Source organism: Gossypium hirsutum, chromosome A01 (assembly GCF_007990345.1).
Source record: "Gossypium hirsutum isolate 1008001.06 chromosome A01, Gossypium_hirsutum_v2.1, whole genome shotgun sequence".
NCBI classification, from domain to species: domain Eukaryota; kingdom Viridiplantae; phylum Streptophyta; class Magnoliopsida; order Malvales; family Malvaceae; genus Gossypium; species Gossypium hirsutum.
Genome location: NC_053424.1, coordinates 107,378,111 through 107,450,199, shown reverse-complemented (window position 1 = coordinate 107,450,199; position 72,089 = coordinate 107,378,111). Strand labels below are relative to the sequence as shown.

The 72,089-nt window shown below is 34.6% G+C and overlaps 3 protein-coding genes and 1 long non-coding RNA gene across 4 annotated transcripts; 3 read left to right on the top strand and 1 right to left on the bottom strand.

The window, feature by feature from the left end:
* Positions 1 to 41,283: 41,283 nt before the first annotated feature.
* LOC107947192 (mavicyanin) lies at positions 41,284 to 43,091 on the top strand. Its single transcript, XM_016881770.2, has 2 exons — positions 41,284 to 41,626; positions 42,675 to 43,091. The coding sequence occupies exons 1-2, from the start codon at positions 41,461 to 41,463 to the stop codon at positions 43,001 to 43,003; spliced, it is 495 nt and encodes a 164-aa protein (XP_016737259.1). The 5' UTR covers positions 41,284 to 41,460; the 3' UTR covers positions 43,004 to 43,091.
* Positions 43,092 to 44,720: 1,629 nt separating this feature from the next.
* LOC107947183 (pre-mRNA-splicing factor syf2) lies at positions 44,721 to 47,027 on the top strand. The gene is made up of 6 exons (XM_016881760.2): positions 44,721 to 44,859; positions 45,253 to 45,397; positions 45,515 to 45,708; positions 45,798 to 46,038; positions 46,344 to 46,480; positions 46,580 to 47,027. The coding sequence occupies exons 2-6, from the start codon at positions 45,274 to 45,276 to the stop codon at positions 46,805 to 46,807; spliced, it is 924 nt and encodes a 307-aa protein (XP_016737249.1). The 5' UTR covers positions 44,721 to 44,859; positions 45,253 to 45,273; the 3' UTR covers positions 46,808 to 47,027.
* Positions 47,028 to 54,817: 7,790 nt separating this feature from the next.
* On the top strand, positions 54,818 to 56,081 carry LOC107947177 (uncharacterized). Its single transcript, XR_001697067.2, has 2 exons — positions 54,818 to 55,212; positions 55,884 to 56,081. It is a non-coding gene; the product is annotated as an uncharacterized lncRNA (long non-coding RNA).
* Positions 56,082 to 57,514: 1,433 nt separating this feature from the next.
* On the bottom strand, positions 57,515 to 58,825 carry LOC107947167 (probable aquaporin PIP2-8). Its single transcript, NM_001327531.1, is given in 4 exon segments — positions 57,515 to 57,834; positions 57,917 to 58,057; positions 58,144 to 58,439; positions 58,546 to 58,825. Coding segments are annotated over 4 exon segments (837 nt in total). The 3' UTR covers positions 57,515 to 57,714.
* Positions 58,826 to 72,089: the final 13,264 nt, after the last annotated feature.

Below are 72,089 nucleotides of genomic sequence, written 5' to 3'. Positions count from 1 at the left end.
AAAGGTATTAAGATTTGGTCGGAAAGGTAAGCTGAGTACACAATTTATCGGACCGTACGAGATTACCGAAAGAATCAGACCGTTAGCCAATCGTTTGGTGTTAGCACCCGAACTTGAAAAGATTCATGACGTGTTCCATGTATCCATGTTAAGGAGATACCGATCAGATCCCTCTCATGCAATTTCACCGACTAAGATTGAAATTCGACCGGACATGACCTATGGAGAGGAACCGGTTAAGATATTGGCTCGCGAAGTTAAAAGGTTGAGAAATAAAGATGTGGCTCTTGTAAAAGTTTTATGGCAACGACATGGTGTAGAAGAGGCTACATGGGAGCCAGAAGAAACTGTGAAGAGTCAATATCCGAATCTATTTCCTGGTAAAACTTTCGAGGACGAAAGTCCCTAAGGGGAGGAGAAATGCAACATCCCGAAATAGGGCCTAGTCGGAATAGTGGTTTCGGGACCACAAATCCGACATCAAAATATTTATTTTATGATTATTATGAGGCCTAGAATATGAGTATATGCATGTGTTAAAATTTCATGAAGAAATTCTGAGCATAAGATGTCCAATTAGAAATCAGGGACTAAATTGAATAAATTGTAAAACTTGGTTTCTAGAAGCAATTAGTATGAAATTGCTATAGATTATGAATTAGAAGGTCTTGGAGAGCAATTTGCCCAAATTCTAAATTTTTGGACAAAAATGAGCTTGCATGGATGAAATTTTAAAAAAAGGGCATAAGGGCATTTTGGTCATTTGTAATTTTAATAAACTAAAATGGGAAAAATCAAGCCAAAATCAGCCATTTTCTACTCCATGACTGCCGAAAATTGAAGAGACACCATAGCTAGGGTTTTCAACATTTTCAAGCTTAATAAGAAGTGCTCCCAAGCCCCGTTTTTAACGTTCTTTGTATTTTTGAAATCTCAGTAGCTTGATCTCTCCATTTCTACCCAAATTTCATGCTAGGGTTCATGTTTAAAAATTTACCCATGCATGAGTTACTTGTATTTTGATAGATTATGGAAGAATATAAAAGATTAATGTGTGTTAAACATATTTTTCTAGTTGACTTTCATAAGAAACCCTTATAGGGACCATTTTGCAAAAGATGTAAATATGTGGTAGAAATGAGAAATTAATGGATAATGTGGGCTACCATAAGAAGGAAAAGTGTTTGGCTAGGCTTGGGTAAGATAGAAAGTGTATGTGCTTCATTATCCGAGCCTAGGGACTAAATCGTAAAAATGTGAAAGGTTAGGGCCAAAACGGTCATTTTGACCGGGGTAGGTATTAAACTTGAAATGTGCAATGTGGGGTATTAATGAGTTAATTTTGATGTTATAGACCCTGAGGAACAAATTCTGGAGGTCAATCGTGGTAAACGCAAGGTTTCGGAGTAACCGAAACATAATCCCGAAAAGAATACTAGGTAAGTTCGGATAACTTAAAGTAAACCCCTAATATGTATAATTGCATGATTTATGAATGCATGATTTTTGCATTTATTGATGACATGAAAATGTATGAAATGTATCATTGATAATGAATTGTTGATAACCGTCTCGGTTGAGGTTAAAAAGGGAATTCGATGGATAAACCATGTTTTACATGTGGAATGAGATCCTGCATGTGTTGCAGTAAGGATTTACCCCGGACGGGTAATCCGTGATCTCAAGTATGAAGAGGAATCTAGCCTGGACGGGTGTTCCTTGAATGATCAAGCCTCCCGAAGAATATGTGAGCACTATGGATTTAGCCCGGACGGGTAATCCAAATAGGGTCTGAACTTAACCTAGACTGGTAATTCAGATCCGAGCTCATTAAGGGTGTTTGTCACTATAAGGGATTTAGCCTAGACTGGTAATCCTGCCATGAGATGTGAGGTTCGCGGGAGTGCATATATGGAATGATCATTCATATGAATTGACGAATAATGGGTATTCCATCGAGATTTCCTAGAAACTCAACGAGATTAACATTGGATATATATATGTGAATGAAATATTAAATGATGAGCTGATCTAGTTAAATTACAAGATATATGAAAATGTGACTAATTCATTGATTAAGTGCATGTGATAGGAAATCATTTCATAATGGATGATTTCATGAATTAAGCCTAGATTTATGCTAATTACTCGGTAACTTTACTTTCCGGTTATTCGAGCTTACTAAACATGTAAATGCTTACCCCTCTCTTTCCCTGTTTTACAGAGCTCGATGACTTATAAAGATTGGAAGACAGTTGGAGAAGCAACACACTATCAACTAGCCAAGCTTTGGTATAAGGACACTTCTACTTTGTTAATGGCATGTATAGGATTTTTGAGTATTTTGTTATATGTGTCATTTGATTTGCCAAATGAAGGCATGTAGAAATATATTTATCACTTTGTATATAGCCATGAAAGTTGGCTTAATTTAAGTAGGCTATGACCTACGATTTTTATGCATGGTTTTATTTACAAACGATGGGTTGCTATCAATTGGCAATGAGTCTCTTGAAAGAGCCAATTTCAAATGGATTAATGCAGCATGGGAACCCATAAACACTAAATGGGAAATAACCTGTCATGTATGAAACCAATGATATGAGGTTTCCATACAATGAGTTTTATTAAGATTATTTACAAGTGTAAAATTGTGTTTTCTCTCAAACTTTAAAATTTCTAAGCATAAGGGGTAGAAAGGGGTGACTAAAGGCTTGGAAAATAGTCTATTAAGGTCCACATGGTTAGACACACGAGCGTGTGTCTAGGCCGTGTGAGACACACGGTTTATCCCCATGAGCGTGTGGTATGACCGTGTGTCCCCTGCACCTAAAACTTTAAGTTAAATTAGCCCATGGTTAGGACACACAGGCGTGTGTCTTGGCCGTGTTAATTTAACAGAATGCTCAAGTTTTGGACACGGGATGAGCCCACGGGCGTGTGGGTACACACAACCCACCTACACGGGCGTGTGTCCCTTTATGTTAAGGAAAATTTTCTGAGTAGCCCAAGGTAAATCGAACGTGCCCGTATTTGTCCCGCATTGCTCTCCGATATGTTATAGGTCTCGAAGGCCTATACAAGGGACGAGATGTTCATGATTAAAGGGTTTTAAATTCAAATGAATTTTTGTGATCCAAATTCGTATACTGAAAGTGTAAAGTTTCGGTAATGCCTCGAGCCCTGTCCCAGTGTTGGATACGGGATAGGGGTGTTAAATGCATAATAATGCACCTCTGTATTTGTTCCATATATCCGGTGTGTTCTATAAAGTCTACTTTGGGCAAGAATATGAGATAGTGAACTGAAAATAGAGTGTGAAATATGTTGTAAATACATTGAATACATGAGTTATATATTCATGAATTAAATGTGGAATAGATAGTACCATTATTTAAATGATGAGTTATATATTCATGAATTAAATGTGGAATAGATAGTACCATTATTTAAATGATACGTGAATAAATTATGGAAAACTATTATATATAGCAAGCGATGAAAATTGAGTATTGTATGGTTTTAAATGTTCAATTGTGCTTAACATTTTATTATACATATTTTATTGTTAATTTTTAAATATTCGGATTATAAAAATACCACTGAGTTTTTACTCAGCTATATTTTATTGTGCTTAAGTTTAATCACTGATTCAACATCCAACAACGATCATAAACTCAAATATGGAGATGTTTATTTCTTTGTATCAGCATGTACCTAAAGTGTCTAAATAATAGTTATTTTGTGGTTTGATTGTAAATGAAGTTATAAGATTAATTTTGGAAAGTTTATAATCTGGATTAAAATGATGCTTTGATGTCTTGTTCCGATGATATAAAATGTTTGAGATTTGTCTGTTTGATTTGTAAGCTCCGATAATGCTCCGTAAACTGGTTCTGGTAAGGGATACGGGTTGAAGGTGTTACAAAAAATCCATACGTACCGAAATAAAGTGTGCAGACTTTGTCAACCAATCAACAATTACCCAAATAGTATCTTTTTTCCTTTGGAGACAGGGGTAACCCCGATACAAAATCCATAGTAATTCTTTCTCATTTCCATTCCGGTATCGTAACTGGCTATAATAACCTCGAAGGCAATTGATGTTTAGCTATTACTTGCTGATATATCAAACATTTATATACAAATTCAGAAATATCTCGTTTCATTCCCGGCCACCAGTACATATTTTTCATATCATTATACATTTTATTACTACCAGGATGAATAGACATGTTACCATTATGAGCTTCATTCAAAATATTCTGCACAAATTCTAAATTCTTCGGTACACATATTCTACCTCTGAATAACAAACAACCATCAATCCCGATCTGAAATTTTGAATCATAAGTCGATGCACATTGTATTTGTTTCGCTTGTAATTTACTACCATCTTTCTGAGCTTCAGAAATCTACTGCAAAAATGTCTGTCTAGCTTTTAATTCAGCTATGATTGAACCATAATTAAACAACGATAATTGGGTATCCAATGCTCGTAAAGCAAACAAAGATTTTCTACTCAGAGCATTTGCAACCACATTGGCTTTTCCTGGATGGTAGTCAATAATCAGATCATAATCTTTTAATAATTCAAGCCACCTGCGTTGTCTCAAATTCAAATCTTTCTGTGACATCAAATACTTCAAACTTTTATGATCAGTGAATATGTGACATTTTTCACCAAACTGATAATGTCCCCATATTTTCAATGCAAACACAATTGTTGTCAATTCAAGATCATGTATTGTAACAACCCGATTTTGAAGCTAGTCGGAATAGTGGTCTCGGGACCACAAATTCAAAGTCAGAGAAATTATTTTATTATTCATATAGAATCATAGCATGTTCATATTATTGCATGAAAAAATTGGTGAGCTAATTTTAACGTTTGCGAGCCCAATTGCGAAAAAGGACTAAATCGCATAAAGTGCAAAAGTCCTAATTTGATATCTAAAGGTGTTATTTTATTAGAGAATCAAAATTGGGGGATTTTAAAGGGCAATTAGACCCTTTTAAAGGAGCATAGCCGGCCATAGAGTCAAAGAGGAGACAAAATTTTTAAATTTGGTGGGTTAGGTGGCTTATTTTGACAAAAATAGAAATAGATAAAAGAAGGATGATATCATCCCTTTTCATCTACTTCATCCACCGAAATTTTTAGCAAAGAATGGGGTTTTAAGAGCTTAAAATTTCAACAACTTTAAGCCTTCACAAGTAAGTGATCCTAATGGCTTTTCTTAAATATTTTTGTACTTTTGAGACCCTTGAAGCATGAGCTTTCAAATGAGGGTACTATTTTGCAAAATGATTAAGATTCTAGGGCTTTTCCATGAAATTATTTGTGATGTTTTCTGAGTTTTTACGGAAGAAAATGAGTCTTGGGTGTCTTATAAACAACTTTTGTGAAAGGTGTTAGCATGAAAACACCTAAAAGGACTAATGTGCATAAGTTGTAAAATAGATAATAAATGTGTGAAATAGTGAGAATTTGGAGTTCTTATAAATTCAAAGAGGTTCAGCTAGTCTTGATAAATAAAGAAATTTGATAAAAATTAATTTTCGAGCCTAAGGGTAAAATGGTCATTTTGTCAAGGTCTAGGGGCAAAATGGTCATTTTACCAAAGAAGTGAATTTTCTATTTCTTAATTTTATTTAGTGACTAAATAAGTGTATTTTTCTATTATAGATCAAGAAATACTTAATCTGAACCTAGACCGAGGGAAAGCCAAGTAAATCGACTAAATCGACTAGTCGCCACATTTTGTAATCCGAGGTAAGTTGTATGTAAATAATACAACTACATTGATGATATCTATGTTTGAATTGTATCGAAATTATTATAGCATAAATTGCTTGACTTGTGGAAATGAGAAAATGTGATGAGAATAGAGATAGTAAATTTCCCGTTGGAACCCTGAGGAAATAAATCGGATATTCATGCCATGATGATGGGGTCATTTGTGAGAGCTAGTGTAAGATAATGTCTGGGACGTGGCATCAACCTTGAGACGAGTGCTAGTGTAAGACATGTCTGGGACATCATCAGCCTCGAGACATAAGCTAGTGTAAGACATGTCTGAGACATGCGTTGACTACAAGATGATAGTCAGTGTAAGACCATGTCTAAAATATGGCTTTAACTTGATATGTAAGTCAGTGTAAGACCGTGTTTGGGACACGGCATTGGCACCTTACCCCCACGTTTGAGGCAATGGTATATCCGATAGCATTTCGAATGGTTCAACAATGGAAGTTCTGATCTCTAGTTAATGATGAAAGTATAACCGTGTTGTGAGTGATACAGGTACCTATTTGGTATGTATAAAATGTGAGCCACATTATATGCTATATGATGTGTATTGAGTATTGATGAGTAAGTTTTTCTTATGCCCACTTGTGTATTATGATACTTGTTGATGAATGGCAAAGTATTGTTGTATAATTATTTATATGCAACTTACTAAGCTTTATGCTTACTCCTTCTCCTTTCCTTTTTCTTATAGTGCCATCTATCTAGCTCTAGGATCAACAGAAGTTAAAGATATCGACCACACAATCAATCGAAGCATTCGGTATAGTTTGATTTATATTTTTGAATATGGCATGTATAGGGAACTAGACTTGTGTTTTGTGTTTTTATTAATTTGGCCAAATGTGTTGGCCTAGGATAAATTCCTTGTCTTGTATTAAGCCTTGAATGATGACTAATATTCATTTTGATATATGCAAATGTGTTTTGTTCATGGATGAGTAGAATGCAAAAATGAAATGTTGTTTATTGTGGCTAATTTTATTGCATGAAATAGTATTGTACTGGTTTTTGTTGCTTTTGTGTAAGTAAGGGTCACAAAGAGGCTTGGTAAATAGCCTGATTTTGTCCACACGGGTAGACACACGGGCATACACTGCCAGCACCATGGGCATGTTATCTAGCCGTGTGTCCCCTGCACGTAAAAGTTTCAAGTCAGAATGCATGATAGTAAACACACAGGCAGAGACATGGCCGTGTGTCTCAGCCGTATGAAGGGCACGATCTAGCACACAGATGTGTGCCTTGGCCATCTGACCCTTATGAAATGCTGGCGTCAGAAACAGAATGTCCAGGAATGTGCACACGGGCTAGAACACGTGCTTGTCATAGCCGTATGAAGGACACGGGCATGTGCCAGGCTGTGTGAAAACCCCTGTAGGCGTGCATTTAGAATTAATTCCACATGGGTGGAGGACACGGGCGTGTCCCTGTTTTCCTTAGGCCGTGTGAGACACACGGGCCATTAGCATGGCTATGTTGGAATGTTCACACGGGCGTGTGCCCCTATGTCAAGTGACATTTTTCTATAGTTGTTAAAAGGACCCGGATTGGTCCCGAATGATTTACGATGTGTGTTTTGGGCCTCGTAAGCCCACATTAAGAATATATTGATAAGTTGAAGAAAGTTTTAAATTTTCCAAGTCATGAAGAGTCGGAATTGGTTGTAAGTATGAGTTCAAGTTAGGTAACGCCTCGTATTCTGCCCCAGTATAGGATACGGGTATAGAGTGTTACATTTAGTGGTATCAGAGCATGATTTAGTCGGTTCTAGGACTAACCTAGCGAGAGTACTAGTCTAGCTATACATGCCATAACTGTATAGTGATAGTGTGACAATTTCTAACAATTATAAATTATGTTTTTATATAGTAAATGAATCCTGATAGAGCCATGACGGATGACGTGAAGAGTAATGCACCGGCTCCCGCTGAAGGGACCGCGCCAGTTGAGAGTGAGCTCGGACTGTGGGCCAAGGCGGAGGGGCTAGAGAAGCCTATCTCCAAATGATGGACGCTTGGTACCTAGAGTTTGTTCGTGTGAACCCGAACACTCCACCTCCACCACCTCTTTCGATTCCTCAGTATGCTCCGGTAGCTCCGCAAGGTACGGACTTAATTAGGAGAGAGAAGCCTCTGGTATACAAGATATAAAAACAAGAGGCTAAAGAATTTCGGGCAAATCTCAATGACGACCCAGTGAGAGCAGAGTTTTTGTTAAAGAATACCATCAAAGTATTTAACGAATTGTCAGGCATGCCTGAAGAATGTGTGAAATGTGTTGTGTCACTCTTACGGGATTCGGCTTAGCAGTGGTGGAACACACTCGTGTCTATGGTACCAAGAGGGAGAATAACGTGGGAATTCTTCCAAGAAGTGTTTCGAAAAAAGTATATTAGCCAGAAGTACATAGACCAGAAAAGGAAGGAATTCCTAGAGTTGAAGTAAGGAAGTAGGATAGTGACAGAGTATGAACGAGAATTTGTGAAACTCAGCAAATACATGCTAGAGTACGTGTCTTCAGAAGCCGCCATGTGTAAGAGGTTAGAGGATGGCCTCAATGAAGATATTCGAGTGTTTGTTGGACTTTTAAAGATAAGAGAGTTTGTAGTGCTCGTTGAGAGAGCATACAAGGCAGAGGAGCTAGTAAAAGAAAGGAGGAAAGTAGCTATTGAGTCATGGGATTCAAAGAAGAGATAGATGGGAAATCACATCAGTCCTCGTCTAAAAGATCGAGAGAGTTCGCTACCCGATCGAATGCTTTGGTGGGGTTTTTGAATAGAAACAAGAATTGGCAGAACGCAACTTCTAGAGCTCAGACCACTTCTGTTACGAGCGTCGGTAGTGCTCGGCCAATTAGGCCAGAATGTTCGCAATACGGTAGATGCCATTTCGGTGAGTGGCGAGGTAAAGAAAGGGGGTGTTTTAAATACGGGTCATTGGACCATTTCATCCGAGACTGTCTCGATGTAGAAGAAGGAGAGAAAAAGCAAGAAATAAAGGCAAGTAGTGCTCTATTGAGGAGTAGACCGCAAAAGAACCCTGGAAGCGGGGTTTCTAGCATAGGTGCACCCAGAGATGCTGCAATGAGGTCCGAGGGCAGAGCACCTGCAAGGACTTACGCTACTCGTGCCCGGGAAGAGATAGAGTCTCCCGACGTGATTACGAGTACCTTTTGTATCTATGAAATATCTGTTGTTGCTTTAATTGACCCGGGGTCGACCCACTCCTATATTTGTATGGAATTGATACCTCGTATGAACATGTTAGTAGAGCCCACAGAATTTGTGATAAAAGTGTCTAACCCCTTAAATAAACATGTGCTTGTAGACCAAGTGTGTAGAAATTGTCCTTTGACAATTAAAGGTCATTGTTTTCCAGCTAATTTGATGTTATTTTCTTTTAATGAATTCGATGCGATTCTTAGGATGGATTGGTTGACTTCTCATAGTGTTGTGGTGGACTGTGGGAGAAAAGTTATTGAGTTGAAATGTGAAGACGGTAATGTCCTTTGGGTTGGACCAAATGAACCAAATAAACCACCTGTAGTGATATCGTCCTTGGTTGCTGAAAAATATTTGAGGAAAAAATATGAGGCTTATCTCGCTTTTGTGTTGAATACTCAAGTGTCTGAGTCGAAGATTGAATCGGTTCTAGTGGTTTCTGAGTTTATAGATGTGTTCCTGAAAGAGTTACTCGGATTACCTCTAGCTAGGGAAGTTGAATTCGGTATCGAGTTGGTCCCTGGTACGGCACCTATCTCAGTCGCTCCTTATAGAATGGCCCCAATAGAATTGAAAGAGTTGAAAGTACAACTGCAAGAGTTAACGGTTAAAGGTTTTGCGAGACCTAGTTATTCACCGTAGGGTGCACCAGCGTTGTTTGTGAAAAAGAAAGACGGGTCGATGAGGTTATGTATCGACTATAGACAGCTTAATAAGGTAACTGTGAAGAATAAGTATCCTTTTCCAAGGATTGATGATTTATTCGATCAATTGAAGAGAGCCACGGTGTTCTCCAAGATAGACTTGAGGTCTGGTTATTATCAGTTGAGAGTTAAAGAGCAAGATGTACCGAAGACTGCTATTTGGACGAGATACGGGCACTATAAGTTCCTCGTCATGCCCTTTGGTTTGACTAATGCCCTGGCGGTGTTTATGGATTTGATGAACCATGTTTTTCGACTGTATCTAGATAAGTTTGTAGTCATTTTTATTGATGTCATACTGATTTACTTGCGTGATGAGGGTGAACACGTGAAGCATTTGAGAACTGTGTTACAGACCTTAGGAGACAAGAAATTGTACGCCAAGTTCAGTAAGAGTGAATTTTGGCTTAACAAGGTCGAAGTTTTAAGACATATTGTGTCAGGTGATGGGAATAGAGTTGACCCAAGCAAGATTTCAGCTATTGTTAAGTGGAAACTGCCAGAGAATGTGACTGAGGTTTGAAGCTTCTTGGGCTTGGTCAAGTACTATAGAAGGTTTTTTCAAGGGTTTTCTATGATCGCTACTCCAATGACGAGGCTATTACAGAAAGATGTCAAGTTCGAATGGACAGAAAAGTGCCAACAAAGTTTCGAGAAGTTAAAGGCTTTGTTGACCGAAGCATTGTTAGTGCAATCGGATTCAGGCAAGGAATTTCTGATATATAACGACACCTCCTTGAATGGTTTGGGGTGTGTGCTCATACAAGAAGGCAAGGTTATAGCCTATGCCTCAAGACAACTAAAGCAACACGAGAGAAATTACCCGACTCATGACTTGGAATTAGCAGCTGTAGTGTTCGCATTGAAGATTTGGAGACACCATTTGTATGGTGAGAAATGTCGAGTATTCACCGATCATAAGAGTCTAAAGTACTTGATGACTCAAAAAGAGTTGAACCTACAACAACAACGATGGTTAAAGCTATTAAAGGATTATGAGTTGATTATCAACTACCACCTAGGAAAGGCGAACGTTGTCCCTGATGCATTGAGTAGAAAATCATTATTTGTATTGAGAACATTAAACGCAAATTTGGCATTGTTAGATGATGGTTCGGTTCTGGCAGAGTTAAGAGCTAGACCGATGTTTCTACAAGAAATCCGTGAAGCTCAGAATAGTGACAAAGATTTACAGGTTAAAAGAACTCAGTGTGAGTCGGGGATTGAATCAGATTTTCGAATTGTCACCGATGGATGTCTAATGTTCAAAGATAGAGTTCGTGTACCCAAAGATGATGAGCTTATTTAGAAGATTCTATGCGAAGCACATAGTGGTTGTTTGTCTGTCCACTCGGGTAGTGTGAAAATGTACAATGACTTGAGGAAAGTGTACTGGTGGTCAGAGATGAAAAAAGACATTTCAGAGTTCATTTCCAAGTGCCTTGTGTGTCAGCAAGTGAAAGCTAAACACCAAGTACCTTCGGGTCTGCTTTAGCTGATCGCGTGATTCGTAACAAGTAATAAATATTTATAATAAAGATCAAACCTAGACTAACTATTATCACGACGAAAAGGCAAGTGCACCTATCGAACAATAGTATAGTAATGGCAAGACCGGGATATCGTACCCAATGGAACTCAAAGTACTAGTAATAACTATCATTTTATTATCTAGCCTAAGAATAAAAGGGTTTGTTTTAATTAACTAATTATTTAAACTAATTATTTAAACTAAGAATGCACAGAGAAAAGAATTAAGGAATTTCTTTTGGGAAAATCGATTGACTTGAGACAATAACTAAGGAAAAATCCACCTAGACTTTACTTGTTATTCTGGCTCCGAATCGGACGATTTATTCATTCAACTTATTCAGTAGAGATCCTTAAGTTATGTTATTATCCCTATTCAAGACTAATAACGTCTAATCCCTAGATTGAATAATCGAGACTTTTCTCTAATTAACACTCTGGGGTTGCATTAACTCGATCTATGGATCCCCTTATTAGGTTTCACCCTAATCCAGCAAAATCTTGTCACCCTATTTCTAAGTGTGCAATCAACTTTGCTTAATTATGGAAAATGTACTTTTAGATAGGGTTTATTCCTCCTCTGAATAAGAGTGTGTCTTGAATCAGTATCCTAGGATATCAAAACAAGAATTAAGAACACATAATTAAGAACAAGTTAAATATTTATCGTACGATTCAGAAAACAATAACAAGATTCGTCTTAGGTTTCATTCCCCTTAGGTATTTAAGGGATTTAGTTCATAACTAAATAAAAAAACATCTCAAAAGAATAAAGAATACAAAACATAAAGAAAACCCAAAACTCCTAAAGGGGAATTGAGGAGAGATCTTCAGTCTTGATGATGAATCCAGCTTCTAAGATGGATCAATCGGCTTCCTTGGGGTAACTCCTTACCCCTCTTCTCCGTCCCCCTATTTCTTCTCCTCTAGTGCGTATTTATAGGCTTTGAATGCCTAAAAACGCTCCAAAGTGGACTTTTCCGAATTGGACTTAACTTGGGCTCAGTAGGGACACGCCCGTGTGACACGACCGTGTGACGTGATTGCCAGGCCATGTTCGATCCGTTAAATTGCATACGGCCGTGTGGGTCAATGGCCAGGCCGTATGAATCATGAAAGCCTTGGTCGACACTCTCGAAGGACACGGGCGTGTGAGCTACCCGTGTGGCAAGGCTTAAGCCGTGTCATCTTCTCGATTTGGTCTATTTTTTTCCTTTTTTGGCTCGTTTTTGGCTCCTTTTGACTCTTGATGCTCTCCTGAGTACAAAACATGAAATTAAAGCATTAGGAGCATCGAATTCACCAATTCTAATGAGAAATCATCTATAAAATGCATTAAACATGGGGTAAAAATATGTATAATTTACGGTTTATCATCAGCCTATCACGATCCCCGAGTGGAAGTGGGATCGGATTACATAGATTTCATGACGGGTTTTCCATTAACCTCGAAAAAAAAGGATGTTGTTTGGGTTATTGTGGATAGGATAACAAATTCGGCACATTTCATACCGGTGCATACTAACTACTCCCTTGAGAGATTGGCTGACTTGTATATGTAACACCCCTTACCCATGTCCGACACCGGAACAGGGTACGAGACATTACCGGACTTAAACATACAAATTCATGCAAAAATCGAGCCATAAAATCTCTTTTAATTCAAAACCTTTCAAACGCATGCATTCCATCCCTTATTTGGGTCTACAAAGCCCAAAACATTCATCGGAATTGATTCAGGACTAAACCAAGAACTTTGAAAAGTTTCAGGAAACAGGGTCACACGCCCGTGTGCCTTTGGCACACCCGTGTCCTCAGACCGTGTAACTCTTTGTTTAAGACGTCAACATGTATATCGAACCACACCGCCGGGCCACACGCCCGTGTCTCCAGGCCGTGTCCCTCATACGGTTGAGACACACGGCCGTGTCTCAGCCCGTGTGGCCAACACTTAGGCTATTTTCCAAGCCTTCATGTTACCCATAATCTCTTACAACCTTATTCCCATCAAAATCACAAATCATGGCATCATTTTAGTGATTAAACACTCTTTATTAAGATATATCCTTAACATTAACAAGTCCTCTTACAAGTAATGCATCTACTCATGCAATTCCAAGTCTAGATTCCTCACTACACATTCATAAGACTGGTCATTTTGATGACCATTTTTACCATTATACTATGGTTACCAACTTATCCATCAAGCACTCATGTTCAATCATTATCACGTTGTGCATATAACATGCAATTACTACATGGCTATGACCACCTCAATTGGTCATAGAGCATACATCCAACACACATGTCATATTACTAACCATGCATGTCAAACAAACATAATCACATTATAAACATTAGACATGACATGAATAGCTAGGCTTACAAGCCATAGTCAATATGAGCCATATCTCATGGCCATATGCATATAACTCAATATAAGCCAACACATTTGGCCAAAGCAAAATAATGCATGCTAATCAACTAGATCCCTATACATGCCACTCACTTGAAAATTTCTAACATATACTTCATTTTTTCCAAAGGTAGCGACTTGATAGTGTGATGCTGCCTCTGGCGATCTCCAACTCCGAGCTAACCTGAAAACACTCAAATGAAATTTCGGCTAATTATTCTTTTTTTGTATTTAACCACGCACTTTCTTGATTTAAGCCCAAATCTCGATTTTTCTTGATAATTGAGCTTTGTAAACCTTGAAACCCTAGCCATGGAGTCATGTAAATTTCAGCAGCCATATGAAGAATATGAACAGATTTTTGGGCTTTTATTTTGTCTTTTATACCTTAAAACACCTAAATAACCAAAATGCCCTTTTTGCTAACCCTTCAATTTACCCTTCCATGTCTAGTTTTGTCCATACCAAAATATGATGGTCTATTTGAAATTTAAAGACCTCTGGTCTAAACCCCCATTTCAAACAAGTACTTATATTCTAGAACTCATATTTTGCAATTAATGCTATTTAGTCCCAATAATAAAATTGGGCACTTTATCAATAAAAATTACTTAACAAAATTAGCACACAATCACTCAAACATATCATGGACTCTAAAATAGTCATAAAATAAATATTTATACTTTGAATTTGTTGTCTCGTAACCACTATTTTGACTAGGCCCTATTTCAGGTTGTTATAGTATATTTTCGAGATTGTGAGACTACACGGCGTACCCTTATCGATTGTTTTGGATAGGGATTCGAGATTTAGCTCGAGATTTTGGAAAAAGTTACAAGAGGCACTGGGAACAAAGTTGAGTTTTAGCACAGCATTTCACCCGCAAACCTGCGGTCAGTCGGAAAGAGTGATTCAGATCTTAGAGGACATGTTACGGTGTTGTGTTCTCGAGTTTCAAGAAAGTTGGGAAAGGTACTTACCATTGGTTGAATTCGCCTACAATAATAGCTATCAATCAAGTTTGAAGATGACACCTTATGAGGCTTTATATGGGAAAAGGTGTCGAACGCCCTTATATTGGACCAAACTCAAAGAGAGTAAGATTCACGAGGTTGATTTAGTCAAAGAGACTAAAGAAAAAGTTAATGTGACTCGCAACTATTTGAAAGCCACTTTGGATAGACAGAAATCTTACGCGGATTTGAAACGTAAAGAGATTGAATTTCAAGTCGATGATCGAGTATTTTTGAAAGTATCCCCGTGGAGAAAATTTCTCAAATTTGGTAGAAGAGGCAAGTTGAGTCCTCGTTTCATAGAACCTTATGAGGTTATCGAGAGAGTAAGACCGGTTGCCTATCGATTGGCCTTGCCACTAGAATTGGAAAAGATTTACGGTGTGTTTCATGTATCCATGCTACGTCGATATAGATCAGACCCTTCGCATGTGATCGCGCCATCAGAGGTTGAAATTCATCCGGACATGACTTATGGGGAAGAGCTGGTCAAGATATTGACTCGTGAAGTCAAACGTTGAGGAATAAGAGTATAGCACTTGTGAAAGTTTTGTGGCATATACATGGAGTCGATGAAGCCACATGGGAACCTAAGGAGACTATGAGGGATCAGTACCCGAACTTATTCGTCGGTAAAATTTTCAAGGACGGAAATCCCTAAGGGGGAGAAATATAACAGCCTGATTTTGGGGCTAGTCGGAATAGTGGTCTCGGGACCACAAATATAAAGTCAGAGAAATTATTTTATTATTAATATAGAATCATAACATATTCATATTAGCGCATGAAAAAATTGGTGAGCTAATTTTAACATTTGTGAGCCCAATTACAAAAAAGGACTAAATCAAATTAAGTGTAAAACTCCTAATTTGATAGCTAAAGGTGTTATTTTATTAGAGAATCAAAATTTGGGGATTTTAAAGGGCAATTAAACCCTTTTAAAGGAACATAGACGACCATAGAGTCAAAGAGGAGACAAAATTTTAAAATTTGGTGGGTTAGGTGGCGTATTTTGATAAAAAATAAAAATAGATAAAAGAAGGATGATATCATCCCTTTTCATCTTCTTTCTCCACCAAAATTTTTAGCAAAGAATGGGGTTTTAAGAGCTTGAAAATTTAGAAACTTTAAGCCTTCACAAGTAAGTGATCCTAATGGCTTTTCTTAAATATTTTTGTACTTTTGAGACCCTTAAAGCAAAAGCTTTCAAATGAGGGTACTATTTTGCAAAATGATTAAGAGTCTAGGGTTTTGCCATGAAAGGATTTGTGATGTTTGCTGAGTTTTTATGGAAGAAAATGAGTCTTGGGTGTCTTATAAACAACTTTTGTGAAAGGTGTTAGCATGAAAACACCTAAAAGGACTAATGTGCATAAATTGTAAAATAGATAATAAATGTGTGAAATAGTGGGAATTTGGAGTCGCTATAAGAGTCAAAGAGGTTCGGCTAGTCTTGAGAAATAAAGAAATTCGATAAAAATTGATTTTTGAGCCTAAGGGTAAAATGGTCATTTTGTTAAGGTCTGAGGGCAAAATGGTTATTTTACCAAAGAAGTGAATTTTCAATTTCTTAATTTTATTTAGTGATTAAATAAGTGTATTTTTCCATTATTTCTTAATTTCATTTAGTGATTAAATAAGTGTATTTTTCTATTATAGATCAAGAAATACTGAATCTGAACCTAGACCGAGGGAAAGCCAAGCAAATCGACTAAATCGACTAGTCGCCACATTTTGTAATTCGAGGTAAGTTGCATGTAAATAATACAACTACATTGATGATATATGTGTTTGAATTGTGTCGAAATTATTATAGCATGAATTGTTTGACTTGTGGAAATGAGACAATGTGATGAATAGAGATAGTAAAATTCTCGTTGGAACCCTGAGGAAATAAATCGAATATTCATGCCATGATGATGGGGTCACTTGTGAGAGCTAGTGTAAGACTATGTCTGGGATGTGGCATCAGCATTGAGACGAGTGCTAGTGTAAGACATGTCTGGGACATGCATTGGCCTCGAGACGTAAGCCAGTATAAGACATGTCTAGGACATGCAATGGCTACGAGATGATAGTCAGTGTAAGACCATGTCTAGAACATGGCTTCGACTTGAGATGTAAGTCAGTGTAAGATCGTTTTTGGGACACGGCATCGGCACTTTACCCTCATGTTTGAGGCTATGGTATATCCAATAGCATTCCAAATGGTTCAACGGCGGAAGTTCTGATCTCTAGTTAATGAGGAAACAATAACCGTGTTGTGAGTGATACAGGTACCTATTTGGTATGTATGAAATGTGAGCCACATTATATGCTATATGATGTGTATTGAGTATTGATGAGTAAGTTTTGCTTATGCCCACTTGTGTATTATTATACTTGTTGATGAATGGCAAAGTATTGTTGCATAATTATTTATATGCAACTTACTAAGCTTTATGCTTACTCCTTCTCCTTTCCTTTTTCTTATAGTGCCATCTATCTAGCTCTAGGATCAACGGAATTCAGAGATATCGATAACACTATCAACCGAAGCATTTGGTATAGTTAGATTTATATTTTTGAATATGGCATGTATAGGGAACTAGACTTGTGTTTTGTGTTGTTATGAATTTGGCCAAATATGTTGGCCTGGGATAAATTCCTTATCTTGTATTAAGCCTTGAATGATGGCTAATATTCATTTTGATATATGCAAATAGTGTTTTGTTCATGGATGAGTAGAATGCAAAAATGAAATGTTGTTTATTGTGACTGATTTTGTTGCATGAAATACTATTGTACTAGTTTTGGTTGCTTTTGTGTAAGTAAGGGTGGCAAAGAGGCTTGGTAAATAGCCTGATTTTATCCACAGGGGTAGACACATGGGCATGTGTCTAGGCCGTGTGTGACACACAGCCAGCACCATGGGTGTATTGTCCAGTCGCGTGTCCCCCGCACGTAAAAATTTCAAGTCAGAATGCATGATAGTAAACATACGGGCAGAGACACGGCCGTATGTTTCAGCAGTGTGAAGGGCATGATCTAGGACATGGACGTGTGCCTTGGCTGTGTGATCCTTATGAAATGCTGACGTTAGAAACTGAATGTCCAGGTTTGTGCACACGGGCTAGGCTACAGGAGTGTGCCAAGCCATTCGAAAACCCCTGTAGGTGTGCATTTAGAATTAATTCCACATGGGTGGAGGACACGGGCGTGTCCCTATTTTTTTTAGGCCGTGTGAGACACACGGGCCATTAGCACGGCCATGTTGGAATGGTCACACGGGCGTGTGTCCCTGTGTCAAGTGACATTTTTTTATAGTTGTCAAAAGGACTCGAATTGGTCCCGAATGATTTTCGATGTGTGTTTTGGGCCTCGTAAGCCTACATTAAGAATATATTGATAAGTTTAATAAATTTTTAAATTTTCCAATTCATGAAGACTCAGAATTGGTTGTAAGTATGAGTTCAAGTTAGGTAATGCCTCGTATTCTGCCCCGGCATAGGATACGGGTATGGGGTGTTACATGTATTCGGTAATTTCTTTCATATGGTTTTAGTTATCTTGAAGCATAGGCTATTACTTTACCTTCTTGCATCAAAACACAGCCTAAACCATTTAACGATGCATCACTATAAATTATAAATTCCTTACCTGATTCATGTTGAACTAACACAGGTGCTTCTGTCAATAAGGTTTTCAACCTATTAAAGCTCTGTTGACACTTATCAGACCACTCAAACTTCACAGCTTTTTGTAACAATCGAGTCATCGGAGAAGCTATCATTGAAAATACTTTTACAAACCTCCGATAATATCCAGCAAGTCCCAAAAAACATGGGACTTTAGGCACATTCTTCGGTGGCTTCCAATTGACAATAGCTGAAATTTTACTTGGATCTACTCGCATACCCTCTGCAGATACAATATGTCTAAGATAACCAACTTGTCATAGCCAAAATTCGCATTTACTAAATTTGGCATACAATTGTTTCTCACACAGAGTTTGCAACAAAATTCTTAAATGATCTGCATGTTCATTTTTATCTAAAGAGTAAATCAAAATATCATCAATAAATACCACTACAAACCTATCTAAATATGGTCTGAAATATCTGTTCATCATATCCATAAATATTGCAAGTGCATTTGTCAAACCGAATGGCATCACAAGAAACTCATAGTGTCTATACCTGGTCCTAAAAGCTGTCTTTGGCACATCTGAGTCTTTTACCCGTAACTGATAGTAACCAGAACGGAGATCAATCTTTGAAAATATAGTAGCACCTTTTAACTGGTCAAATAGATCATCAATCTGAGGCAATGGATACTTGTTCTTTATTGTAACTTTATTGAGCTGTTTGTAATCAATGCACAGCCTCAAAGATCCATATTGCTTCTCTACAAACAGAACCAGTGCACCCCACGGTGAAAAACTAGGTCGAGCAAAGCCTCAGTCAATCAACTCTTGTAACTCTGCTTTCAACTCCTTTAATTCAGTAAGAGCCATTCTGTAAGGTGCTATAGATATAGGTGTTGTTCCCAGGACAAGATCTATAGAGAACTCCACTTCTCTAACTGGTGATAAACCAGGTAACTCTTCTGGAAATACATCAGGAAATTCACATACAACCGCTACTGACTGAATTTTTGTAACACTCATTACCAGTATTCAACGCCGGAACAGGATACGAGGCATTACCGAACTTACAAAGCGAGCAAACATACAATTTCGGGTCATAAATTTTCATCCCTAATACGAGCCTACGAGGTTCGAAACATGCTTTGGAAATGGTTCAAGACTAAACCAAACACTTAGAAAATTTTTACAAAACTTAGAAAAAAAATTTGTTATGAACAGGGGTCACACGCCCGTGTGGCTTGGGACATGCCCGTGTGGGTAGGCTGTGTGGTCGCACACGTCTATATCCCTAACCTGTATAACTCTCTATTTTGTAATGCATGAACAAATTGTTGTTACACAGCCAAGTCACACGCCCGTGTGCCAGGCCATGTGGTAAATTATATTTTCATAAAATAGCTGTAGACTTCACATGGTTGGGACACACGCCCACGCCTGAGGCTGTGTCCCTCATACGGTTGAGACACACGCCCATGTCTCTACCCCTGTGCTCAATTTTGAGCATTTTGTTTCTCAAAATTAAGGTGCAGGAGACACACAGCCTATTTTTCTACCCGTGTGGACAAAATAAAGGCTATCTACCAAGCCAATTTTCACCCTCATTTACACCTACACACACAAGTTCAATGGCATAATCCATGTCATGTTTAAGCAACCAAAACATCCATAATCAAGGCTAAATCATATCAGTCATTACCAACACTTAACATACTTATTATAGCATAATTTACCAAATCAATTCATATCAAACTCACATTCACAAGTATCAACATGAACACTTTCAACATGCATAATTCTACTTAGATTTCCTAGCACACCAAAGGACTCATCTCATCCATTTCATAACAAGTCATTTAACCATAATAAACTCATGGCAACCCATTACAAAACACAAAAACAAGAAGGCATTAACACATATACTTATATAAATGGGCTTACAATCATTTTAGTCAAAATAAGCCAATTACATGGCTAAATACCAAATCACCTTAAACAAATATAAGTCAATACATTTGGCCAAATCGAATGACACATATAACAAAATTACCAAGTCCCTATACATGTCATGCTCTCAAAATGTTTTAAAATCATCGGTACCCAAAGGACAGTTTGATAGTGTGATGCAACTTTCGACATCTTCAATCCCGAGCTAGCTTGGTGACACTATAAAACATTGAAAATAAAACCGAGTAAGCTATATAGCTTAGTAAGCTCGTATGAAGAAATAAGCAACCTTACCATACAATAATTATGTAAGTAATATAACATAAGTTAATATAATTTACCATCATCTCATTATCATAATTCGCTTCCATCACAACTTACCTTGAAATCGTCATTTCACGAATTTATAATCATAAGCTTCGAGTACATACTTGTACCATCTCGTAACAAATTTACACTTATTCTCATCTTTGACATACCCGTGAACCACTTAGAATAATAATGTTGGATACTTGGGAATCTTGCACACTAAGTGCCACATATGTAGCCAATGCTACATCAATCTCACATCACAAATATGCTCACTCTAGAGCCAACAACAAGTCTGTTCACACAAGCTATCAGTCAAGACTTAGCTACTCGGTGCTGCTCACACAAGCTGTTAAGTAACCGCAACATTGGCCAGTATACTCAGCCATTGGTAGGACGTACGAGACCAGCACCCAGATCATATAATCACATAACACATGGTAACCCTAGTGACATGTCACTTGTATCCTAAGATTCAAACGGGATTTCTTACTTATCGAACCGTCGTCGAACCTGTCCGTAAACTTCAACTCGTCCACACAATCAATCATACAGTTCATGCAATATTAAAGCATTTAAATACAATTATATTAAAGCTTATTTAACATATGAACTTACCTCGATTACAAAAAGGCTATTAGTTCGATTTAGTCCACAACCTTGTTCTTTCCCCAATTTAAACTCGAACTTCATTTTTCTTGATCTATAATATCAAATTTAACTTATTTAATCATCACATTATTCAATTTAGCCCAAAAATACATTATGGCAAAAATTACATTTTTGCCCCTAAACTTTTAGCATTTTTACAATTTAGTCCTTAGGCTCGTAAAATGAATTTCTTTCAATTTCCTCACAACCTAAGCGTAGCCAAACCTTTTTCATGCTCATGAAAGCTCTCATTTTTCATTTATTCACATTTTTATACTCATTTTATAGACTTTTACAAATAAGTCCATATTTGTCGTTTTTACCAAAAATCACATTACAAAATTCGTTTAACAAACAACAAACATGCATTTTCTACCATCAAACATCAAAATACATAAATCTAAAACATGGGTAAAATTTTAAACTTCACATTTCTTTCAAATTAGTCCTTGAAATAGCTAAATCAAGTTATAACGATCTCAAAAATATAAAAAATGTTAAAAACGGGACAAGAACAGACTTACAATCGAGCTTGAAAGTGGCCAAAACCCTAGATATGTCTTCTCCTTGTGAAATTCGCCATGGGGGACTAATTTGAAGAAGATGATATCTTTTATCTGTTAAATTTTGCCTTTATTTACCAAATGACTAAAATGTCCTTAATGAAAAACTTTAAAATTTCACCTAACCATGTCCATTTTTGTCCACCCTAGAGTGAAATGGTCTAATTACCATTTAAGGACCTCTAATTTAAGGATTCATAGCAATTAGACACTTTTAACATAGAGAACTCAAGTTTTGCACTTATTGCAATTTAGTCCTTCTAGTCAAATTGGACACTCAATCGATAAAATTTTCTTAACAAAATTTTCACACAATCATTCAATCATATTGTAGACTTTAAAATAATAACAAAATAAATATTTCTACTTCAGATTTGTGGTCCTAAAACCACTGTTCTGATTTGACCCAAAAATGGGCTGTTACAATTTTTGACTTAGATACTTTAATGCCCAACACATAAGCAAGATAACCTTCATAACCCTTTCTAACATATTTTTGTGCTGAAATTGTTGAAATCGCATTAGATAACCCATCCAGTTTATCAGATTCAACATGAAGTAACTCACCATTCTGACATTTCAATACAATATATTTCTGTTTACAATTCACCACTGCATCATGTTAGGTTAACCAGTCCATTCCCAAAATCACATCAAATTCATCAAATGGCAATAACATCAAGTTAGTCGAAAAGTAATAACCCTTTACCAATAGCAGACAATTTTTACAGACTTTATCACCATAACATACTAGCCTAGAGGATTTGAGACTTTAACCAAAAATTCAGTGAATTCAACAGGTAAATTTTTAACAGTCACTAAATTTGTGCATATATATGAATTTGTGGAAGTAGGATCAATCAAAGCAGTAATATTAGTATCAAGTATAGAAAATGTACCAATAATGACGTGTGGTGCAGAAGCATCTTTTCTAGCATGAATAGCATATGTCCTTGCCAGTGCTCGTGCCTCAGGTTTAACTGTTGTATCCCTCGTAGTACCTTGGCTACCACTGAAATTGTCAGGGTGATGAGGTGGTCTACCGCTTGAAACAGGATTTCTCGGCTTTAGAGCCTGCTCAATTTCTTTTTCAACCCTTCCTGGACAATTTCTGAGAAAATGGTCAAGGAAACCACATCTATAACAAGCCCCACTTCTCAAATGACATTCTCCAAAATGAAACTTATTACAATGTTTTCATTTCGATTTGAGATTACCAACACTACAAACACTAGTTCAGATGGAGATGAAGACTCGGGTTAGAGTGTTGAGAGCCTCGCTCTTTTCCAGAATCTCCCGTAGAGGTGGTAACATGGTCATAATACTTCTTTGATTTCTTAGAAACAGATGATTGTGACTTAATCATAATTCTTTTACAAGAAACCTAAGCTTCCCTTTCAACTTGTTTCTTCTTTTTACTCAATTCTTCAGCTTTGTGTGCTTGATTAGCCAATACCGCAAATTCCCTTAATTCAAGAATTCTGATCAACAACTTAATGTCTTTATTTCAACCCTCTTCAAACCATTTTCACATATCAACCTCGGTTGGAACCCACTCTCTGGCATTCTTACTCAACCGAACAAATTCTCGTTTATACTCAGATACAGTCATGCTTCCTTGTTTGAGTTCTAAAAATTCCTTCATTTTCTGATCCATAAATCTTTGGTTAACATACTTCTTTCTGAATTTAGTCTAGAAATCTTGGTACAACAAAAGTTATGGTATTCCAACAATGATAAGTTGTGTCTTTCAGTAAAGATACTGCACATTTCAAACATTCAGCAAGTGAACAAAACAATTCATCTAAAACCTGAATAGTATTTTCCAACCAAAGCTCAACCTGTTCTAGGTCATCATCTACAGTAACTCTAAATTATTCTGCCCCATATTTACGGATTTTATCTACTAGAGGCTTACCAGTTCTAACGGGTTCAGCACCTTGTGGCATCTTAGGAACCGGTTAAGGAGTAGGTGGGGGAGGTTGTTGTACAACAGGTTTTGTTCTTATATATTGAGTGATTCATTCATCATTTCAAAGAAGGCTTGTTTTTCCGCCTCACTTCGGCCCTCAAATATAGGCCTTTCACTATTAGGTGCAGCTCTTTGAACTGAAGCTGAAGCATTGCTCTCAACTTCCTCGGATTCAGCACTAGCTTGGTTGGATGACATTACTATATGAAAAATACATTTAAAACGGTTAGAAGATATCACACTATCACAAATTACATAATGGCATATATAACTAAACTCATACTTACTACGTTCAATCCGAGAATCGACTAAACCGTAGCTCTGATACTAATAAAGGTAACACCCCTAGCCCGGACCCGTATCCGTCGCTGAAACAGGGTTACAGAGCATTACCGAAACTTTTAGAACATTTACAAATAACTCACCTTAATTTTATTCATTTACTGAAATTATTCATAACGTCCCTTAAATGGACCTTCGAGGCCTAATTTGAGTATTATAATCGAATCGGGACTTAATCGAAAACTCCAAGAATTTTTCGTAAAATTTCAAAATTTTTCAAGTTACAAGGCTCACATGCTCGTGTGACCTTAGGACACGCTTGTGTTGCAGGCTGTGTTTGACCCTGTGTAACTCTCTAACTTGTGCCACACAGCCAGTCACACGCCTGTGTGAGTAAGCCATGTAATTAATTAAATTTTCAAAAACTAGGTGCAGGGTTCACACGACCAAGACACACGTCCATGTTCTAAGAAGTGTAGCATACACGGCTGAGACAATTGCCCGTGTCTCTGTCCGTGTGCTCAATTCTGAGCATTCTATTTCTCGAATTTAAGATGCAGGGGACACACGGCCTAACTACACGCCCATGTACCAGGCCTTGTGTCACACACGGTCTAGACACACGCCCCTGTGTCTACCGTGTGGACAAAATAAAGTCATTTCTAGCTTCATTTCTCACCCAATATTTTACCAATATCCTGCACCAAAACTTACATCCAAATACAAACCAATCCAAGCATTATATTGAGAGCAATTCAAGCATCTAACATAGTATATCATTATATGGATACCTCAATCAAACCATAATATATGTACTCATGATAATACTATAAGAATACCTTAATAGATATCCCAAAACATAAATCATTACTAGCCATTTCAACTAGCTAGATTACAAACAACATATATATGCCAACATTTGGCTATGTTACCTATACATGTTATTATATCAAAATGAGGTTACTATTTATACCAAAACAAACTTGTGGATAGTGTGATGATGCTCCAACTATTCACCAACCTTCGCGAGCTTCTGAGCACTATAAAATAGAGAAAACTAAATCTAGTAAGCATATTATACTTAGTAAGTTCATATAACTGGAATTAAACTTATCAATCTCTTTATTAAAATCAAGTATATAATAACAAGTTTCCATCAACTTGGCAAAATTGCCTAAACACATGCATTCAATCAAGCAAGTTAGTAACTTAATTCTCATATACATCAAATAAACATAGATGAGCTCATCATGCTATATTCTTTCAAGAAATTATTCATTTCATCTCATAATTCTCACAGCATGTCAAGTAGTCTATTCATTGAATCATTGAAATTCCAATGGATACTCAAATAGTACACTTAAAGTGTACAATTAAATAACCCGTCAATTCATATTCAAGAGTACCCATTAGGGCACATAATCAGTGAGCACACTCTCAAGCCACATATCATATAACAGGATTACTTGTCCAAGATAAATCTTGTTTCCAACATATGCTCATAAGAGCTTAATCAGGATTACCCGTCTGAGCTAAATTCTATCTTTATCATATGCTCAAGAGGGCTTATATCAGGATTTCCAGTCCAGGCTAAATCCATTCTGTAATGAGGTCAATAGGATTACTCGTCCGAGCTAAATCCCGTCAGTAACAAATGCAGGACCTCATTCAATAGAGGAAATCACATTTATCCATCGAAATTTAATATTCAATCAGAACTTACCCCTTTACAAACAATTTCAAGCATGTATTCAATTTCTATATTATTACATCCAAATTAATTTACATAAATATAAATCATATTCTATACAAATACAACATTCAATTCAACATATTTACATGTTCAATTAAGTTACACGAACTTACCTCGACACTTATTCGCGTTTATAAATCTACTAATCCAAAACTTTCTCTTTTCCTCGTTCTAGCTTTGAATTTGAGTTATCTGTATCTATATAAATGAATGCAATAATCAATTTATCACATTTCATATTCATTTGGACTCAATTTACATCCTCGACAAATTTACCATTTTGCCCCTAAACTTTCCATAAATTTTAATTTCAACCTTAGGCTCGGAAAATAAAATTCATGCAATTTACTCCTTATTCCAAGCCTAAATTTTCAAATTAATCCCCCAAATAGATAGATTAAACTATCCCAGTTTCAAAAATATCAAAATTACTAAAAACAAGACAAGAAAACTTACCTAATTAAGCCAAGAAAGATTGTTTTCTCTTTCCTAGGGTTTTCATGGAATATTTGGGAAGAAAATGATTTAAAATTATTTTAATTCTATTTTAATTATTTATCATCTTTAATTATTTCTATTTCCAATTTAGTCATTGCCCTTTTTCTAAATTTCTATGGATGAATCATCAAAAATAACTACTAACTTTTAATTAATGGTCTAATTACCATATAAGGACCTCAATTTTTGAATTCCATAGCTATTTCATCCTTCTAGCTACTAAAATTTAACTTCTGTATTTTATGCGATTTGGTCCTTCTTGTAATTAAGCACATAATCGATAAAATTTTCTTATCAGAATTTTCACATGACATCTCTATCATAATATGAACCATGTAATAAAATTAAAATAAATTTTATTTTCGGCTAGGATTTGTGGTCCCGAAACCACTATTCCGATTTCACTGAAAATGAGCTGTTACAGTTAGATCCGGATGACAATATAAAGTTGATGGTAGAAAGACCAACACTTACTGAAGTTCCCAAGATTAGGAGATTTTATGTAGGGTTTAACGCTTTGATAAAATGATTTTTGGAATGTTGTAGACCCTTTATTTATTTGGATGGATGCTTTTTAAAAGAGAGATTCAATGGAGAACTTTTGTGTGCTATGGGGAGAGATGGTAATGACCAAATATACCCTATCTCATGGGCAGTTGTAGAGAATGAAAAAAGAGAAATATGGAGATGGTTTATTAATAATCTTATTTCAGATTTAGTAATTGGTGATGGTTTTGGATTCACTTTTATGACTAACAAACAGAAGGTATGTTTACTTAAATAATTCTATGATATTATGCTTACTTTATTAAACTAACCATCTATTATCATTGTTTTTGTTTACATTTAGGGATTGATGGAAGAGATTTTTGAGTTTTTGCCAAGGTTTGAGCACAGAGTCTGTACAAGGCATCTATATGCCAACTAGAGGAAAGAAAATCTTAAAGGAGACTTGCAACAAGCATTTTGGAGAGCTTGCAAATCATACATAATTGCTGACTTTGAAAAGCACATCGAAAAGATTGACTGTATCAAACATAGTGCCAATATAATTCTACTTAGGAACTGACCTTAAGTAATACTCAAAGGCCTTTTTTTCTGGTAGGTCCATATTTTATGCAACTAACAACAATTTTTTTTTCGATTCATTTAGTACAGCAATTTTAGGAGCTAAGTCAATGTCTATAATTTCCATGTTAGAAGAAATCAGACAGTATGTTATGGGTAGGATTGTAAATAATTTGGCCAAAACTAAAAACTGGAATGATTAATTCTATCTTTAGATATGTGAGAAATTACACAAAAGTATCCAAATGAGTTCATACTGTCATGTTAAATGGAATGGGGCAAAAGGGTTTGAAGTAGCCAACTTTGGTGATGTTGTAGTTGCTGACTTATTTTAGTGGTCATATAGTTATAGGAGATGGGATCTCACTAGCATCCCATGTCCACATGTTTTTGTAGTAATTTTGTGGAAAAAAACTGATATTTTTTATTTTGTTTATAAGGAGTTTAAAAAATATGTTTATGAAATTATGGCTTTGTATTGCCTGCCCAAGTGAAAAAATTTGGTTGAAAATTGATATGGGAACAATTGACCTCCTATTATGGGAACAATTAACCCTCCTATTCTAAGGAAAATGCCAAGAAAACAAAAAAAATAATAATAACATAGTCAGAGAAGGAGAGATAAGTGGGAGTAAACTATCTAGAAAAGGGAGGAAGATAAAGTGCCACTAGTGTTCCATGGTTGGACACAACTTCAAAAGCTGTTAGAATTTAACTACTATAAGTGTTATTAACTTATAAAAATTTTAACGCAAAACATGTTTAATTTGAGAACTACTAACATGTTTAATTTGCAGAGTACACCTCCACCAGCTAGAGTACTTCTAGCAGTTCTTGCTCCTTCTGATCCTGCTCCACCAACTCCTCAAACTATTGCATTTGAAACATCTGCATCATCACTGCTAGCTCCCTCAACACAACCAACTCCTCCCACCATGCCAACCTCTTCAACATAGTAAATACTTACAAGACTTCGTAGTAGGGGGAAACAAGCTATGCAAGGGATTGGGTTATACCCCGATGAGAGGACAATGATGCAAATTTTGAATGTAAGTAACCAACCTCTAAATTGTTTATTGTATTTTGATGACATGTTTTTTAATTATGTATTTTATGCATTACAGCATGGTATGAAAGGGGAAAACATGGTGATTGCCCTAACCAAGTGCACCAATAAAAGGAAGGACAAGGAAACTGCTGGTGGGACTCAAGAAAGTAGGAACACGAAAAAAGGCTAAAATCCACCCAAGCACAACCGTAAACCATGGAGATAGTTGATGTTAATCCATGTTTAATTTGATTGTCATTTTGCGTTAACATACAATGATAATTTTCTTTTGGATGTATTTCAATGATGGACAGTTTAATTAATGGTTGTATTTTGATGGAAACTTTATTGATGTTTATATTTTGATGGATGGTTCAATTTATGGATGTCAATTTATGGACAAAAAAAACAAATTTTTCATTCCCACTAAACAAAATCACATCCCCCGATCTTCATTTTACACATATAATAAAAAATAGAATATTAAAAAATGGCAGTACACAACAATTCTCTACAAATTGCAATGGCAAATCAAAACCCTAAATCTTAATTTACCTCTTTGAACTTTGAACACTCAAAGAATTTTCTCCCTTTGTTCTATGGAGCATTTGCATTGCAAACGAGTGCCCTTAAACCGCAATGGTAGTACACAACACTTCTCTACGCACTTGATTTCCTATTCGTAGAAGAAGACATGGTGGAAACATGAATAAGACAGAAAATGAAGAAGAGGAAAGAAAAAAAAAGAGAAAAGAAAGGGGAAATTTTAAGAGAAAACCAAAGTTGGAAGAAAAGGAGATGCAAAATGTTGAAAACTGTTGAAAAAACAAAAGAAAAGAAAATGGCAGAGCAGACGATGCAAAGAGAAAATGAAAGGAAAAAATGTTGAAGAAGATGGTGAAAAATGATGAAAAATTAATGAAATATAACTTTAAAGGAAAAAATTTTAAAATGAAAAAAAAACCAAAGGGGTGAGGTCAACAGATGAAAAAGAAATGGGTCAAATGGAGTTCCTAAATTGCAACATGTGGCGGCGCGTGATTGGACAGTGTTATCACGTCAACAAAATTTAAATGGCGTTAGGCTCAGGTACCAAACTAGTGGATGGGAAAAAAGTTCAGGTCCCAATCTGGGATAAAAAAAACCATAGGTACCAATCTGGGAGAAGTGGACAAGTTCAGGAACTAATCTTATATTTTTCCCTTTGTATTATTATATTTTTTATCAGCAAGATGGTTAAATTATTAACTTATAATTGTGACGTGATGGATGCCTATTTTGTTCCTTGTGGTTGAGAATTTAAATCTTGTTCATATAAGTGAATATCCTGATTCTAATTTAATTATTATTGCCAGCAAATATTTTAATAGACAATTTACAGATTTGGTATAAATTTTCAAACAAATTCAATATTTGACTTCGTTTATTTCATTAAAAGCTAATTTCATAAAATGATTTTTGGAAAATGGAGTGATTTTCTGAAAAAGATTATATTTCTGCTATTTGAATAGTTCTACATAAAAAAAATTCCGTCTAACAAATTTCTTTGAAATCATTTTTCAAAAGTTATTTTTAGTAAAACAAATATAATAAAAAAGTTATTTTTAGTAAAACAAACATAATAAAGTAGTGTTTGTAAAGACACCTAATGATTGGATTTGGGTGTAATTGCTTGTAATTATATAAGGGTGGCATGTTTGGGTAAACCATTTTAATTGATAGTCCTACTGAATTGGGTATAATTGGAGCACCACAATTGCACTTTTCAATTCTTAAGGGAGAAGGTGAGAATTAAAGTAATTACGTAGGTAATTATACCCAAATTCAATTTTAAAATATATTTTTATAAAAGTTATAAAAATTATATTATAAGCATGAACACGAACGAGTGTTTGAGATGGTTTTGAAAAAAAATCTTATATTATAAATCCTAAAGAGTATTATAAAAATAATTTGTATATTTTATAAAGTTGTAGTAAAAAATTGTATTATTTAAATCCTAAAAAAATTCTAAAGTTATTGTCAAAAAAATATTATAACAAATAATTTACATTTATTAAAGTGTTATAATATATTTATTTATCAAAAGTTATGGCCAAGTGTCACGGGGTTAGGACTTTAGTCCCGCAGTCCATGTGGCTTTAAGCAATTTCTTAGGTTCAAATGTACCTAAGTCAGCCTTACTCTTGCAAAGTGAGAATTTTCGTAGAAATTATTTAAAGCACTGAATTGAAGTGAAAGCAACTCAAAACGAAATAGCAACAAAAGAACAAAAAATGCCATAAGAAAGTATACACACAAGGTGTTTGGGTAAATGCTCTCTAAGTATCTCTATTACTTTGAAGGATTACAATTAAGTGATCTCAAATGAGAAGGAAAGCCTTTATGTATAGTTGAGCTCCCTCAAATCCAATGATACAGATTGAATTACATCGATGGCTAAAATTAGTGCCTATTTACAATATGAGAGTCCTAAGGGATTTAAACTATATACATATTTATCTCTTAAGATTTACAATAATTACCCTGATAACTCTAGTTTTACTGGAATGTTTCATTACGTCACCAAGGCTTCAAGTAGATGGGCTTTTCCATATATTCCACGAGTCGGGCCAGTTCAAATTGGCTAAATGAGCCCTATTTCATCAGTTGACCTCCATTAAATGTTCTGTGTGCAATGGTTATGATCTTTGATCTACGGCTCATGACATTCTCTCTCACCCATTCTTACGACATCCTCATCATGTCCTCGAAATAACATTGGTCTGATTGGTCTTAGAATGGTCTCGATGCCTCATCTGATTCCCAACTTGGCTCTTGGGTAATTCTACCCCTTAGAACATTTGCCTCAACTTATGTCTCCATCATCATCTAACTCGAATTGTATTTCTTTCTTGTACATTCAATTGTAAGAGGTCACTGCTTTTACTTGCCTCCATTCTAACTTACCTTGATCAAGACCCTCTTGATCCTCGCAAATAGGCTTTGACATACTTACAAGTATTGCCACTAACTTTGGTTTGTAAGCCACTAAGCTTACCCTCTTTAGAACTCTAAAAGGGCCCTTGTGTCTTTGCCAAGCCAATGATAAGTCATAATGTAAAACATTAGATATGTGTTTAAGATGGACATTACTTGTCACATTTACTCATTTTAACTACCTAGTTTGCATCACTACTTTATCCCCAAAATCTGATGCACAACCCACCTCTCTCATAGGTGGTAGACCCACTGATGACTCAACAAGCTTTATGCACCACACGGCCTCAAGCTATCATACGGTCGTGTGACCCCTGTTTTGCATTTCTACCTATTAATTTGTAAATGTTTCAAATTGGTCCTAATTTCGTTCCGAATTTTCTCAAAGGCTTTCGTAAAACCTATTAAGACTTGGTTTTGATTGTAATGCTTAATATAGAATTAGTTTGTATTTATTGAGTATTACGTATTATTGAATAAATTGCTTGTGAATGCTCCAATTTATTGTTGTAGCATCCTATAGCTTGGGTCCAGTGGACCAGGTATAAGGTGTTATAGTTAAAGTCCATGAAACACATATAATTGGACTCAATATAGGAGAGGCCCAACTCCCCTTATATAGAATACATAGGACGAAAAACCCTAGTATTCCTGTCTAAGGTTGTCACCTCTCTCCCTAAATAATATGAAGTTAGGGATTTTTCTATCAAATTAATATTATTTGTATTCTACCACTTCAACCAGGATTCTACCAACTCTCTTTATAAATAAATGGCACTAGTAGACATCAAATCATACCAATAGAAAAAGAAAAACATAAGTTTCTCTGAAGTTTTCAATATTTCTATTCTGACAGAAAGTAGTGGAAATTTATTTTAAATATTTATTTTTTAAGAATTGCAATTCTATCGGTTTCTATTTAAGAGAGATTTATTTCCTACTAAAAGCAATGAAAATTTTTTGGTTCTATGTTTGATTCAACTTGTTTAAGCCCACACTCAAAACAATTGCGGTACGAAAATAACGGAAAAGATCGTTTGGTTGAAAGTTGAGAAAGACAAGAATCCATCTATTCAAAAACACAAATATGAATTCGATCTATGATTTATTGCTATAAATATCACAAATTCGGTCGATTTTCAATTTTTTTATTTTCTATTATATAATAAAATTATTTTCGAACCGGATTTTTTCCAACAACCTCTACTCTCAAGAAGGGAAGACCGAATTGTACCACATGTCCAATGATTGATAGTCTTCAAATATTTCTCCTCCAAGTCATCTGGTTTCTTTTCCTCAATGGTAATGTGTAAACCTTGTTGAAAGAGAGTATCTAGAACATCACTTTGCCATATACCAAAATGACTCGTGCCCTCGAAGATCTCCATTGCTAATCTCGTATTTGCCACTATCAATCTTGTCTACATGATCGATGTCGGAGCTCTTGGATTGTCTATCATTTCAATCATAATCTTTCAATATGTCATAGGAAATCTTTTCTTATGTAGAAGATTAGTTTAAACCGCAACCACAAAGTATACTTCTAATAACCTTTGGATCTAATACTACTTATTGTGTGCATAAGGCAAAAGAGACTAAATTATTGTACTAGAAAACCACACTAGGTTTAATTCCTAAGAAAGATTGGAGGGGTCACAAATGATCTTGCTTAAAACCTAATCTTCTAGACAAAATTTCCCTACAATGTAATTTAATAAGACAATATATCATTACAATTATACCGTATAAAATATTGAAAGATAAATTAAATAATAAAAAAACACCAAAAATTTAACGAGATTCGGCAAATTACACCTACATTCTTGAACACTACCAAATATATAACACTGCAAAAAATACCAGAGAAAAATTACAAATAGGAAGAGATAAAAATTGACTTATAAAGAAAATGGAAATTTTTGAGATGATTTAAAGGTGGTTACTACCTTTATTTATAGTAATACAAACACTCCACAACCTTGTATTTTTAGATGTGGGGTTGTGTTATTTCAATAGATTCTTTAAGTGAAAAATGAAAAATTTTTATGCTATTCTAAAAAGCCAAAGACAAATAGCACTAATATTTGTTTTCTTTTGTTTCCCCTTTCGCTTTTGGTTGCTACAGATCACAAGTTAAATTAGGAAGTATTTGGATCACTTTAGAACTTAATCAAAGCAATAACATTCCTTTATTACTTAGCTAAGAAAAGTGAAATTGAAACACTTTATACCTGACCCGATCGTCAAGTTCGGATTATAGAGTGCTACACCCCATATCTAAAAATTAACTAACTAATTCTTATTGCAATCCAAAATTCATATTCACAGAGTACAAGTATTATGAAAACACAATCGTCTATTTAACCTTGCAATATACATGAATTTACTTCCAGTTATATACTTTAGTCTAATATAAAGAATATTTTACAAAGTAGTCTTTAGCATGCTAATTATGTGCTTTGGTTTGAAAGTAACATTTTGAGCATAGATAATTGCATCTACGACTATAACCCTGAGGTCCCACCTCTAGGCCACCCCGCTGTATGCATAATATGACTACGAAACAAATTTTCCTTAACACAACGGATTCTGGCCTGGTCCCTCCCCAAACTCTCAAATTTTCTCTTTTTACCTGCAATAATTAATAACACATACATAAGTTCAATTGAACTTAGTGAGTTTTCATACCTTGTCTTAGTACAACACTAGTAAACTTGTGTTTCACGACTCCTCATTCATGTTCACTTGAAAACGGAAAATTTCATATTTGGCTATACAAAGCCTTAAACACATAAAGCTTCCACTAATGAGATTTCATAGATGTAATACTAAAATAAAGATTTAATAATGATTGATCCCTCGGTCAATTATCCTACTGATTTAATCTTCACTAGTTGCCTTTGTGGACCCTTATGCATCTATTTCCTTAAGAGGAAATCCTTGTGGATTCTTACTTACGAACTTGTGAAAGATAGCCCATATATAATTCCCATAGCATGTCTTGCATCAATAAATATAGATAACCAAGTAAGACAAAGCTTGGTGAATAGTCCCTGTTGCAAACTTCTATTAATAACTTATCCTTACGAACTCGAATTCGTAGTATAATCCTTGTGTATTCACGTTTCAGACCCAAAATTTGCGGATTGACACTTAGCGAAACATATAGGCGGATTTATAAGGAAGAACCCCATTATGGATTAATAAAAAAGATCTACTCCCCTAAATCTATTAAATAAATCTAACAGATCGTCTTATCCTACCTTTGTCTTACAATAACAAAAGTCACATTCATAGTGGTCCACTCTGAGAAATAGATAACATGTAAGCGGATTCTTAAGAGTGAATCCCCTATTTACAGAATCATTCATATGAGATAATCCTGACAGACTGTTATATCTTTCATATATAGACTCACATAAACAGATAACTAGTACCTTTGGTTTCGCTCATAATAATAGATTAGAAAAGAATGAACTCTTTCTTGGCGGACTTATCATGCGGATCCCATATTTGCGACGACATAGATGCAATCACATATATACATATTCATATATGCGATTTTATCTAGTGAACCTTTATTGGATTATGACATCTAGGCATATCTAGTAGATTCATAAACACAAACTATCTCACGGACCTCTTTGGCTCTTACCATGGCCATGATCTTGTATTCATTCATATGGCGTAAAGCCTCCGACTTTTTAAAGTCCTTCATGTCCCATAAATATCTCTCATATGTCCCATAAAAGGCTTTCACATACTGATACACATCTTTCTCCATACAGTTCGTCCGAACATTCACAAAGCCACATATCATTAATATTCATTTTTGATATAGTTCGCCCGAGCCTCCGTAAATCCTCCTTGTTAATTTGAACATATAAGTGTTCCTCCGTAAGGACGGGGTCATTCTTCAATCCCGATTTGTATTTACATGTCTTACCGGAGGCAAATCACATATCATATTCTCTTTTCTATCTTCCATCTTAATTACACTTTGACAAGCCTCCGTAACTCTGCATAATTCATACACATGCATTCAACTAATGCTACTATTCATGCATGACACACAATATGCTAAACATTTCATCAATTCAACATGATTAAACTTATGACCAATCATGTATTTTCATAACTACTCAACATGCATCATTCAGCTATAGTACAACTTATCTTTTGCATAACATTTCGTCAAACCTACTTAACACATGATATTAAGGTAAACAAACAACCATTTAAGTTCTAAGTTCTAGAACTCACCTAGAGGTTGACATTATGTCTATCTACGTCGCTTTTTTCTTACTACATGAGCCTCCTCAGTCAACAAACATAACAACCATTTTAGAATTTCCAATAAAGATAATTCATCATCATAAGAATCATACTTTACTTTCATACAGAGGCCATTTAAATGATTATCCACAATTTCAACCAAAAATAACAGATTAGATGGATAACTGAAATCCTTAACTTTCTTTCATTTACTTAAATTCGTAACACAGAAAGGTTAAAAAGCTTACAAGCTTAATAAATTATCAATTACTTATGCACAACCTTTAGATTCTTTCTTTCATGCAGACTGCTCTTATCTTTCTTCATTCAACTAGACCAATGAAGAAGATGAAGAAAGAACAAAAAAAATGAAGAAACCATATCAGAGAATAACCTCTCCCTTATATGCTACTCATACATTTCTTTCACCGATCTCAAACTCAACAACCAAATGTGCATATTCATAACTATCATGTCTCCCACTAAGAAACTTTGTAACGAAACCAAGGTTGAAATCCAACCTTTCCACAACCAGCTTGCCATTTCTTCTTATTTCCACTAGAACCCGCTCAATTTGTAAAATTTTCAAATTAATACCCAAAATCATGATTCCAACTTAAATTTGACGTTCCAAGGTGTGACAAAAACACATGAAATTAAAATCCTAAACAAAAAAAAATTCCTTCTTTGTGAGAAAGTAAAGCCCGAAAGAATAATTCAAAATGAGCCAAAGAGCATTACCAGTTTAAGATGAAGGAAGAAATTTTGGTCAAAAAAAATAGATAGAAAGGAAAGATGAAGAACAAATAAAAAAATCTTACCAGTAATATTTGAGAGAAAGGTGATGGTGTCGTTGATGCTACCATCGTTGGAGAAAGAAAGAGAGGAGAGGAGGCTTATTTTCTACAATGGAGCCAATAAAGCAAAAAAACAAAAAAAAAGATAAGTTTTGTGTAAAATGTCTTACGAAAAAAAAAAAGACATAAGACACTTTCCAGAAGAACCTTCCTTTTTTTCGTTGACTTATAAAATGACTTAGGTTGACTCAAGTCATTTTACTCAACCAAACACATAAAAATGTGTAAAACATTTTCTAGAAAATGAAAACAATGAAACAAACGAAGATAATGTTCCTAATCGATAATTTTTTATCACAATATATTATTTAACTCATAACAAGAATACATTCCAAAATGTATTTGAAAAAATATATACTAAACATATTTGATAGAGTTTATCCTACTTGTTAGGTTTACTACTTTCCTTAATGGATCTATTACATCTAATGGACCTCAAAGCAAATTGTTTACATGTTACTCTATTCACTTTTTTGGGGTTAAAGGGAGGCTGACATAAGTCTAAAGTGCTAATAGTTGAGAATCAATAAACTTGTCAACAAGTTAGTATTGTATTTGGTGAAAGCTCAAAGACTTGGAAAAGCAACAGGTTGAAAAAAGTGAGAGCCTTTAGTCTCGGTGAAAACATATATTTCAAAAACCATGCATGCTTTCACAATCATCCACAAAAAAATTCTCAACATTTGCACTTGTTGTGAAGCTCTTCGGGCCTTGCCCCGTTGGCATTGCTAGTGTTGTTTTTTTTTGTCTTACGCCCAAGCCTTGTGTTCTCATCTTTTAGATCAGTTCAAGGGTGGTTTTTAGGCCCTTTAGAACTTATTTGACCCTTTCGATGATCTTTGTTGGACGGTTTCTTTAGCCATTTTGCTATTGGTTCAATCCAACACAGAAGCCTATAATGTCATAGAACAAAGTGCAAAGCCCGTGACCATGGCACAAGATGCGCCCCATGGAGGTCTATCGATTAGATGAGGAACATTTAGCCCACGAGAACTGGCCCGATTCAAACAACTGTTGGAAAAGCCTGTCAGATTGAAGCCTGGTTGGCCTGATAATGAAGATATGGCAACTTAGGCTATTTTTAATAAGTAAGGGGATCATATCTTGTAGATTTTATTTGATATGATGTAATTTTGTAAATCCCTAAAATCAATGGATAGGCTAATATCGTCGTCGATGTAATTTGATCTTGACCGTCGGTTTTGGGGGAGCTCAACTATAAATGGAAAGCCTCCCCCTCATTTGTATATCATCCATTGTATGTTGAATTCTTAAGACTAATAGAATTCTTTGAGCATTTACTCAAATACTTTGTGTACATTCTTTCTTTGACTTTATGTTATTCATTTTTAGCTTCTTTTGGCATAATCGCTTCTGCTATACAAATTGGTGCCTCAGAGGAATTCTAAAAGAATCCTCACTTTTGGGTGTAAAGGCTGACTTAGGCGAGTTTGGACGAATGGATCGCCTAAGGTCACACGGATCACGAGACAAAAGATCTAGCCTTGTGACAAGTGGTATCCGAGCTATTGGGTAGAAGGCATTGTTGGGATGTCGAAAGAAATTGTTGATCAGAATGAGCCAATGCAAACTCGTGGGAGGGCCAGAAAAGTAAGTCGCTCAAGGGGCATGCTGACAGCTTTGGACAACTAAGTGGTTAATCTCGAGGAGCCCGTAGGGAACATGAAGGAGACGCTTGAGTTGGTCAAGGGACGTACAGATAGGTTTGACTCAATGGAAGAGCAACTCAGAGATTTTGTGTTATATTCTTTCGATGCCAATACGAAAAAGATGAATGAATTAGTCAATTCCACTACGAAAAAGCTGGCAGAGAGGGATGAGAACCTTGGGGATATGTTTTTAGCTATAAAGAAGAAAATTGAAGAGCTTAAGGGGAAGCTCACGATTTACAAAGCTGCTTTGAGTAATAGGATGTTATCTTCAAGGCCGAAGCAACAAGCAATGGATGTTCCCAAACTAGAAAAGTTCAAGGGTGCAAGGTCCGCAAGGGATGTGGACAACTTCTTGTGGTAAATAAAGCAATACTTTCGAGCGATGGATATTGAGAATGATGCTATTAAGTTAAACACTACTTCAATCTATTTTACTAATGTGGCTCTCTTGTGGTGACGTCGTACGTCCACGGATGAGAAACATGGTGGGAACACAATTGGAACTTAGGAGGAGTTTCAAAGAAAGTTGAAAAAGCAGTTTTACCCACAGTATGCCGAGAAGGAGGCTAGAGCTAAGTTGTGTCGTCTCACACAATAAAGCACTGTTCGGGAGTATGTTTGGGTGTTTAACGAGTTGATACTTCAAATCTCCTACTTGAATTAGAAAGAAGCGTTCTATTGGTTTGAAGATAGGTTAAAATCGTGGGAAAAGAATGAGTTGCGTAGGCAAGGAATCACTGAACTTACTATAGCCATCACCGAAGCAGAGTCCTTTGTTGAGCTTAGTCCAACAAAAGACAAGTTCGAGTCATCTAAGCCCAATGGAAAGGGCAATGGTGAGAGAAACCATGAAGAAGATGAAGAAGGACATAACGATGATAGTATATTACCGATAGCACTAGTGGCAATGGGAAACCACGAGATATAAAGCGGGGATCCTACAACCCAAGGGACAAGGGGAAGAGGATAAAATGCTTCCTTTGTCAAAGACCACACATGGCGCGAAAATGTCTGAAGAAATCGATGATTTCGGCTATTAAAAAGAAAGGTGAGCCGAAAGAAGAGGCAAACCCTATTGAGGAAAGACATTAAAGGTCAATTCGATGGTGCTCATTCCTAAGAAAAGGAATGGTGAAGAAGGGTTGATGTTTGTGGACATCAATATTATGGGTCAGAAGCGGAGTGCTCTTATTGATACGAGAACATCAGACTTAGTCATATCAGAAAGGGCTACGAAGAAGCTTGGTCTGTTTAGTAGGAAATCGAATAAGAAGATCGAGATAGTAAATTCTGAATAGGCCCCAACTGTGGGAGTAGTTCGTAATGTGGAGCTGCAAATTGGCGAATGGAAGGGAAAGGAAGACTTTAAGGTAATCCAATTAGATGATTACGATTATGTACTTGGCTTAAACTTCCTTGACAAGATTCAGACAGTTCTGTCTCCATGGGCCAAACAAATTTATAGTGTCACTGGTCCATCATCAAATATTGTTGTGCCAGTGCATCGGGATATGAAGGTTGAGACCAAGGTGTTGTTGTCAATCCAACTAGTCGAAGATGTTTTGTACAGGAGAAACATTAACTCAATAGAACGGAATGCTACAAAAGCCCCTTCGGAAATGTTAGTGGAGCATGAGACCGATATGAGACCTGTGGAGTTGACTATGGAGCCGTCACCTTTGGGAAAGGTGGATTGTGTATCAGACTTCAAGGGGAAAAGAGAGATGCAAAAGTAGTCGAAACGAGTAAATACTGCGAGTAAGGTACATTGCAAACACTCTAATAGTGTTTTGAATTCTAACTTGTTGGCTTCGCAAAGTCGTAAGGGCCCTTTCAAAGTTCTTAAGCAAGGAGGCCGAGGGACTGGGAGCAGTACGAAGCCAAGATGTGAGAATCCAAGGGATTCCAATGGGAATAAGTCAAAATTGGGGCAAGTTAGAGCGGAGACTTCTTGCCAACGAAATGTACCAACGAGTGCAATGGTTCAAGTTAAAAGGCAACGAAAGCCGAGGCAAAGGTTCCGAAGGAAGGGACAACCCGATCGCAAGACAAGTTGGGAAGAAGCCAAGGCAACGAGAAAGTTCCAAGGTGAATCAAGTCAATGTCATTCAGAAGTCGCAACAAGGGTGTTGTGAGAATGGGTGGGGGAGAATGTCACGGACCAAAGTGGAAAGCCCGTGACCATGGCACAAGGATTTTCCCATGGAGGTCTATCGATTGATGAGAAATATTTAGCCCACGAGAACTGGCCTGATTCAAAGAACTATTGGAGAAGCCTGTCAGATTAAAGCCTAGTTGGCCCGATAATTAAGATATGACAACTTAGGCTAATTTTAGTAAGTAGGGGAATCATATCTTCTAGATTTGATTTGATATGATGTAATCTTGTAAATCCCTAAAATCAATAGATAGGCTAATCTCGTCCGTCAATGTAATTTGATCTTGACTGTCGATTTTGGGGGAGCTCAACTATAAATAGAGAGCCTCCCCCTCATTTGTATGTCATCCATTGTATGTTGAATTCTTAAGAGTAATAGAATTCTTTGAGCATTTACTCAAACACTTTGTATGCATTCTTTCTTTGGCTTTCTATTGTTCATTTGTAGCTTCTTTTGGTACAATCGCTTCCACTTTACAAATTAGTGCCTTAGAGGAATTCTAAAAGAATCCTCACTTTTGGGCGTAAAGGCTGACTTAGGCGAATTTGGACTAATGGATGGCCTAAAGCCTCACGGATCGGGAAATTGAGCTTGTGGCTAACGCCTTGTGCTTACATAATTTGTTTGCACTTTTCACTTTCCATCTAATAACCCTCCTCCTTATATATATATATACTTTTTTTTTCTTTAATAAATAGATTTATTTAAGAAAAACACACTACCAACCTTTTTTATATAAAAGATATTTTATTCATTTATCAAAAAAAGAAAGTAAACAATTTATAGTTAATGCTATTGTTACGTAAAGGCATCAAGACTTTACATATGTATCTTTTATTTGAAGCATCTTCTAGCATCCATCATTATAGACAGCGTATATTCATTTAACTGGCCGGCTGCCATTTTACTTGGAGCTTTGAGTTACCCCTCACTTTAATATAAAACAGTACCTAAGAACCAAGAATACCCATTCAAATTAAATGATTCAGTGCCAGTTGTATTTTATTAATTAATAACAAATGATGATGACATCCCTAACCAGTTGACGATAAAAGCTAAGATAGGCAACAAAATTTCATCGTTTTTGGTTGCTTTGAAAAGCCATGGAAGACAAGATTGGCAGGCTAATCATTCTTATCATGTGTTGTTCAATACTGAAAGGAGCCGTATCTCAAGTTTACAGTGTTGGTGATGAAAACGGATGGAGCTCCGAGGTTGACTATGGTTCCTGGTCGGAGAAATACAATTTCACCGTCGGCGATGTTCTAGGTACGTCTTTACTGCTTCCTTCCCATTTGATTTCATTAAGTTTGGTTATGTATAGCGGATTTAGTTGCTTCCTATAATTTCATCTTTTTTATTTTTTTAATTAGTAAATTTTTCATTAATTTCATCGAAAAAAAATTAAATCATATCAAATGATTCAATAGAATTAGCAAAAAAAAAAACCTTTAATCTTCAAATTGGAAATTACACATTTTGAAAAATAAATGATCTAATTATAATAAAGGGATTAATTTCGTCAAAAACCCATATCACAATAACCATCCATAGAATTTGACCCTTATTTTTTAACATATTATTATAAGACATATTCATTGTGGTATTTTTGTATAGATAGACTATTCTACATATTCAAAAAGACAAAAAAAAATAATGTATAATATTCATCCAATTATAAAAAAGTTAAAATATGGGTATAGTCCTTATTTATTTCAAAAATTAGGAATTTACTTTTACTTGTATTTTCAGGAGTTTAGTTTTTCTATTTTTCAAATTTTAAAATTTAGATCCAATGTCAATACTGTTAATTTTATTTTATTTTTTTTGTTAAATCCAGGCTAATTATAACATTTTTTTAATTACAGGGCTACCAAATGAGTAATTTTTTTTATTTCAAAATGTCACAGCAATCAATTTAACCAAAAAAAATTGACAATGCTAACAGTGGGACCTAAATTTTGAAATCCAAAAAGTAGAAAAACTAAATTCCTAAAAATACAAATCTAGGGACTAAATTCTGAATTTTTAAAAAGTACAAGGACTATAGGCATATTTTAACCTAAAAATGACAGATATATGACAACATCACCATGTTTAAAAAAATAAGCCAATTTGTAAATAACCTTGTCACCAAATGGAAAATCAACCTAATCTTATTTTCATTAGAAAACTATTCTGCCTTCATCTTTAGCACTAGGAAAAAGCCTGTTTTGGGTCCTGATTGTGAACATATATTCATGATTCTTCCTCATAACCATGCTATTTATGAAGGTTTTCAAATATAAATTACTCAGCAGACACTATATTTTTGTAGAGTTTACATATAACAAGGGGCAACACAATGTGTTTGAAGTGACAGAGTCTACACATAGAACATGTGATGCGAGCAGTGGAGTATTAGCCAAGTATGAGAGCGGAGATGATAAAGTTGAGCTCACTGAATCAAAGAAGTATTGGTTCATCTGCAATGTAAATGGGCATTGCCTTGGGGGAATGAGGTTTGGTGTTGATGTTAAAGCAGGGAATACTAGCAGTACTAATTTGGACCCAACTCCATCAGCCAACTCTGGCAATGCCTTTGATACATGGAGTTTGGGTCTCTGCATTTTTGCATTTCAATTTCTTCTCCGTTTGTTTTGTTGATTTGTAGTAATTGCTGTTTAGGGACCCATTTTTGTGTTCTTTTAACCATTTTATGTGCCAGGGTCTGACCCTGAATTGTTGGGAATTTTATGCACTTGCTTTCACCGATTTAGTAACTTTTAAACCAGTGTCTTACTGAAATTCTAACAGCAGGCAGGCATATTAATTTAAAGAAATGTCCTGATGAATAAGCATACATGTTATGTTTACAAAGGGATACAATCATACAAGGTTCAAAGTCCCTTTTTTATCATGCTGAGCTTGAAGAAGGTCATCCCAAATGTTGCTTTGGGAACTGGAATGGAGATTGTGGAGCTGCTAATGATTGTAATAATTATATTCAATGCCTCTGTTGTGTTCTCTCACTCAGTTAAACTACCAACAAGTGGTTCACATTGTCCACATCAAGAATTTGAGACAGACTGCCCCCTTGTATCGCCACCCGGCCGACGGACACCGTTTCCTTCTAAAATATTCAATCTTTTATGGTCTAAACCTTCTCTTTGATGGGATGAAACTGAACCCATCCAACATTGTGGAAGAATCGTTAAATATGATTTGGTTATTATGGCAAACTCATTAACACGATATGTATCAACATTCAACACAAATCAACTACAACGCCAAAAGCATAGAAAATAAAATAAGACATTTTTTACATGAAAAAATAAAGAGTAAAAATAATGAGACTCGAGAGTCCACTAAAAATACCCACTATAATAAAAAAAAATTACGAAACTGGAGAGTTCATCTAATGTTTGAGAAAGCCCAATTGCCCATGTGCCCTATAATAACTCTCAGCTTAAAACAATAAAAAATTATTTTGAAATACTTAATTGATTAAAATAATAAAAATAAACTTAAATTCTTTTTTTAATAAGTCTACTACTAGGTGCTACATATAATTTTTTTTATCGAGAAAACTATTTTTTATTTTATTTTTTATTTTTTTAATCATTTAAAATTAGGACCAAATTGATAAGATTTGAAAATATTGAAAATTAAATTTATTAAAATTTTAAAATTAAGACCAAAAATAATAAAAATGTAAATATTAGATAACTAAATTTATTATTATACCAATAAAAAAAATTTTCATACTTTCATTATGAAATTAATAGTGATGTGGAAAAAACAAATTTCAAAAACTTTAATAATTAAATTAAATTTTTTTAATTGAGTGATAAAAATAAAAATACTCTTATAATTAGGTAATTATTTTTACAATTTACCCAAGTTTTAAATAATAAAGATAACTATGAGGCTTGGGAAGTTGAGTTGAGTTTCTACTTTGTTCAGGTTAAAACACATAAAATATTTTCATTTTTGGCATTCAAAATAAAAAGTATATAATTTAAGCACTTTCATTATATAGTATAGTTATTTTGATAATTTTTTGTTAAAAATATAAATGCTGATGTGGCAATTAAAAATTAAGCATAATAATAAATTATATTTTTTTATAAAATATTTTTTTATATTTTTATATTTCTTTAAATTTTTTAGAATTAAGAATATTTTTTTTAATTTTAGGATCAAATTAAGATAATTTATAAATTTTGAAGATTATTTTTTTAAAATAATATAATATGTAAAAGATGATGACTAAATTTATTATTATATCAATATTTTTAACTACCACGTCAACATTTGTGTTTTAACTGATAGTGACCAAACTATGTAATTTAGATGCTTAAATTACAAATTTTTTATTTTAAGTGTTTAAAATGAAAATATTTCTATAGCTGGGCGATATCTATGTAGTTTGCCCATTAAATAAATAAAAATTATCCAGATAAAACCCTAGCCAAAGGGGAAAAAAATATAGAAGCGATCTTAGGAATTTCATCAATCAGGTTCGTTACACGCTTGTTTAAACCTTTCTTTATGTTTTCAAATTTTCCCTGCTCCACATATTTTAGGGTTTTTGAGGTTTTACTTAAGTCTTTTACGGTTTCTGAGAAATCACGTTGGACGAAAATTCGGCTCCATGTTATTCGATTTAGTTTAATTTTATAATAGAATTAACGATCAAGTTTGATTCTTTTGAACAATAATTTTGTTTATCTATTTCAATTGCTCCTTAATTTCGTAACCAACGGTTGAAAGATACACATCAATGGAAGTTCTGTGTATATTCTTGCTGGAAAAATGAATATTGGTGATAGTTTAGGATTTTGTTTTATTTATTTTATAATCTATTAAAAAAGAGTCCTGGATTTGCTTAATTTCCTAAGTTAATTTTTCAGATAAAACCTAGCAGAAAAAAAATGGAAGAAGAGCGAAGAGTGCACCCGGATTGTATAAATGCCTCAAATCCGTATCATGAATGCGTTGAATATTGCTTCCGGAAGATTGCTGAGGCCAAAGCTAGAAAGGATAATTCAGTGACAGGTTTAACTGTTATACTTGTAATTCTTAAATTAATGTTTTTGTTTACCCTGCCTTTTCCTTGAGAACTCATTAGACAGTTTATCTTTATCGGCTTAATTGCAATTTATGTTGTTATAGAAACTCCGCAACCTGAGCATGGCCAGCCTGTTACGCCTGCTGCTTATCAAGAACAAGATGTGCAACCTGGCATTCCGGAACCAGAAGAAAGCCCTGATGCTGATAGTGACGGCCCTGTTGAGGAGAACATTGAAGGAGACATTACAAATCTTACAGGAAGGCAGAAAAAACTATTTGAGTTGAGACTAAAGATGGTTAGTTTGATTGATCTTTCAAAAACAAGATGATCTGTTTTGTCATCTTTATATATGTACTGATTATTAAGAATGATTATCTGTTCCAGAATGAAGCGAGAAAAGCCAATCAAACAGCAATGGTGGCTGAAAAGAAAAGAATGGAAGCTCTGCCAGAATCTAGAGGAATTTCTAAGCAAAAATGGCTGGAGGAAAGGAAGAAAAAGATAGGAAAATTACTAGATGCTAATGGTTTGGATTTGCAAAATGCGTATATGCTAGATACCCAAGAAGCAGCTGAGGCAAAATATAAGAAATGGGAAAAGGATCCTGCTCCATTTGGTTGGGATGGTATGCTTCTATCTACTACTTATTATTTTTACTTTTCTCTTCAATTATCCTGGTTACATGATTGTTATGTTTCCTGGTTTTTAATGATACTCCTTGTTCTAATTTTTATGTTGTACCAGCTGCTTGTGCATGCATATTTCTAAGTCGTAAATATTATAGGCCCGTGAAACTTGTCCAATGCATTCTCATCTTTTGTGTGTGTGTGTGTGGATGAAAAAAGAAGAGCTCTTATCCATTCTGTAGGATAGAAAATTGTACCATGTCAATGAGCTCAGTCTGTGTTTTTTCTTGGAGGGACTTAACAGTCTTCAATCAGAAGACATTGTACAATGCATACAAGAAGCGGACAAAGAACATTGATATTGACCTAGAAGAATATAACAGAATGAAAGAAGCAGATCCAGAGTTCTATCGTGAAGCTTCAAGCCTCCAATATGGGAAGGTATGATCGGAAAAAGTAGGGGGAAAGGGTTGCTAGTTTCTTTCTTATTATCCTGCCCATTTGTGTAAGTATTCACCATGTGTTCCTTATGGTGAACAGGCACCTAAAACTTCAGAAGATAAGATTGAGAAGATGGTGAAGGAACTTAAAGACCGTGAAGAAAAGCGCAAGTCATTTAGCCGGAGAAGGAAGTTTCATGAAGAGAAGGATATTGATTCAATCAATGATCGTAATGAGCATTTCAACAAGAAGATTGAAAGGGCATTTGGAAAATACACTCTGGAAATAAAAAATAATCTTGAACGTGGAACTGCATTGCCTGATTAAGGTATATTGTTCATTGCTATGCTTTTGTCCAGCTCAGCAAGCATCAAGCCAGGCTTGCTTGCCTTCATAAATCAATGAATATGTATGGAATGTATTTTCAGATATATCCTAACCTAATGGTTTGACTGGACTATAGTAAATCCAATGCTGTTATACGTATACCTCCCTGCTAGTGTATCTGATCTTCATCTTTTGAGTACTAATTAACCTTTATCTTTTACTGGATTGCTTGCCTCCATGAATCTATTTGTAAGAGCAGTATGTCTGAGATCTTCAACTCGGCCTTATGGTTTGACTTAGATTGGATTGAAGTGAATCTGATGCTGCTACTAGTATTCCTGGGAATATCTTTGCTGCTGATCTTTTTGAGTAACCTGTCATTAAACCTTGTTTTATTTTTCACTTGAGCACCACTTAGACTAGTCCAGAACAGATTGTGGGGCTTCACACTTTTCCCACTGTCTCTATCTCAGTATTTTCTTATTGATTCATTAGGTTGCTAAAAAAATGTACGACTGTCTTAACTAGTTATAACCACCTTGCAATAATGAAATCCTGCAAATGTTACCAAGTTGTAGGGAGATTCATTTCGAGGACAGTTATAGAGAGGCTAATTTAGCTGCTGACTGGATTGCTAGGACTAGGGAGCGAAAATGCCTTGGTGACTTGGTGTCATTTTCGTTAAATTAAAGCTTTTATAAGGTTGCTTGTAAGAGTTTATTTTGCAATTTTCTGGATTTGGTACCTATGTACCTAAACCTAACACCATTTAATGTGATGATACATATAAATAAAAACAGGTCAATTACTTTGTATCATTCGTTGAAATTTATACTTTATGTTATGCTTTACATGTTGGTTCACTCATATTGTCGAAACAATTTTTTTATTTCTTCGATTTAAAAATGATGGATTGACTTTTTGGAAAGCGAAAATGGAGTCGCCACCAATGTTTTCTTGTTTAGGTGTGATCGGATCACCTAAAAATTTGGGTTGTTTTAATAAAACATTTTGGTTTACTAAAACAATGATTTTGGTCTACGAAAATATGAAAAAATAGGCTCGGGAGTCGATTACGTACGAGGAAGGATTAGCACCCTCATTACGCCCAAAATTGGTACCAAATCGATTAAATACTGTTCTTTTGTCTAAAATTAAAAATGTTTTTAAAATGTGGTTCTTGTTGATAACATTTGAATAACCTGAGTCCATTGCCAAAAATCTTCTTGTTTCGACGTTCGAAAATTTGTAATTCGAAAATAACAAAAGGATGCCCAACTATTTAGTCCAACGAAAAATCGATACCCAGCACAGTAGGGCACGATTCCTCGAATTTTCAAACATTGACCATTGCCTCACCTTGGAAGATACGAGTGAAATTCCGAAGAGATATTTGATTATTTTGAGCAAATAGGAAATTGCAACCCAACACGATAGGGTACTATTTCCTAAACTGCTAAATACCGAACATTTCCTTTATAAGTTTTTTCTTAGAAAACATGAATGAAATTCTAAAGAGACATTCGATTATTTTAAGCAAACGAGAAATTGCAACCTAACACGTTAGGGCACAATTCCATGAATTGCTAAATATCGAACATCTCTTTCATTTTAATGAAATTTTTTAAAAGACATGAGTGGAACACCGAAGGAATATTCAATTGTTTTGAACAAATGGGAAATTGTAACCCAGCACGATAGGGCACGATTCCCCGAATTGCCAAACACCTAATATTGCCTTTATTTGCGAAAAATCTTATTTTGAGGTAACAAATAAATGAATAAAACGGATAAAAAGACAATAACGAATAAGCTAGGAAATATTCGAGATTAAAAAGAACTAGTAATAAATAAACAATCATTATATAAGACTAAAGAATGATAGTACAATGAAGATAATAATAATATTAATAGTAATAATACAAGTAATAATTTTGGAATGATGTGTGAAATTATATATATGTATGTGAACATATAGATAAGTAAACAATATATATAGTGTGTGAAGAGTAAAAGGTAAAATAAGTGTATTTAAAGAGTAATGGGTAAAAATATAATAATAATATAATAGTAGTAATAACGTAATAGTATTAGAAATATACGATATATAATATTGAAGTTAAATACATAATATATACATGTTAGAAATAATCATAATATTAAAAACAACTATTAATAGTACTACATAAATAGATATATGGTAGTATTATATACATGATATAGTTAAAAAATATATAAACGTAAGATAATATGGGAAATAAAAAATATATAAACGATATAGTATTAAGGCATATACAAAACAATAAAAATACAATATTAAAAGATATATATAATGTATACATAATATAATATTAAAATATTTACATGGTATGTAACACCCCTTACCCGAGGCCGTCTCCGGAATCGAGTACGAGATGTCATCCAATTTAACTGATCAAACAAGTCATCTATTCGGGGTAATGTATACTTATTCTTCACTGTCACTTTGTTAAGTTGACGATAATCAATACACAATCTCAATGTCCCATCCTTTTTCTATACAAATAGCACGGGAGCAACCCACGGAGAGTAACTTGGTCTAACAAATCCTTTATCTGTCAGCTCTTGTAATTGCACTTTTAATTCTTTTAATTCAGTTGGTGCCATTCTGTAGGGAGCAATCGATATTGGAGCAGTACCTGGCATTACTTCAATACCAAACAATCACGGATTATCTTCACTTTGTCTTCGGTTTCTTTTACCAAATCGACTCCATGTAACTGATTTTCATTAAGTTCAGTCCAATATAATGGAGTCCGACACTTTCGTCCATACAACGCTTCATAAGGTGCCATTTTTATGCTTGACTGATAACTATTATTATAAGCAAATTCCACCAAAGGTAAATATCTTTCCCAATTACCTTCAAATTCCAAAACACAACATCTCAACATGTCTTCGAGTATTTGAATTACTCTTTCAGACTGTCCATCGGTTTGGGGATGGAATGCTGTACTAAAATTCAATTTAGTACCCAATGCCTCTTGTAATTTCTTCCAAAACCTTGAAGTAAATCGTGGATCTCTATCAGATATAATAGACATAGGTACACCATGTAATCGGACTATCTCAGCAATATACAATTCAGCTAACTTATCAAGTGAAAAACTCATTCGCACAGGAATGAAATGAGCCGACTTAGTCAATCGATCAACTATAACCCAAATTGAGTCTTTCTTTTTCGGTGACAATGGCAATCCAGAAACAAAATCCATAGTAATTCTATCCCATTTCCACTCGGGCACCATAATAGGTTGAAGTAATCCTGAAGGTACTTGGTGTTCAGCTTTTACTTGTTGGCACACTAAACACTTTGTCACATACTCGGAGATATCCCGTTTCATACCCGACCACCAATAAAATTTCTTCAAATCATTGTACATTTTTACACTACCGGGGTGAACTGCCAAATGACTATCATGTGCTTCTTGCAAAATTTTCTGAATTAAATCAACATTTTTCGGAACACATATTCTATCACGAAACATTAAACATCCATCTGAATCAATCTGAAAATCAGAATTATTGTCCACTGCACACTTTACCATCTTTCTACTTAGAATATTTGTGTGCATAACTTACTCAATCCTTGCTGCATCGTTGAACATCAATTGATAGTATAATAAGTTCTTAAGTCTTACAACTTACCTGAGCTTGCCATTTATGCTTTAAACTGAACTTTCATGAACATGATTCGTTTACAAGCCCGTTGAGCTACATTGAAATAATAAGGATACTCGGGTCTCTTCTGATAATAACATGCCAAAGCCATGTCCCAGACATAGTCTTACATGGGATGTTCTCGTGATGGTGCCCATGCCATGTCCCAGACATGGTCTTATAGGGGACTTCTCATCTCGGTGCCAACGCCATGTCCCAGACATGGTCTTACATGGGACCTCTCGTCTCGGTGCCCATGCCATGTCCCAGGCATGGTCTTACAGGGGACCTCTCATGATCTTAAGGATGCCAATGCCATGTCCCAGACATGGTCTTACATGGGATCTCTTTACCCAAATGTCATGACATTCGTATCCAGTACCATTCTTATGTATCAACGGGACTTTTAAATTTTAATTCTCTATCATTTCATGCTTGGATCATCATCAAATAAATTCATGCATACATACGAGTGATAGAACCAGGATCAATCAATGCAAGAACATTAGTGTCGTAAAGAGAAAATATACCAGTGATCACATCAGGAGAAGATGCTTCCTCTCTAGCTCGGATGGCATAAGCTCTTGCTGGAGCTCCCACTTCAGATCTTACAGTCGTGTCTTTTGTTACGCCTCTACCACTAGTTCCAATCCCCACATTTCTCTGTGGTCTTCCTCTAGTAGTCACACTGCTCGATCTCACATTTTGAAACTTTTCTATCTCTTCTCTTTCCGGACAATCTTTCACAAAATGATCTTGAGATCCACATTTAAAACAAGCTCGGCTGATTAAATAACATTCCCCCAAATGTCGTTTTCCACAATGTTGACATTCCGGTCTAGTAGGTTTAACACTACCTGTACTTGCCATAGAAGTTGCCTGAGCTTTAGAACCTGAATATTGTCTTCCTCGATCTCTTTGAAAATTCACACTAGAAACATTCGATCGAGTATTCATTTCTTTAAACTTCTTCGCTTGAGACTGAAATGGCTTGCCCATTGATCTTTTTCTTTCATCTCTTGCTTCACTTTCCACCTTTCTTTTCTCTTTGCTCAATTCTTCAGCCTTGATAGCTCTTTCAACTAGTACCACTAACTCTTTAATTTCAAGAATTCCCACTAGCAATCGGATATCCTCGTTTAATCCATCTTCAAACCTTTTACACAATGTAGCTTCATTAGATACACACTCTTGGGCATACTTGCTTAATTTGACAAATTCTCGCTCATATTCGGCTACCGTCATGCGCCCTTGTTTCAATTCAAGAAACTCTTTTCTTTTTTGATCAATGAAACGCTGACTCACATACTTTTTCCGGAATTCTTCTTGAAAGAAGTCCCATGTAACTTTCTCTTTAGGCACCACTGACACTAAAGTTTTCCACCAATTATAAGCCGAATCCCTCAGCAATGAGATAGCACATTTGAGACTTTCTTTTGGAGTACAAGATTTTGTGAAATTGAGGCCCGTTATGAGCATTTTATTGGTATCAGAGCAGGTTTAGTCGGTTCTCGGAAATACTCAGAAAGAATAAGAGTCTACCTATACATGCCATACTTATATATTTTGATAGTGTGACGACTCCTGACATTTTAAAATGTTTTCTTTTATAGTTATGGATCCTGAACGAGCTAGTACAGATGAAGTAGAGAGTAATGCACCTATTCCCGCAGAAGGGACGGTGCCATCAGATGTTATATCAGTCCCATATTTCCTAAGTGTTCTATTTCGTCTACTGGGCCTCTGCTAAAAAAATGTTACAAGATAAAAGATTATCTTTGATTCAATGATGAATGATTATAAAGGAAAAATAAGTTACAAAGCTGTGAATAAAGAAGTATGTATTTGTAATAAAATAATTTAAAGTTGTGAATAAGTAAATGTTATTTAGTTCTGTATGGAGATTTAAAATAGTAATCCTTATAGATAAGGATGAAAATATACATTTATACACTTAAAAGAGTAACCTTGATAAATGAGAAATGTTTTACTAATAGACAAAAATGTCTCCAATTGATCTAGTTCCGACAGTGATGAAAGTGATATTTGACTATTTGATAGAGAAAGGGGAGTTGCCTATATGAGTAAAGATTTATAAGGTATGAAATGATTGTTTGAAAGCTACATCGGATCGACAGAAGTCGTATGCGGACTTGAAAAGAAAAGAGATTGAGTTTCAAGTGGGAGATAAAGTATTTTTGAAAGTGTCTCCATGGAAGAAAATTTTGAGATTTGGCCGTAAAGGCAAATTAAGTCCAAGATTTATTGGTCCGTATGAAGTGATAGAAAGAATTGGTCCAGTGGCTTATCGATTGTCTTTACCACCGGAATTGGAAAGAATTCATAATGTGTTTCATGTTTCTACCATTTAATTTAAATGAAATTAAAGTTTAAAAATTGACCCATTCATGATATAATTGTAAATTGATTAGTGATGTTAGATAATGAATGTTTGAAGTGTTAATTACAAGTTTTACTAGATGAATTTCAATGAAAAATGTTGAAAAAGGGCTAAATTGTGAAAGATGGTAAAGTGTGCAGTGGACAATAATTCTGATTTTCAGATTGATTCAGATGGATGTTTAATGTTTCGTGATAGAATATGTGTTCCGAAAAATGTTGATTTAATTCAGAAAATTTTGCAAGAAGCACATGATAGTCATTTGGCAGTTCACCCCGGTAGTGTAAAAATGTACAATGATTTGAAGAAATTTTATTGGTGGTCGGGTATGAAACGGGATATCTCCGAGTATGTGACAAAGTGTTTAGTGTGCCAACAAGTAAAAGCTGAACACCAAGTACCTTCAGGATTACTTCAACCTATTATGGTGCCCGAGTGGAAATGGGATAGAATTACTATGGATTTTGTTTCTGGATTGCCATTGTCACCGAAAAAGAAAGACTCAATTTGGGTTATAGTTGATCGATTGACTAAGTCGGCTCATTTCATTCCTGTGCGAATGAGTTTTTCACTTGATAAGTTAGCTGAATTGTATATTGCTGAGATAGTCCGATTACATGGTGTACCTATGTTTATTATATCTGATAGAGATCCACGATTTACTTCAAGGTTTTGGAAGAAATTACAAGAGGCATTGGGTACTAAATTGAATTTTAGTACAGCATTCCATCCCCAAACCGATGGACAGTCTGAAAGAGTAATTCAAATACTCGAAGACATGTTGAGATGTTGTGTTTTGGAATTTGAAGGTAATTGGGAAAGATATTTACCTTTGGTGGAATTTGCTTATAATAATAGTTATCAGTCAAGCATAAAAATGGCACCTTATGAAGCGTTGTATGGACGAAAGTGTCGGACTCCATTATATTGGACTGAACTTAATGAAAATCAGTTACATGGAGTCGATTTGGTAAAAGAAACCGAAGACAAAGTGAAGATAATCCGTGATTGTTTGGTATTGAAGTAATGCCAGGTACTGCTCCAATATCGATTGCTCCCTACAGAATGGCACCAACTGAATTAAAAGAATTAAAAGTGCAATTACAAGAGCTGACAGATAAAGGATTTGTTAGACCAAGTTACTCTCCGTGGGGTGCTCCCGTGCTATTTGTGAAGAAAAAGGATGGGACATTGAGATTGTGTATTGATTATCGTCAACTTAACAAAGTGACAGTGAAGAATAAGTATCCATTACCCCGAATAGATTACTTGTTTGATCAGTTAAATTGGATGACATCTCGTACTCGATTCCGGAGACGGCCTCGGGTAAGGGGTGTTACATGGTATATACATAATAATGTAAAAAATAAACTATTAGTAATATTATATAAATATATACATATAATAGTAATAATAATATAAAGGTATTTCATATAAACAGATATGCACGTGAAAAAAGAAAAGAAAAAAAATAATAATCACAAAAGTATGAAATCAAAATAATATGTAGAAATATGTTTACTCTAAAGAGAATAATTGAAACTTAATTGAGAGAAGTAACAAAATCCAAGAGATAACTTACAAGTAAAACAAATTATTGAAACAGAATTTTGGGCTAAAATTAATTGCGTATAAATGTCTGAGGTCTAAAATTGAAAATGCCCCAAATCTTAAAATACCGCGCAAAGGGGGCAAATTGCAATAGCACACAGACTGCATGGCCAATTTAAAATAATATAAAAAAACTTAAATATGACCCGATTAAAAGCTAGCACAAAGGAAGGGACCAATTGCACAAATTACCCAATTAAATGTAACATGCGCATGGTCCCAAGCAAAAAAACTGATCCCACTCCCCTATGCTACTTTATTTTATTATTAATTAATCTCACTCCCCCATGCCACTTTGTTTTATTATTAATTAAAACCATATTTTATTTCTCTTTTATAGTATAAAAAAACCCTTTTTTAAAAAAAAACAAAAAAAAAGTTAAAACACCACCCTATCATCCTACATTCATTTTTCAAAATAAAGAGAAGGCTCTCAACTCTCTCAGCCTCTAAACATCCGGCCAAGGTTCGGTCACCAGACCACCGTAGCGGCCGTCGGTCGCCGGAGACGGCGCTGCAGTCCACGGTGGCCGGAGAATGCGAAAAGGCCCATTTTTTACCCGTTTTCAGATGGATTTGAGGATCAAGCACTCCTAGCCCAAAAATGTTTTTAAAAAAAACTTTGTCCTCTCCTTAGAACGGTTTTAACATCGGGGAGGAGCTCTTCCGACAACGAGAAGGCCAAACGACTCCGGTGAGTCTTTTTCTTTCTTTTCCTTTGTCGCATATGTATATAAATATAAAATAAGAGTAAAATAATAATAATAATAAAAGTAAAATGAACAAGAACTTAAAACAAAGGTCGAAAACTTTGAAGTTTTTTTTTCTCTATTTTTTTTCTTTTTTCAAAAGAAAATGCCCCCTATTTACAAACGTTTTTTTTCAAAATACAATCGATCCCCCCTTTTTGACTCAACCACGCCGAACGGAGGGGAGGGCTCCGACGACGCGGCGACAGGGCCGGATCTGGTGAGAATCCCTCCTCTTTCCTTTTATTTGCGTTTTTTTTTTGTGTATCTTTGTTTAATTAGATTTGTATAAAAAATAAAAGAAATATTAAAGAAGCAAGAAAATGAAAAACGAAAATAAAGAGAATAAAATCGGAGATCAACCTTCGGTGTGTTTTTTCTGTTTGATTCTTTGAAAATATGCGTGTGATACAATTTTTGGATCTCCTCTCTCTTTTTTCTTTTTTTTAGTACCATCTCTTCCCTCTCTTTTATTTCCATATTCGTGTTTTTTTTTTAAATCTGGGATTTCAGGCTTTATAACCGAAATACAATGGATTTGCTATTGTCTATTTCCTTGTTTTCTTGCTTCTTTTCTGTCCCTTTTTGTTTTTTTTTCTTCTTTTGGCTTTTGCAGGTGTAAGTGGAGCAGGTGTGCTGGTGGCAGACAATAGGGGTGGCACTAGGTGGCTAAAGTTTTTTTTTTTTTGTGTTCAGGTTGAACTAGTGTAATGAGATTAGGTTGGGCCAAAATGGTTTGAACTTGTAACTGAGTAATGTACTAAGTTTAATTTAAGTTTGATTTTATTAGGCTCGGGCAAAATTGGGCCTTACACATATTATTGCTGCTTCTTAAATGCATATGATTATATATCATGATATTTGAAGGATTGAGATAAAAAGTTATTGTGCTTGACTTAAATTTATTAAAGGTAGTTCAAGTAAATAGTGTATGATAGTTATGGTTATGCTAGATGAGAGATATCGTCATTTTGTGGTGCTATAGGTGCTATCTGATTAGACTTGAGGAAAGCTGAAATGATAATTAAGTTTGTCATCATCCCAATTCCCTGTTCATATAGTAAACTTGTGGGTTTGGCCCCCATAATTGAAGGGTAACTTTCCGTTGTTTGGTGGCTACGAAACAATGGGGGGGATAATCAGGGAAGTTAAAAAGACCTTAAACCAGAATATTTACTTTACAGGAATCCAAGACTTAGGGACCATGATAGGCTGAGCAGTCGATTAATTGGAAAATTTGATTTTTGAAATGAGAACTGAATTCGAATAATAAATTGATATAAATATCTCGTATTTTTTTTGTCAAAAAAATGAATAAAATGTTCTCTAAATATCAAAAAAGATTTTATAAAAAATTTAAATTCTAAAATTTTTCTAAAATAATAATTTTAAGAACTCCGATAAAAAGTTATTAATTTTTTAATTTTAATTTAATTTGATTAAATTTATTCGAAGTGGTTTAAATTTAAAATTAAATTATATCCAACAGTAACCCTTGCAATTAAGAAAAGAAAATGGAAATGAAGCGCTGAACCCTCACCACTATGGTTGCATGCATGCCGTAGGCCATTGGTTAAATACTTTCGAAGTTTTCATCATCATATCAGGCCACGTACCTTTCGTAAAAAGACGGGACTATGATTCTCTTTTACACCACCCCATAAAAACATTATTACTTATAAATTTATTATACAAACTGTTTAGTTCGGGGAAAGTGTATTAATACTATTTCCCTTTCTCTTTTGTACTGCACTGCTACCAGCCTACTACTTTGTTTTTTCGCTTTATCTTTCTTTGCCTTTGTGGTTTTAGCCGATTTCTCATAGGATAAGACTGAGTGGTAACCCATGTGCAGCCATGACGCGTGGCTTCGTTTGTAGGGTCCTCGTATTCCTTGCCCTCTCGTTTTCTGCTTTTGGCAACCAACTGACCTTTCCAGAGAGGTGAAAAAAGGAGAAAGAGGGTCAGAATTTTAACTTTTTAATCCCTTTTTTATCTTCCTTGGGAAGGGGGCATCTTTGGTTCTTTCTTGTTACCCTTCTCCGTTATACGTGTCTATCTATCATATGTTGTTACAAAAAGTTAACTCATGTGTACCTCACATGATTCCAAAACAAGGCCCTTAAGTTATGGGAAATGAATGATCCCCACTCACTCCAAATGGCCATTATGGGGAAATTTTTGTTTACCCATTTTGTCATTTTAGGTTTTTTACAGTAAGTTAGGTCTTGAATGAGACGTATTACCTTTAAGAAACGACACTAAGGAATCAATTATCTAAATTCTTAAAAGAGATTTACACTGCACACAATGTGAAAAAACAGTGATACATGGAGAGGGTCATCATCATCATTCATAATAATAATCTTCTCATACACACAAACGAACAAATGGAGAAAATAGAAAAAGAGTGAAGTGGAGACAAAGCTATTTGGGTTGATTTTTTTTTAGTTGGTGGGGTTGCTGCGGAAGGATCCCAAAGCTTTGATAGCTGCTGCTCTAAGGATGTACTGATGATATATAGCTGCTGCAAGTGCTCCAACAAATGGACCAACCCAGAAAATCCACTGTCCATCACAAATATAAACCATGTCTTAGTTTCAAAGATCAAAAAAGGACAATGAAATGTTATAGTATATGAACACTTACGTGGTCATCCCAGGCTTTGTCGTTGTTGTAGATTACAGCAGCACCGAAACTCCTTGCAGGGTTAATACCAGTACCGGTGATGGGGATGGTAGCCAAGTGAACCATGAACACTGCGAACCCTATTGGAAGGGGAGCCAATACCTACAACCAAAACAACAGTTTAAATCCCATCAGACACTGTAATAGCTTAAAAACATGGAGTCAATCCATATATAGAAGTTACATACAGGGACGTGGGAGTCACGAGCACTTCTCTTGGGGTCGGTGGCTGAGAAAACAGTGTAGACAAGTACGAAAGTTCCAATAATCTCAGCTCCCAAAGCAGTTCCGTTGTTGTAGCCAGAAGCCACCGTGTTTGCACCACCGCCAAGGGAGTTGTATGGATGCTTCATGAAAGCTTTAACCAACCCAACTCCACATATAGCACCCAAGCACTGTGACACCATGTAAGCCACAGCCCTGATGAGAGATACTTTACGGGCCAAAAACAACCCAAAAGTCACCGCAGGGTTAATGTGTCCACCTGTAACCAAAACAACCAAAACACTTAAAGCAAACAAAAGGGTAATTTAGTTTTTAGGGTATGGGGTTTTGTTTTGGTGTGGTGTTGGCGTCGGTGTCGGTGTTACCTGAGATACCGGCAGTGCAGTAAACAAGGATAAAGATCATGCCACCGAAAGCCCATGCAATACCCAAGAGACCAACACCATCACATGCATCTTGTTGTTTCTTGTGACCAATTACGGTAGCAACAGTGACATAGAGGAAGAGGAGAGTGGCTATGAACTCAGCTATGAGGGCTCTGTAAAAAGACCATGACTTGAGTTCAGCCATATCAATCAGAGGTGCCGGTGGAGGGTCCACATAGTCCTTACGACCCTGTCCTTCTTCACTCACTTCCTTAGACATTGTTTTTGGGTCTCTCTCCAAGCTTTCCTTTGTGGTTTGCTTATGGGGAGGTGCTTATAATCTATATGTTGTTTCTTTGTGGAACTAAATGCAGCTTCAAATCACACCCTTTTAAACTGGTGTCAAGGGGCAACACAAATGGTGCATTTATGGATAAGCCAAGGGTAGTGTTGGAATATAATTTGGATTATGGGAAATCATTTTCCTTAAATAATAATATATAATTTGGTGGATTTGAGAAGGGGTAGGGGACAGTCAGGGTGGGACCAAAGGGTGTACAGCGAGACCATGTGTCTGTGAGGGCTAAAAGTAATCATCATCTCAAAAGTAGGGTTTCAAAGGGGTCAGCCTGGCATCCAACCGAAGCCACGCTTACAACAACGGTTATATCTTGTCTTTTTTCCCTCTCTCTTTTTTTTTTTTTTATTTCTCCATAATTTTACTTGAATTTCCTACAATATCCGTTTCATGTCCCCTGCCCTTTGTTTTGCCACGTCATCTCATACCATTTCCGTTCTCTCCAGTTATTTACTGCCTTTAGTATCAAACTCTTCCCAATTTTTTGGTTTATGAATTAACCTAAACTTTTAACTATTTTTAAATGGTTAACTCTCCAAATGAATTTCTAAATTATTCATTTATTTATTTTAAATATTTTAATCTGGAGCTAACTTACCGCTTAAACATTTTAAATATGATATTGTTAATAAATTTAGTAGGTATACGAGTGTTCATATTTTATTTCACTTATTTTCCTTTTAGGACCTATTACTCCTTACATATGAATTCCTAACTTTATCATCTAATAACATCTTCCTAATATTAATCAAAGATTCTCTAAATACATGTTAAATTTTAACAATCAAAAACTATCTTCTTTCTACTTTAATTCTCTGGATAAATAAAACCATCATAACATCCTCTTGCTATCACTCTCCAAAATAACCTTAGAATAACCTCTATGTCAAGCTACTTATAGACCATGATATACGGTCCATAATTTATTTATTTTAAATATACTTTGCATTAAATGTAAGCTAGCATTTAATGTCGAAATTAACTAAATGATTTGATTGAGGTGATCTTAGTGTTTCAAGTTTAAAAATCAATTTAGAATCTAAACGATAATTTATAAAATTTAAATACAATTAACTCAAAAATAAAATATTTATACTTAGTCCAATATACTATTTTAGGCTTATATGACGATTTGACCCACAAACTATATATTTTAATTCCGAATATTGTTAATGGAAGCTGCCTTACCAATTTTCATGTGTAAAAGAAAGTCATGTGACATGTTGTCATTGATTGGGTATACCAATTTTTTTTTTACGCTGCTAATTGTTTTTACCAAAAATTATAATGGAATGACAGCTTAGATACGAAAATGAGGCTACAACATATTTAGATACCATATTGAAAAAATTGAAAAGGTATAAGTCTTATTTTTATTAATTAAAGTAAGTACATAACTATATTATTATTATTCAAAGAATCAATCATACGTCAATTTAATTGAAAAACAATTAAAATTCTATTATTTTTATAATAATAATAATAATATGAGGTATTTTTATCTCTTTAAAATATTTGTATATAAAATCAATAATTTGATAAAATATTATTACCATTGTAAATATTATAATTAATTATTAAAGGTGTGTGAAGAAAATAAAACACTATAAAACTTTTAACTATCTTCCATTTTAACCCTTTTTCTTCCTTTCTTTGGAACAGAGAAATTGAGTGTTAGATAGAAAATCAAAGACATTACTTGAAGCAACCTCAAAATTGCACAAAACCACTATTTCTAGTTTTTCTTTTCTTAATCATTAAACAATAGCATTTACTAATCATATAAATAAAGTAATAAACTATAACTACACCTTTCTCAATTTCTTTTTCCTTTCTACTTTATTAACTCTACCCTTCTCATTTAATTTCAAATAAAATACATCCTTCCCTTTAAAAAGATTATTTTTTTATAATTTGATGTGATGTTCACATGCATATTAATGTGTACCTTCTCTTAAGATCAACATATATCCTCCTAGCATAAGTTTACCAGCATACTGGCGAATTGCATGTTAAAGAAGCCTATAGTATAATAAACGAGTTATTAAGTAGCAAGCTATAATCATTGAAGCAAAAGTGGTCGGATTAGTTTTAATCGGATAGCGGGTTGGATTAAGACGAATGATGACGAGCATCATAACAAGATTATTAATTTATAAAATATTATTAAAAGATGTTAGTTGTTTGAAATCGTAATGGTATTTAATATTTGTTATTGCTAATGAAAGCAAAATGTTGAGATTATGGCTTAAGATCGCTTCGTGAAGTCTTGCGATGATGTTTCACCCAAAACAACTTTTCTTTTAGAAAAAGAAAAAGTTATTGTGGAATGATTATCCATTGCAGAAAAAGAAAATAAAAAGAAACCTTTCCGTTTCCACAAATAATTAGTCTGCTATACTTAATTCTTTAAGGTGTAATGTATGATAATATTTTGGATTCAGCATATCCAAAATTACCAACTCACAGCATCAGCATTATAATGGATACTTATTTGTTACAAAATTCCAGAAGCGTCTTCGTATATTTCTAAATGATAGAATTTAAGGGTGTATTTGTTTTAAGGAAGACATTTAATTGGTTTTTGGAAAAGTTAAATATTTTTTGTAATAAGATGTGTTTAGGGGAATCTATACACCTAATAGACATCACTGTCCCTTAAGTTAAAATTTACCCATGCCTGGAGGACCCTTATAAAAGTGAGAGTAAATCGATTCCTAAGCTGTTCTCAACCCTTCTTCCAGCCCAAAAACTACAACACTGATAAATATCAAGAAATCCTTGATAATTGTCTAAGGGCAACATGGCCCTTACAACCCAATGATGGTCGGGGAGATTCTAACAAATGTAATGGGAGGTAAAGCCACTCCCCCATTAGCCTCGCTAACAAGTCAACTCAAGTCAGGTCACTTCGTAATTTATCTTTTGTGTAAAGAAAAATTGTTACTTCCTTATCACTCTACACCTCATCAATATACCTAACATCTACGAGAACATGAGAAAGCTTATTCTTATGGCCTTGTCAAAATAACAACATGCTTTGCACAAACATTTTATCACATCTAGCAAGCTCGCATGTACCTTAAAATATATATATATAGGAAACAATTTTAACAACATCTATCAATTTGTTACGGACCAGAGTAAGAAAAAGACGCAAGCAACTCACATTGTATATACTCTACTGAACTTAACCTCAACACTTTCAAAACCACCATTCCAATGCCTCTTTACATTATTAGTTTTACAATCTGACGATGTAAACCATTTCCCCTCACCATAACATTTGTGTTACAATAAAATACAATACGAGGACATCCAGATTAGGAACATTTTAAACTCCGATAATTATAAATAAAATAATTCTATATTAAGTAACTCTTTAAAAAAAATCTAAAAACAGCCGTTAATAATAAAATCCATTTTTAAAAAATGGGGAAATGTTGAATGGATAAAGTGTGGATTCCTTCCCAAAAATAACGTAATTAACTCTCAATGATTCCAGTATTTTGGTAATAGAAGTTGGTTGATATTGGATTATAAAATGGAGTAATGCTACTAATAGGGGATTAATCAAGCATCACGTGGTAACAGCTGGCTAACAGTATCACGGATGATTCTGCGGCACATTCGGCAACGGTCCCACCACCACCATGCTTATCTTTCATTTTCTTTTTCTTTTTTTAAATCTCAAACCTATCCACGTCACGGGTCCCACCCACTAGAATTCCATGTTTCCCTTCCCTTTCTCTCTTTATTTCATTTTCCACCTATTTCTCTCTCTTTTTTGCCAAAAAAAAGTTATATTTATCTTTCACAGATAAAAAAATAATCCATGAAAGTTTAATGTTCTAATAGATAAGTAGCTTTTATCAAACATTGTTAAATCTTAATTAATTAAATATCAATTCAATTAAAAAATAAATAAAATAATATATTAATAGGTTTTAATAATTAATTTAGTTTTTTAAACAAATTTACCTATTTTTCATATTTAAAAAATCACTATGTGAACTATTTATTCGTTAAAAAAACTATAAAAAACGTTTTTTTAAATAAAATCTCCATTTTGTATTATTACTATCAACGTACTGAAAGAAATTCAAAATAAGCGACTAATATAGATTAAAAAGTACAAAAAAAAAACATGATTTTGACATGTATTTTTATGATTTCTAACCTGTATTATTTACATGTCAATTTTTTTTCTTCAAAAACAATATATAAAAATATTTTTTAAAAAATAAATACACTTAAAAATTGTTGAGGAGTGGAATTTTGATCGTTTAGAAAGAAATTGCCAAATATTATCCTTTAAAGATTGATAAATTCCTCGATAAATTTAATATTCGACTTAGAATATTTATGGTTTGTTTTATGGGAATAATTTACATTATGATTATTTTAAAAATTAAAATTTTTAGACACTAATAAAATTTTGTTACATCATCAAATTTTAAAGATGTAAAATAATTAGTATATACTCATCTATAGCGAAATTATTATATGAACTCTTCCCCATATATTATTCATGATCCCTTTCCAATTATTTCATAATATTCCAATAATTTTTTCATATCATCGACACAAAATTTTGATAATTTTTTTTATCTTGAACCCCAAACCCAAAACCTTGAGAATCTAACATTTTAAACCTTAAACTCGAACCCCTCTTTATAACATCGAGTACAAAACCCAAACTCAAACATTAAACCTTAATCTCAAACCCAAATCTAAACTTTGAGGTTTAAGGTTCAATGTTCAAGATTCAAAATAAAAAAAAATATTAAAATTATGTGTCAATAACATGAAAAAAAAGTACACTAAAATTACTATTATTTTTAAATTGGTTGCACAACAATAAAAAAATTTAACTTACGAAAAAATAAAATAATTAAAATTTGTAAAAGAATTTAAAAATGAATTATTTTAATTAATTTAATTAAAATTAAATTAAGTTAGAGAAGATATAAGATATAAATAAATATATAATAATATTTTATTATATTTAAAATTTAATAATATGATATTATTTTATTGGTACTTAAAAGTTATATTTTACAAGATGATTCTAATATAATTTATTTTCATGTTTTATTCTCTCCAGCTTATTTCTCCTTCTAAAAAAGCATCTCAATATTTGCTTCTGATGGTGCCAATTGCTCAAGTAAATTAATTCAATTTAAACACAACTTTATACCCCTTCATAGGAATGAAATAAAAATCCAGAACATTTAATAAGATAGCTTTGTCGCCGGAAAAATTAAAGAGAGTTGCCACGTGTGCAACGTCGTGAAAATGGCTAGATGTTTCCAGATTTTTCTACAGCAAGCCGTTGAACGAACGGTAAGGAAGAGGTGGACCACCCGCCACCCTTTCCCCCATCAAACGGTCACATTGATTTTTAGTTTTCAATATTCTCTTTCTTTATTTCGTGGTTATGATTAACGCTTTGAACCCTGAAATTTGAAATCCCCTAAAGCACCTTAAAGCGTGGGCTCCATTTTGCTTTTGAAAACTTCCTCCTTCCTACTTTTATTTTCCCGAAGAGATTTCAATTCCCCTGCTTTTTCAAAATTTCTGAATTTTTTTATATTTCATTTTTGTGGTTGCTTTCATTGAGATGTGACGATTTTTAATCCTAATTATTTAGTTTACATCGATTTTTAAATATCCTTTCCTTTCTTTTGCAGGTCACGAAAATGACCTCAGCTCACTCACATTTGCCGCAAACCCTCAAGCGGCAAGGCTGTTTTTTTTTAATATTTGTAATTTCCTGTTTGGTTCTTGGGAAAATAAAAAAAATGTAGCGTATATCTAGTAGATAATGCCAAACACTCGGCCATTTCCATTTTACGAACTTGCGTTGACGACACACTTCCTGATTTTTGCCACTGTCTGTCATCACAGCCGTCATTGGCCAAAGCCAAACTTTTCTATCACCAACCCACCAAGTTACGGAATAGGGTTAAAGTTACATAAAAACTTTTGCGTTAATGGAGAAAACAGTAACGCTAATCACCGCCGTAAATTCGAATTTAATTTGATTATCTAGACGTTGAACTTTAAGTCTTTAGTTCAGCCCCAAAAGAATTTAAACTTCTGGTTTAATATTGAATTTCATCCTTTTACTTTGTAAAAATTACAAATTGGTCCATCAATATTAATTTATAAGAATTTAATCCATTTAGTTGCTCTAATTGATTGATACTATTCAACCTCTTTGTTAAACCACTGACTTGAATTAGAAAAATATCGGCAATTTACATGTAAAAAATTAGTTTCACCTATTCGTCAATAACTAGGTTAACTTTTCAGTTTTTTTTAATAATGATCAATTTTTGACAAAGTAAAATGAGGGACTAACTTCTAAATTAGACCTAATATTTTCTATTATTGATACATTTTTATGATAATTTAAAAATAAAGTAATGTGAAATAATTTGAGTGGAAAGTGGAATCTTTGTAAATTCAACCGAGAATCAGAGGGCAAGGGAATAGGGAATAGGGATCTTTGTTAGTTGAAATGATAGTCTGGGAATCATCTGCCAGAAAAGAAAATAATAAAAAAATAAAGATGTCTGAAAATTTGACAGAGAATCAAAGTGTTTGTTTTTTACATACACTGAAAAAACTGGGATTAACTGAAAATAATCAACAGACCAAATATGATTAAAGAAACTAAGTGGATTGTACTTTAGTAGGTAAAAAAAGAGAGATGAACGCCTTTTCCTAAATGCATTTATTTTTTACTTTTTGGGATTTGTCGTTTACAGTATATGAACAATTTTACAAAACATAGGAATTTAAGTGCTTTTTTTTGTGGGGGTAAATAAATATTTTATTAATGCAAGAATATAATGGTTTAGGAGATTGCATGATCTTATCTAACTCCAACCATATATTAGTAAATAAAGTATTAGAGGGACCAACCTCAAGTGTGGGTTTGGGACAATTTTTTTCTCAATGCAAGTGGTAAACTATAAAACAAATATAATTATCTGTTAAGAGTTTGTGGGTATATAAAGGTTATTTTTTTATTCTTTTTAAGAGATTGTAAGGTTGTTATTAATTATATTAGATTTTAATTAAATTTGATGTTAAATTGGATCCAACATTTAAATAGGAGATACAAATTTTCCAATACTATATTCTTTATTCACGAAATTCAAAAATAAAATTTTGTTTAAAAGATATTTCAATTCTTACAATTTAACCTTGAGTTGAAAACTCAAAGGGCTACCTCAAAAATTGGCATTCCTTTTAACCTATTCTTTTATATTTAATTATTAGGATATTGAAGGTTCTCATAGGATGGATTATTGTACCTTTTCATAGTTTCTACTTTGATTCCATTCAGCCTTTGTTGATTATTTCTATATATCCTTTAGAAAGGTGGAGTCGTGTATTTATATGATATAATTAATGTCTATTAATGTGATATCTAGGTAGGCTTCATGCATGCTAACACGTATCTTACTTTAGACTTAACATGTGTTTATGCGGTCCCATGTACGATCTCATATGTAATCTCGCAAGAGGGTGTAAGTTCCCTTTCTACGAACACTTAATATCAGGCAAGCTCGATATGTGAACCGCATAAAGTCTGACCCAGATCCATTCGGGTTATGGGTCAGTATAGTAAATATCATAACAATTTATTCCTTGCGTAGTTCGAAGAAGAGTTATAAAGTGACTCTTCTTGATACTTAGTTCTATAAGTCAAAAAATAATATAAAGAAAAAATTGTTGAAAAACTTGTTGAGTACGTTTTACATTCTTAATTTGCAACATATACTTCGCCACGTGTGAAGAAAGAACATAGTTGTGTGTAGTTGATTGTGTCCTCATTCTTGGTTATATGTATCGTTAAATTGTGAAAAACCCTAGAAAATCTCACTATTCAAATATGAGACTTTGAAGAAAAAAACCATTATCAAGAAGAGCATTTTTAAAGGTAATCTCCCTAAAATTCCCATCGTATTTTCCATTCTTCTTTCTAGTTTTGTTAGTGATCCATTGCCAGAACTAGAGGAAGTAGTCACATGGTTCCAAATAACCCTTTGCAACACCATGAAGTGAGAAGTCTAATAGAAGTTAAGGCTTACGTTTGTTCTACGAAGGTGGAAGAAATGGATCGAGCCTTAGTTATATGAAGAATTCAAGTACTAAACTTCGCTTAAGATTTTTCAATCCTCGAAGGACTACATCATTTGAACGACACCAGCGACGGTAACTTTTTACTCCCTTTGCACGTAATAGAAGTAAGGTTCCATTTACCACTTCACTCTTTTTTTTGGCATCTTCTCGATGAATATGGAATAGCTTCCGGACAATTGTCTGATTTTTCTTAGTGGATCACGATGATATACTTTATTGAATGTAGTCGGTGTGATGAAGTGTCGTTGATTGCCATTTTTCAAAACTTGTATCAACTAAAGGCCTACAACCGAAGGGGTTCGGTAGGTGTATTTTACTTCACTTTCCGGGAAAGAGTGGAATTTATTATTACGAATTGTTGTTCTAACCTTCATCTAAACTGCCGCAAGTATATACGAGTTAAATACAAGCTTAACAGTGGTTTTGACTTTCCAACCAAGTGGTCAATACCTATCAAAGATATGTGTTCAAGAAAATGATATATTATGACAAAATAGGCTGGGGACAATATTATAGACTTCGTTAGGGTTGCGTGTTAAACTTGGAGGAAATTCTAACAGTGATAAATGTTTTTTTAGTATTGCCTATTAAATTTGAGCCCTAATGGATGGAGGCAAGTTGTTGTTGATGATAGAACTACCAGCACAGTTCGTATGACCACATGGAGCTACTGATGAATTAAAGCTTATACTGTTGAGAAACAGAGATGAGCCTAGAATTTTTTACAGTTTTTGTAAACTAAGGCCTCTTCAATGGTCTTCCAAATCTTCAATGAATATAGAGAATTGTGCGAACCCTCTTATGTTAACTGTTGGTGTTGATATTAGACTTATTGGTGGTATAGGCACAACTCGTGGTGTTGAAGAAAATCTTAAGAAATCCACCAGTTTATCCAGAGAAATCAACGAATACATGGATGTGCCATATTTTATGTAGAGTGTGTGAGGAGGTCCTTCTAATACTGTTGTTGAGGAAGGTAGTGCAAGAATTAAAAAGAAACAAAAGACTACTATAAGAGAAACTAACATTGTACTAAGCAGCAAAAATGAAGGTAGCCTAATGAAGGATCTTCGTCGAAAGAAAGGAAATGATCGTATTGAAATATCTAGTAACGTAGCTTTATCACTACAGTTCCTGCTAAAAGCCCATCTCCCCCAATCTCTCATGTTAACTCTTCACTAGCACCAAGGTCGACAACTCACGTCTTTGGAGTTGTTGGTGATCATGGCCCCCTAGTGGTTCTATGAAGTTTACTGTTTCTAATGGTGAAAAAGGGACTTTATTTCCATGGTGAGAGCATATCAGTATGTAGAAGTTTCCCTTTAGTTCCAATGAGGTGATAAAATAATGGAACAATTGTATGTCTTAAGAAGTCAAGAAACGCATCTACTCATCTGAGTCATCCAACGGTACAAGTAAACTATCATTGTAAGAGTTAGCATTCTCTTTATGAGTGCTTTTAGCCGAGGCTGGTATAGTCAGCATGATGCTTGCTGAAGGCATTAATAGATTGGAAATTAAAAAGAGAGAAACTGAAAATGTTCACCAATCTACCTTAGAAGCTTTACAGAGAGCTTGCGAGCTTCATGCGAACATGGTTGAAGATAATAGAAAATTACTAGAGCAGATCAAGAGGTTATAAGAGTATCTTTCCCTGCCAAAAAAAACGTTGAAAAATTACATTGGGAGATCGCAAGTGAATGAGCTGATAAGAGTGTGTTGGAGGTTGCCTTAAAAAGTATGGATGAACAACACATTTGCTATAGCTAACTTAGTTAAAAGTCATGAGGAAGCTTTGGAGAAGTATAAAAGGGATACTATGCAAAGCTTCTAAGATTATTTACTCGATTTGAAATATAACTTCCTGTTACATACTCAAGTGGCTGGTAGACCTTTTGATGCTCACGGAGTCAACTTTGATGTTATGAATGAGCTTATTGGTGCTCAGTTGGATTTTGACGTCAAATCTTCTTCTGAAGCAGCTTAAGAAGCATTTGTGGAGAAGTGGAAAAATAATCTGTACTTCGTTGAAGCTCCTATTGAGACTAGCACAGCTCTCACAGCTGGATGTGAAGGTAATAAGAATGAATGGGAGAATAAAGAAGAAGATGAAGCACCCACCAATCCTCAAGAAAGCAATGTTAATTCATAATTTATTTACTTTTGTTGTACTTAGTATTTTGAAATTGAAATGAAAAAATTCATAGTTGTTTTAAATGGTGAACAATATATTTGAGTTATTAACCTAAATGAACTAAGAAGCAAAGTTTGTGAAATCCATTAGCTCTAACAAAATTGTCCTTAATTTTCAATTAACTAGAGTTAGGTTGCGACCTTAAATTAGCTAACTTTAACAATATCAGCTGTAATTTTAAACCAAACAGTTGTTCATAGTTGCGATCTGAGATCAGCTAACTCAAATAAAATTTATTCATGATATTAAATAAAATGAAATTAGGTTACGGTCTTAAATCAACAAGCCTTAATAATATCAATTGCGATCTTAAATCAGTGAGCTGTTTGAAGTTGCTATCCGAGATTAGCTAACTCAAATAAAAATTTTCACGATTTTAAATTGAATGAACTTAGGTTGCTATATTAAATCAGTGAACATTAACAATATCATTTGCAATCTTAAATCAGCGAGCTATTTGGAGTTGTGATATGAGATCAGCTAACTCAAATAAAATTTGTTCACGATCTTAAACCAAATGAACTTAGGTTGCGATCTTAAACTAGTGAAGTTTAACAATATCAACTGCGATATTAAATCAATTAGTTGTTCAGAGTTGCAATTTGAGATTAGCTAACTCAAATAAAATTTGTTCATGATTCTAAATCGAATGAACTTAGGTTGCGATCTTAAATCAGCAAACCTTGACAATATCAGTTGCGATCTTAAATCAACAAGCTATTCAGAGTTGCGATCTAACTCAAATAAAATTATTCATAAAATAAAATAAATATCATTTGTAAATAATACTTCTTTATTGAAAGAAAAATAATCATTCATTCATAATACTTTTTCAAGTGGCGTGCATTCCATGTTCGTGACAGAATAGGACCTTCCATCTTTGCTATTTTGTAGGCTCCATAGCCTATCTTTTTTACTACTTTGTAAAGTCATTCCCAGTTTGAAGCCACTTTTCCTTACTGCGACGCCGTAAAACTAGCCTCGGTATTTCTTAAAGCAAGATCACATACCTGAAATTGATTGTTCCTAACTTTGGTATTATAATACTGGGCAACTTATTGAGCTCATACTACGTTCTTGACTTTTGTTACCTCTCTAATTTCATCAACGAGATCGAGGTTGAGTCATATGGCCTCTTGATTAGCATTCTTATCAAATGGATTGTTCTATGGGATCACATACTTATTTAGCAGGGATCACTACTTCTATTCCATACATAAGTGAGAATGTAATTTCTCCAGTTATTGTGTGATGTGAGATTCGCAGGACCTAAATAATTCTTGGTAATTCCTCTAACCATACACATCTAGCCTTATCAACATTTTTCTTCAAAGCTATTAAAATCTTTTGTTCATTGTCTCTGTTTGACCATTCGTTTGGGGTGTCTTGACAGAACTTTAGGCTAGAGTAATCTGTAAATCTTTGTAAAAAAATTAATTTTCCTCAAAATTGGATTCCATTATCTATTATAATTAGGTGTAGGATGCCAAACCTATAAACAATGGACTTCTAAAGAAAGGATTCCTTTTGATTCTTCATAATTGTGGCTAAAGCTTCAGCTTTCATCCATTTAGTGAAGTAATCTACAATAACCATTATAAATTTCTTATGTGTTGTAGCTATCTAAAAGGGATCCAAATATCTATTCCTCAAGTTGTAAATGACCAAGGGCTTGACATTATTTGCAAAGGCTCTACTGGTGATTGTTGCATTTGAACATATCTTTGTTAAGCATCGCAAGTATGAATCATATGGTATATGTCCTTTTGCACAATTAGCCAATAGTACATTTGTCTAAGAACTTTTTGTGCTAGTAGCCTTCCACCCAAGTGATCGTCGCAAATTCCCTCATGAATTTCTCTCATCACATACTCAGCTTCCAAGGGTGCAAGACATTGCAATAGTGGCTAAAAATACCCCTTTTTATAGAGTACACCCTCTAGAAAGGTATACCTAACAAATGTATAATAAAATAAATGGTTTTAATTGAGCAAAAAATGAATAATTTTCAAATGAATTGGTATTTGAAATATAAACAATGATGTCATACCTTGTAGCTTTATATTGCAACTTGGCGAGCTCCCTTTTATTAAGGTGGCGTTCGTCTCCTTGCAAGGCTTAGATGATGGAGGTCATCTATGTTTCTTCTTAGCTCAAATTAAATATTTGTTAAATATCATAGCTTGGGACATCTCTATATTCTTCCAAGATTTTTTTCTCTTTGCTCAATAATAACATATGATGCCAATTTTGATAAAAATTTGCCTTTGTGTTGTCCCTTCTTAATAGCTTTTGACTTGCTCTTTTTCAAACTTTGTGAGTAACTAAGTTGACATGGAATGGTATTTCTTCAATAATGGTTCTTTCACTTTATATTCCCCACTCATCTGTTCTGCTACAAGCTGAGAATCTATAAGTATGGTTAGTTCTTTTGTTCCTAGTTACTAAGCTAATTGTAATACCGATATTAATAGGTTGTACTCCACAGCATTGTTAGACATTTGAAAGCCAAAAGATAGTCTATACTGCCATTTATTTTTATCGAGATCAATTAGAAGAACTCCTAATCTTGACCCTGTCCTTGCTGTGGAGCCATTGACATAGACTGCCCAACACTTTGACTTCACAACTAACCTTGTTTCATCTTGTGACGAGTTAACTACTACATTTGAAAGATTTGATGACTTATCAAAGATCACACTTGTAACACCCCTTACCCAATACCGTTGCCGGAGTCGAGCATGAGGCGTTACTTGACTTAACTTAAAAGTTCGGGGCATAAAAATTTACTTTCAAATTTAATTTCATCATTCATAATAAAGCTGTCCAAGA

Excerpts from the sequence above, each read along its gene's own strand:
- LOC107947183 (XM_016881760.2), top strand. The coding sequence starts at position 45,274 with ATGGAAGAAGAGCGAAGAGTGCACCCGGATTGTATAAATGCCTCAAAT. Across the intron at positions 46,039-46,343 it reads TGCTCCATTTGGTTGGGATG|TCTTCAATCAGAAGACATTG; the intron begins GTATGCTTCTAT and ends GGGACTTAACAG. Across the intron at positions 46,481-46,579 it reads CAAGCCTCCAATATGGGAAG|GCACCTAAAACTTCAGAAGA; the intron begins GTATGATCGGAA and ends TATGGTGAACAG.
- LOC107947192 (XM_016881770.2), top strand. The coding sequence starts at position 41,461 with ATGGAAGACAAGATTGGCAGGCTAATCATTCTTATCATGTGTTGTTCA. Across the intron at positions 41,627-42,674 it reads CACCGTCGGCGATGTTCTAG|AGTTTACATATAACAAGGGG; the intron begins GTACGTCTTTAC and ends ATATTTTTGTAG.